General features: G+C 42.8%; 5 non-coding genes and 1 pseudogene across 5 annotated transcripts; 4 read left to right on the top strand and 2 right to left on the bottom strand.

Moving 5' to 3' along the window:
- The first annotated feature begins 443 nt into the window (after positions 1-443).
- LOC140280564 (U2 spliceosomal RNA) lies at positions 444-620 on the top strand (annotated as a pseudogene).
- Positions 621-8688: 8068 nt separating this feature from the next.
- LOC140280740 (U5 spliceosomal RNA) lies at positions 8689-8802 on the top strand. Its single transcript, XR_011909670.1, has one exon. It is a non-coding gene; the product is annotated as a U5 spliceosomal RNA (small nuclear RNA).
- Positions 8803-9110: 308 nt separating this feature from the next.
- LOC140280522 (U2 spliceosomal RNA) lies at positions 9111-9294 on the top strand. The gene has a single exon (XR_011909482.1). It is a non-coding gene; the product is annotated as a U2 spliceosomal RNA (small nuclear RNA).
- A 20095-nt stretch (positions 9295-29389) lies between these two features.
- LOC140280646 (U5 spliceosomal RNA) lies at positions 29390-29503 on the top strand. Its single transcript, XR_011909583.1, has one exon. It is a non-coding gene; the product is annotated as a U5 spliceosomal RNA (small nuclear RNA).
- Positions 29504-32750: 3247 nt separating this feature from the next.
- Positions 32751-32934, bottom strand: LOC140280509 (U2 spliceosomal RNA). The gene has a single exon (XR_011909470.1). It is a non-coding gene; the product is annotated as a U2 spliceosomal RNA (small nuclear RNA).
- Positions 32935-33242: 308 nt separating this feature from the next.
- On the bottom strand, positions 33243-33356 carry LOC140280658 (U5 spliceosomal RNA). Its single transcript, XR_011909594.1, has one exon. It is a non-coding gene; the product is annotated as a U5 spliceosomal RNA (small nuclear RNA).
- Between the last annotated feature and the right edge of the window lie 38733 nt (positions 33357-72089).

Below are 72089 nucleotides of genomic sequence, written 5' to 3'. Positions count from 1 at the left end.
TTACGATGCTGGGAATGATGCCAGCAATGAACAGAGAAGAAGATTCAGTGTCATCAATCTGCAACACGTGCCTCTAATGAGGGGGTGAATATAGAATCCTCAACGATTACAACGTCTCTGGGAACTGTGACAACAACAAGGTTTAAACCATTTTGATATATATTGTAACCTATTGGCTAAGGAATAGTGCTGAAAATGAGGTTAATCTAATCCACCACTGTCCTTGGTCTTCTGTAGGGTTTTTAAACTAATACGTGGTGGTTTGTTTTTCCACAGAAATTTGGAGATGCATGAATCTAGTGACTTAAACCAAGTAGCAGGTGGTTTTATGGGGATCATTGAGAACAAATAGTTAACTTTTGGTAGTATCATCATTTTAATGGTTGTAACTCTCCCCATAAGTGATATAGGTAAGGACTTCCAACGAGAGAGATCGTCCTCTACTCTCTTTAATAATTGCACATAATCCATCTGTACTTATCAGTTTAATATGTGATATGTCTATGCAAGGACTACATATTAAATGGATTTTTATCAATAGGAGTTGAAAAAGGAGCTTGCTCCGTTCACTCCAAGCATCGACCCGGTATTGCAGTGCCGCTGGGAACGGTGCGCTCTCCTCTGCTGTTGTGAAAAAGCAAACAGCGGTGCAGGATGGAAGTTTCTTTTAGTCTGCTGAGAAAAGAGAGTGAATGCGAAGTAGACTTTAACACGGCTCTGGGAGCGAGCCGAGTGCGGGCTAACCAGGAGAAATGCTTGAAAGAAACGCGACACCGAATGAGCGGTCAGAACAAAGCCTCAATACGGTGTTCCCGTGGTGTTTTTATAAAATGCGGTGAAAATAAAGGTGTGAATGCCCCATAGAAAACTAAAAGGTGGAGCGGAAGTGTTCGGCTGCAAGAAGGTGTGAATGTCCGACTATATTTGGTGAAAAGCAGGTGAAGCAAGGTCTGAATGCCCAACCTTACATCATCAAAAGCGAGATCAGAGGTTTTTGGCTGCAAGAAGGCCATAGTTTGCCAAAAGCGGGTAAGGTGCGAATGACCGACTAAATATCAACAAAAGTGGGGGCGGAGGTCTTCGGATGCAAGTGGGTGTGAATATCCCACCATACAAGTATGGTGGAGAGGAAGCTGTGAATGGCCGACCATAGTTTGCAAAAAGCGGGTGAGAAAAGGTGCGAATGTCCAACCATACATGATCAAACCAGGGAGCGGAGGTGTTTGGCTGCGACAAGGTGTGAATGTCCACCCATAATTAATGAAAAGCGGGCAACAAGTAGGTTCGAATGCCATACCATACATCATCAAAAGCACGAGTGGATGTGTTCGGCTACAAGAAGGTTTGAATGTCCGAGCATAGTTTGTAAAAAGCGGGTAAGAAAAGGTTCGAATGCCCGAACATACACCATCAAAAGAGGGAGCGGAGGTGTTCCGTTGTAAGACGGTGTGAATGTCCGACCATAGTTGGTAAAAAGTGGGTATGAAAAGGTTCGAATGCCCAAATTCGGCTGCAAAAAACTGTGTTTGGCTGCAAAAAGGTGTGAATGTTCGACTAAAGTTTGTAAAAAGCGGGTAAGACAAGGTGCGAATGCCTGACAATGTATGATCAAAAGCGGGAGCGGAGGTGTTCAGCTGCAAGAAGGTCTAAATGTCCATTATTAATTGCTAGAAAACATGAAAGAAAATTTTCGAAAATCAATCCGCACATGATCATAAGTGGGAGAGGAGGTGTTCAGCTGCAAGAAGGTGTGAATGTCCTACCATAATTGCTGAAAAATGTGTTAGAAACGGTAAGAATGCCGGACCCTACCTCATCAAAAGCTAGAGAGGTGGTGTTCGGCTGCAAGTAGGTGTGAATGTCTGACTATATTTGGTGAAAAGCAGGTGAAGCAAGGTCTTAATGCCCAACCTTACATCATGAAAAGCGAGATCAGAGGTGTTTGGCTGAGAGAAGGCCACAGTTTGCGATGCAATAATTAAAGGCCTCATGCCAGATGTCGCCACTGAAGTAAAGAACATTTACATGGGATGGTGTGAGGGTCCTCGTTTGGCTGACGTTCGCCGATATGCTCGCCATGCTCAGAACCAAGTTGAGACGCGTAAGACAACCAAAAGGGACAAGTGTGAAAAGGAGCTGCATTTGGCAGCCATGACCATGTATTACGCAGTTGGTGTAAACAGAGGACGAGGCCGAAGTCGAAGACGTGGACGTGTGGGAGAGGAGGTCGAAATGGGCGACGCCAGAGCTATGATCCGAATATTTGTTTTTACTGTGGCCAGACTGGACACTGGAAGAAGGACTGTCCACAACTGAAAAGTGATGAAATTGGGCAAAAGACTGACTGAGGGTGGGAGGCAGGTTCTGGACGTCACGCGGCAGCGGAGCCTCCACTAATGGGTGATAGCACAAACACACTCACACATTTTTCCTGCTCTGTGTAGTGAAGAAACGCTTGCCGACTGTGATTCACGTAGTAAAGTTTTGCATGCTATTTCCATCCTAGAGCAAAGATATTTCTCTCAGAATATAGGAACTTATGTTCATCAGTAGTGACGTCAGGGGAGTTTGATTGTCCTCCAAAGTTAAGTGGAAACCACGTTTACTGTATGTCTGCATCAGGCCAGGTTGTGAAGGAGAAAATGACAATGCCCATTGCGTGTTGTCACTCCTGATGAGCTCTCCTTCAAACACTCATTTTTGTTATCAGAGTTGTGTCCCATTAACCTGATGGGCTGTGATCTCATGTGTAAATTAGGCATTATTTTAACTTCTACTTCTTCTAGGGTGTTAAGGTTATGTTACAGCCTGACAAAGTTTTCACAGCAGTGCAGTTTGATTCATCGGCACTTACATATGCTTATGAGTGGAAACTTCCCAGCTCTCCTTTTTCACAACAACTAGTGGAAGAAGCAAAAGCGTTAGTTTCACCCCTTTCTGATTTCATGCAATCTACTGATTTGCACTGCACATCACACATTTCTTTGGGGCCTGACAATGACTATGAGAAGAAGTGAAAAAATATGTACGCCTACTTTATTGGCTGTGTCGCTCACTCCAGAGCACTTCGATTTTTTTAATGTTTGTGGTACTCGCCCTCACATTTCCTTGGCCAAACGTACACACAGGCAGTGACAAGGTGTGGGAGAGTTTGTTGCTACATGTCAGAAAGAAATGGAGTGGACCGTTTCACCTGCTGATCCAAATTTGATGTTTTCTGAACGATTGTCAGCATACAAAAAAACATTTTTGAGTACAATGCATTGTCAAAGAACTGTGGACTTAATTCCTACCACAGAATCACATTTTGAAGCATGTTTTTTATCTGAAACAGATTTGTCTTCGATACCCATGTTGGCTGAAGTGCCCAATGATCTTTGGGCTAAGAGCAAATATGATGTGGGGTTGATAAAAGGCTGTGAACCAGTAATTGTCACCCCTAAATCAAACTTTTGTCCATGTAAAAAACAATACCCTTTTAAGCCTGAAGCAATTAAAGGGATTAAACCTGTTTTTCAATCTTTTCAGAAAACAGGCGTTATTGTTCCTTTTGAAAATTCACCTGTGCTTACTCCATTGATTCCTGTTAAAAAGATTAAAGATGCTGGCCAGCCAGATGAATGGCGTTTTGTTGGATATTCGAACCTTTTCTTAACTGCTTTTTACAAACCATGGTCGGACTTTCACACCTTCTTGTAGCCGAACAACTCCGCTCCCGCTATTGATTGTGTACAGTCGGCTATTTTAACCTTTTCTTACCCGCTTTTTACCAACTATGGTCGGACATTCACACCGTCTTACAGCGGAACACCTCCGCTCCCGCTTTTTATGGTGTATAGTCGGGCATTCGAACCTTTTCTTACCCGCTATTTACAAACTATGGTAGGACATTCAAACCTTCGTGTATCCGAAAACCTCCGCTCTCTCTTTTGATCATACATTGTCGGACATTCGCACCTTTTCTTACCCGCTTTTTACAAACCATGGTCGGACTGTCACACCTTCTTGTAGCCGAACAACTCCGCTCCCGCTATTGATTGTGTACAGTCGGGTATTTTAACCTTTTCTTACCCGCTTTTTACCAACTATTGTTGGACATTCACACCTTCTTACAGCGGAACACCTCCGCTCCCTCTTTTGATGGTGTATGTTCGGGCACTCGAACCTTTTCTTACCCGCTTTTTACAAACTATGGTCAGACATTCAAACCTTCTTGTAGCCGAACACATCCACTCCTGCTTTTGATGATGGGTATTCAAACCTACTTGTTGCCCGCTTTTCATTAATTATGGGTGGACATACACACCTTGTCGCAGCCAAACACCTCCGCTTCCTGTTTTGATCATGTATGATTGGACATTCGCACCTTTTCTCACCCGCTTTTTACTATGGTCGGCCATTCACAGCTTCCTCTCCACCATACTTGTATGGTGGGATATTCACACCCACTTGCATCCGAAGACCTCCGCCCCCACTTTTGTTGATATTTATTCGGTCATTCGCAGCTTACCCGCTTTTGGCAAACTATGGCCTTCTTTCAGCCAAACACCTCTGATCTCGTTTTTGATGATGTAAGGTTGGGCATTCAGACCTTGCTTCACCTGCTTTTCACCAAATATAGTCGAACAGTCACACCTTCTTGCAGCCGAACACTTCTGCTCCACGTTTTAGTGTTCTATGGGGTATTCACACCTTTTTTTTCACCGCATTTTATTGATTATGGTTGGAAATTCTCACCCACTCTTATCCGAAGACCTCTCCTCCTGCTTTTGTTAATATATAGTCGGGCATTCAAACCTTTTCTTACCCGCTTTTTACAAATTATGGTCGAACATTCACACCTACTTGCAGCCGAACACCTCCGCTCCCGCTTTTGATGGTGTATAGTCGGGCTTTCGAGCCTTTTCTTCCCCGGTTTTTACAAATTATGGTTGTACATTCAGACCTTGCAGCCGAAAACCTCCGCTTCCTCATTTGATCATACATTGTCAGGCATTCGCACCTTGTCTTACCCGCTTTTTATAAACTTTAGTCAGACATTCACACCTTGCAGCTGAACCACCTCCGCTCCCTGTTTTGATAATGTATGGTCTGGCAATACTACCTTTTCTTACCGGTTTGTGAGTAATTATGGCTGGACATTCACACCTACATGCAGCCGAACACCACTTTTCCCACTTTTGATGATGTATGGTCCAGGATTCTAGTCTTTTCTAACACATTTTTCTGCAATTATGGTTTGATATTCACACCTACTCACAGCTGAACACTTCCGCTCCCGCATTTGATGGTGTATAGTCGGGCATTCTCACCCTTTCTCATCAGCTTTTTGCAAATTATGATCTGACATTCACACCTACTTGCAGTCGAACAGCTCTGCTCCCGCTTTTGATTATGTTTGGTTGGATATTCGAAACTTTTCTTCACTGCTTTTTACAAACTTTGGTCGGACGTTCACACCTTCTTGCAGCCGAACACCTCCGCTTCCGCTTTTGATGGTATATATATATGGGCATTCGAACATTTTCTTACCCGCTTTTTACAAACCATGGTCGGACTTTCACACCTTCTTGTAGCCGAACAACTCCGCTCCCTCTTTTGATGGTGTATGTTCGGGCATTCAAACCTTTTCTTACCCGCATTTTACGAACTATGGTCGGACATTCAAACCATCTTTTAGCCGAACACATCCACTCCTGCTTTTGATGATGTATGGTTGAGCATTCGCACCTTTTCTTACCCATTTTTTAAAAACTATAGTCGGACATTCACACCTTCTTGCAGCTGAACACCTCCTCTCCCGCTTATGATGATGTGTGGTTTGATATTCGAAAATTTTCTTTCATGTTTTCTAGCAATTATTGATGGACATTCAGACCTTCTTGCAGCTGAACACCTCCGCTCCCGCTTTTGATGATGTATAGTCGGGCTTTCGAGCCTTTTCTTCCCCGGTTTTTACAAAATTATTGTTGGACATTCAGACCTTCTTGCAGCCGAAAACCTCCGCTCCCTCTTTTGATCATACATTGTCGGGCATTCGCACCTTCTCTTACCCGCTTTTTACAAACCAGGGTCGGACTTTCACACCTTTTAGTAGCCGAACAACTCCGCTCCCGCTATTGATTGTGTACAGTCGGGTATTTTCACCTTTTCTTACCCGCTTTTTACCAACTATGGTCAGACATTCACACCTTCTTACAGTGGAACACCTCCGCTCCCTCTTTTGATGGTGTATGTTCGGGCATTCGAACCTTTTCTTACCCGCTTTTTACAAACTATGGTCAGACATTCACACCTTCTTGCAGCCGAACACTTCCGCTCTACCTTTTAGTGTTCTATGGGGTATTCACACCTTTTTTTTCATCGCATTTTATAGATTATGGTTGTAAATTCTCACCCACTCTTATCCGAAGACCTCTCCTCCTGCTTTGGTTAATATATAGTCGGGCATTCGAACCTTTTCTTACCCGCTTTTTACAAATTATGGTCGAACATTCACACCTACTTGCAGCCGAACACCTCCGCTCCCGCTTTTGATGGTGTATAGTCGGGCTTTCGAGCCTTTTCTTCCCCGGTTTTTACAAATTATGGTTGGACATTCAGACCTTGCAGCCGAAAACCTCTGCTCCCTCTTTTGATCATACATTGTCAGGCATTCGCACCTACTTGCAGCCGAATACTTCCGCTCCACCTTTTAGTGATGTATGGTTGGCATTTGCACCTTTTCTTACCCTTTCTTACCCTACTGATTGCTTAAGATTAAGTTGTTTTTTCTCAAACTACAAAATTTTTTTAATTGTTGAAACTTGATTTGAAGTGGATAAATAAGGAGGACAAACAGTTTTAAGTCAGGCTGATAGAAGGAATTAATGTTATAGCAAAATCTGTATTTCGTCATATGTCGAGAGATGCTTATTGCTGAAGAAGTTCTTTCTCATTCTACAAAGTACAACGTTGTTTATCGTTGAAACTTGATTAGACATGAACAAATATGAAGGACAAAGCAGTCTTAACTTGGTTAGAGTTAAGGAATTCGTTTTATAGGAGAATCCGAATTCGTGCATAACTCGTAAAATAGAGCTTATTTTCGGATTCCTGAAGAATGAGTCTGGTTCTTTCTCATAATACAAAGTTTGTTGTTTATTGTTGAAACTTCATCAGAAGTGAAGAAATAAATGAATGCCTATCAACAAATGTGTGATCTAAACTCTAGTGCTTCCTCTAAAATAATTTCCTTTCTCAATTCAGAAATGTGTGTGTGTAGGTCACAACACCCGTGACACCAAAACGGCTTTCTTTTCTCTCTTTTCTCTACACTCTGCACTGTGAGCACACACACCAAATCAGAAAGGCTTTTTTCTCTCTTTTCTACATTATGGACTGTGGGGACACAAAACCGCTCTCTCTTTTTTTTTTGATTGTGTGCCAGGGCGTTGTCTCACGTATTAGATTATGCTTACGATACGAATGGGTTTATCAGTCACATCAGAATCCATACATACTGATCCTCCCGTAATAAAATGGTCGGATCTTATCAAACACACTTTGTTTCTTGTGACAATCAAGTCAGCGAAACAGCGTATACACGTCAAGACACTGAATCAAGTTTGCCACAAGAACTCATAAGTTTGGCAGTATTGCTCTGCCGTCAGCAATCATACACCCATTTTATTTTCGTGAGACATGTGCAGGCACCTGTTCATCTACTGTTCTATCACTATGAATTAGTTTATCTATTATCAATAAGGATACTTCTACAACTACTATCAAAGTATGTCCAGACTTCTTATGTTGTCAGTTGCTATATATGAATAAGTGGGTAGCTACTGACAAGCATTAAGCATGTCACACAGCCCAAACATATAACATTTCAGGACACACCACACAGTTAACAACCACAGTGAAGTGTCAAAGCCCAAACATGTAACATTCAACAGGACACTTACACAACACATTCAAATCAAACAGTCAGACAACATACAAGAACATATACCCCAGCCGGCATTGCTCCCTGCCTATTTTCCTACAGCTCACTATGTGTGCGCACACCTTTATTCACAAACTCTTCAACTTATACTCTTTTACCAAAGCTGCTACAGCTCGATTGGCCGAATACCCTTAGATCCTATTTCGGTGAATTTCACATCTGCCTTACATGTAACAGATTAGCGGTTTAGCAGTTTTAATTTAGTTTGAGTGAAGGAATTCATTTTATAGCAAAATCCGAAATCGTGAAGAACTCATGAAAGTAAGCTTATTCTCGGATTCCTGAAACTTTAGATTTGCTCTTTCTTTTACTGCAAAGTACAACGTTGTTTTTTTTTTGTTTAAATCTTTCTAGACATGGTAAATATGAAGGACAAAGCAGTTTTAACATAGTTTGAGTGAAGGAATTCATTTTATAGATAAAATCCCAAGAATCTGCTGAGAAAAGAGAGTGAATGCGAAGTAGACTTTAACACGGCTCTGGGAGCGAGCCGAGTGTGGGCTAACCGGGAGAATTGCTTGAAAGAAACGCGACACCGAATGAGCGGTCAGAACAAAGCCTCAATACGGTGTTCCTGTGGTGTTTTTGTTGCTGCCTTGTCGATTGCACAGGGGCAAGTGTTTCAACCAAGCAACGCTCACCATGGGGAAGGTGGCTATGGCAACTAGCCTGATGCCCTGCTCCCGCAGTGACGGATAATCGTACTCTGGTTTCTCTTCATAACATACAAGTCTTTCGCCTTTTACTAAAGACTTTCGTGGAGAGCAGCACTAATGAGCTGTTTCTATTTTTGGCAGGCTTTACCTTTGCGGGTGAAGCCCTTTCTGTCTGTGCAAAAGAAATCTTGTTACTGTGCAGAGTTACTTCTCTGAGTAGAGTCGCCTTACTTGTTGCGATTGTGCCGATGTTCGAAGCTGGAGTGCAAAGTTGTTGCTTGAATGGTGCTTGCTGGAGCATGCGGGAGTGCAAAGTTATACCATTTAAAAGGGCTGAAGAGTGCTCAGTGCAGCGGGTGGGCGGAGGTGCAACGTGACACTCTGGCCACCTATGGCCATAAAAAGAACACGGCTACAAGTGCGCATTGTGCCAGCAAGGGCCCTCGGACCTGAAACAGTGGACAGTTATCGCTTCTCGGCCTTTTGGCTAAGATCAAGTGTAGTATCTGTTCTTATCAGTTTAATATGTCCTCTATACGAGGACTACATATTAAATGGATTTTTAAGAATAGGAGTTGAAAAAGAAGCTTACTCCGTTCACTCCAAGCATCGACCCAGTACTGCAGTGCCGCTGGGAACGGTGCGCTCTTCTCTGCTTTTGTGAAAAAGCAAACAGCGGTGCAGGATGGAAGTTTCAGGGAGCCCAAGATGAAACTTTCTTTTAATCTGCTGAGAAAAGAGAGTGAATGCGAAGTAGACTTTAACACAGCTCTGGGAGCGAGCCGAGTGTGGGCTAACCGGGAGAATTGCTTGAAAGAAACGCGACACCGAATGAGTGGTCAGAACAAAGCCTCAATACGGTGTTCCCGTGGTGTTTGTGGCTGCCTTGTCTTTTGCACAGAGTAAAAGACAAGGCAGCCATCGAATAGGGCCCGATTGTTCCTACTTGGTCAGCCGAGGAGCAAGGGGGGGGGGCAAGCGTCTCAACCAAGCAAATCTCACCAAGTAGGAACAATCGGGCCCTATTCGATGGCTGCAACACCTGAAAGAGATATTGATGCGAGACCCGATCAAAAGCTTTTTCAAAGTCTAAATTTAAGATGACAAGCCGGGTGTTTCTGTCTCTAGCGTAATCAATGATGTCTCGAATCAGTACGAGGCTGTCGGTGAGTTGTCTCTCTGAGATGGCACAAGCCTGGTCTGGGTGAATTACCTCCTCTAAAACAGAGGACATCCGTGTCGTTAAAACCTTGCTAAAAAGTTTACAGTCAAAGTTTAAAAGTGTGATGGGCCTCCAATTCTTTAGGTCAGTCTTATCATTTTTATCAGAAGTGAAGAAATAAATGAATGCCTATCAACAAATGTGGGATCTAAACTCTAGTGCTTCCTCTAAAATAATTTCCTTTCTCAATTTAGAAATGTGTTAGAAAAGGTAAAAATGCCGGTCCATACATAATCAAAATCGGGAGAGGTGGTGTTCAGCTGCAAGAAGGTTTAAATGTCCATCAATAATTGCTAGAAAACATGAAAGAAAATTTTCGAAAATCAAACCACACATGATCATAAGTGGGAGAGGAGGTGTTCAGCTGCAAGAAGGTGTGAATGTCCACCCATAATACCTGAAAAATGGGTAAAAAAAAGATGCGAATGCCCAACCATACATCATCAAAAGCAGGAGTGCATGTGTTCGGCTACAAGAAGGTGTGAACGTCCAACCAAAGTTTGTAAAAAGCAGTTAAGAAAAGGTTCGAATATCCAACCGTACATAATCAAAAGCGGGAGCAGAGCTGTTCGACTGCAAGTAGGTGTGAATGTCAGATCATAATTTGCAAAAAGCTGATGAGAAAGGTTGAGAATGCCCGACTATACACCATCAAATGCGGTAGCGGAGTTGTTCGGCTGTGAGTAGGTGTGAATCTCCAACCATAATTGCTGAAAAATGTGTTAGAAAAGGTAAAAATGCCGGTCCATACATAATCAAAATCGGGAGAGGTGGTGTTCAGCTGCAAGAAGGTCTAAATGTCCATCAATAATTGCTAGAAAACATGAAAGAAAATTTTCGAAAATCAAACCACACATGATCATAAGTGGGAGAGGAGGTGTTCAGCTGCAAGAAGGTGTGAATGTCCACCCATAATACCTGAAAAATGGGTAAAAAAAAGGTGCGAATGCCCAACCATACATCATCAAAAGCAGGAGTGCATGTGTTCGGCTACAAGAAGGTGTGAACGTCCAACCAAAGTTTGTAAAAAGCAGTTAAGAAAAGGTTCGAATATCCAACCATACATAATCAAAAGCGGGAGCAGAGCTGTTCGACTGCAAGTAGGTGTGAATGTCAGATCATAATTTGCAAAAAGCTGATGAGAAAGGGTGAGAATGCCCGACTATACACCATCAAATGCGGGAGCGGAGTTGTTCGGCTGTGAGTAGGTGTGAATCTCAGACCATAATTGCTGAAAAATGTGTTAGAAAAGGTAAGAATGCCGGTCCATACATCATCAAAAGCGAGAGAGGTTGTGTTCGGCTGCAAGTAGGTGTGAATGTCCAGCCATAATTACTCACAAACGGGTAAGAAAAGGTACTATTGCCAGACCATATATGATCAAAAAGGGGAGCGGAGGTGGTTCAGCTGCAAGAAGGTTTGAATGTCCGACTAAAGTTCAAATATATTAACAAAAGCGGGAGGAGAGGTCTTCGGATGAGAGTGGTTGAAAATTTCCAACCATAATGTATAAAATGCGGTGAAAAAAAGGTGTGATAGAACACTAAAAGGTGGAGCGGAAGTGTTCGGCTGCAAGAAGGTGTGAATGTCCGACTATATTTGGTGAAAAGCAGGTGAAGCAAGGTCTGAATGCCCAACCTTACATCATCAAAAGCGAGATCAGAGGTGTTTGGCTGCAAGAAGGCCATAGTTTGCCAAAAGCGGGTAAGGTGCGAATGTCCGACTAAATATCAACAAAATTTGGGGCGGAGGTCTTCGGATGCAAGTGGGTGTGAATGTCCGACTAAATATCAACAAAATTTGGGGCGGAGGTCTTCGGATGCAAGTGGGTGTGAATGTCCGACTATATTTGGTGAAAAGCAGGTGAAGCAAGGTCTGAATGCCCAACCTTACATCATCAAAAGCGAGATCAGAGGTGTTTGGCTTCAAGAAGGCCATAGTTTGCCAAAAGCGGGTAAGGTGCGAATGACCGACTAAATATCAACAAAAGTGGGGGCGGAGGTCTTCGGATGCAAGTTGGTGTGAATATCCCACCATACAAGTATGGTGGAGAGGAAGCTGTGAATGGCCGACCATAGTAAAAGGCGGGTGAGAGAAGGTGCGAATGTCAAACCATACATAATCAAAACAGGGAGCGGAGGTGTTCTGCTGTAAGAAGGTGTGAATGTCCAACCATAGTTGGTAAAAAGCGGGTAAGAAAAGGTTAAAATACCCGACTGTACACAATCAATAGCGGGAGCGGAGTTGTTCGGCTACTAAAAGGTGTGAAAGTCCGACCCTGGTTTGTAAAAAGCGGGTAAGAAAAGGTTCGAATGCCCGAACATACACCATCAAAGGAGGGAGCGGAGGTGTTCCGCTGTAAGACGGTATGAATGTCCGATCATAGTTGGTAAAAAGCGGGTAAGAAAAGGTTAAAATACCCGACTGTACACAATCAAAAGAGGGAGCGGAGTTGTTCAGCTAAGAGAAGGTGTGAAAGTCCGACCATGGTTTGTAAAAAGCGGGTAAGAAAAGGTTCGTATGCCCGAATATACACCATCAAAACCGGAAGCGTAGGTGTTCGGCTGCAAGAAGGTGTGAACGTCCGACCAAAGTTTGTAAAAAAGCAGTTAAGAAAAGGTTCGAATATCTAACCAAACATAATCAAAAGCAGGAGCAGAGCTGTTCGACTGCAAGTAGGTGTGAATGTCAGAGAATAATTTGCAAAAAGCTGATGAGAAAGGGTGAGAAATCCCGACTATACACCATCAAATGCGGTAGCGGAGTTGTTCGGCTGTGAGTAGGTGTGATTCTCCAACCATAATTGCTGAAAAATGTGTTAGAAAAGGTAAGAATGCCGGTCCATACATCATCAAAAGCGGGAGAGGTGGTGTTCGGCTGCAAGTAGGTGTGACTGTCCATTAATAATTGCTTTAAAACATGAAAGAAAATTTTCGAATATCAAACCTTACATGATCATTAGCGGGAGAGGAGGTGTTCAGCTGCAAGAAGATGTGAATATCCACCCATAATTACTGAAAAATGGGTAGGAAAAGATGCGAATGTCCAACCATAAATCATCAAAAGCAGGAGTGGAGTTGTTCAGCTACAAGAAGGTGTGAACGTCCAACCATGGTTTGTAAAAAGCGGGTAAGAGAAGGTTCGAATACCCGAATATATACCATCAAAAGCGGAAGCGGGGGTGTTCGGCTGCAAGAAGGTGTGAACGTCCGACCAAAGTTTGTAAAAAGCAGTTAAGAAAAGGTTTGAATATCCAACCGAACATAATCAAAAGCGGGAGCAGAGCTGTTCGACTGCAAGTAGGTGTGAATGTCAGATCATAATTGCTGAAAAATGTGATAGAAAAGACTAGAATGCCGGACAGTACATCATCAAAAGCGGGAGAGGTGGTTTTTCGGCTGCAAGTAGGTGTGAATGTCCAGCCATAATTACTCACAAACGGGGGAAGAAAAGGTAGTATTTCCAGACCACACATGATCAAAACAGGGAATGGAGGTGGTTCAGCTGCAAGGTGTGAATGTCTGACTAAAGTTTGTAAAAACCGTGTAAGACAAGGGGCGAATGCCCGACAATGTATGATCAAAAGAGGGATCAGAGGTTTACGGCTGCAAGGTCTGAATGTCCAACCATAATTTGTAAAAATCGGGGAAGAAAAGGCTCGAAAGCCCGACTATACACCATCAAAAGCGGGAGCAGAGGTGTTCAGGTGCAAGAAGGTGCTAATGTCCGACCAAAAATTACTGAAAAATGGGTAAGAAAAGGTGTGAATGCCAAATCATACATCATCAAAAGCAGGAGCGGATGTGTTCGGCTACAAGAAGGTTTGAATGTCCAACCATAGTAAGTAATAGGTGGGTAAGAAAAGGCTCGAATGCCCGACTATATACCATCAAAAGCGGAAGCGGAGGTGTTCGGCTGCAAGACGGTGTGAACGTCCGACCAAAGTTTGTAAAAAGCAGTTAAGAAAATGTTCGAATATCCAACCAAACATAATCAAAAGCGGGAGCAGAGCTGTTCGACTGCAAGTAGGTGTGAATATCAGATCATAATTTGCAAAAAGCTGTTGAGAAAGGGTGAGAATGCCCGACTATACACTATCAAATGTGGGAGCGGAGGTGTTCGTCTGTGAGTAGGTGTGAATGTCCGACCATAATTGCTGAAAAATGTGTTAGAAAAGGTAAAAATGCCGGACCATATATCATCAAAAGCGGGAGAGGTTGTGTTCGGCTGCAAGTAGGTGTGAATGTCCAGCCATAATTACTCACAAACGGGTAAGAAAAGGTACTATTGCCAGACCATATATGATCAAAACAGGGAGCGGAGGTGGTTCAGCTGCAAGAAGGTTTGAATGTCTGACTAAAGTTTGTAAAAAGCGGTTAAGACAAGGTGTGAATGCCCGACAATGTATGATCAAAAGAGGAGCGGAGGTTTTCGGCTGCAAGGTCTGAATGTACAACCATAATTTGCAAAAACTGGGGAAGAAAAGGCTCGAAAGCCCGACTATACACCATCAAAAGCGGGAGCGGAGGTGTTCGGCTGCAAGTAGGTGTGAATGTTCGACCATAATTTGTAAAAAGCGGGTAAGAAAAGGTTTGAATGCCCGACTATATATTAACAAAAGCAGGAGGAGAGGTCTTCGGATAAGAGTGGGTGAGAATTTCCAACCATAATCAATAAAATGCGGTGAAAAAAAAGGTGTGAATACCCCATAGAACACTAAAAGGTGGAGCAGAAGTGTTCGGCTGCAAGAAGGTGTGACTGTTCGACTATATTTGGTGAAAAGCAGGTGAAGCAAGGTCTGAATGCCCAACCTTACATCATCAAAAATGAGATCAGAGGTGTTTGGCTGCAAGAAGGCTATAGTTTGCCAAAAGCGGGTAAGGTGCGAATGACCGACTAAATATCAACAAAAGTGGGGGCGGAGGTCTTCGGATGCAAGTGGGTGTGAATATCCCACCATACAAGTATGGTGGAGAGGAAGCTGTGAATGGCCGACCATAGTTTGCAAAAAGCGGGTGAGAAAAGGTGCGAATGTCCAATCATACATGATCAAAACAGGGAGCGGAGGTGTTTGGCTGCGACAAGGTGTGTATGTCCACCCATAATTAATGAAAAGCGGGCAACAAGTAGGTTTGAATACCCATCATCAAAAGCAGGAGTGGATGTGTTCGGCTACAAGAAGGTTTGAATGTCTGACCATAGTTTGTAAAAAGCGGGTAAGAAAAGGTTCGAGTGCCCGAACATACACCATCAAAAGAGGGAGCGGAGGTGTTCCGCTGTAAGACGGTGTGAATGTCCAACAATAGTTGGTAAAAAGCGGGTAAGAAAAGGTTAAAATACCCGACTGTACACAATCAATAGCGGGAGCGGAGTTGTTCGGCTACAAGAAGGTGTGAAAGTCCGACCATGGTTTGTAAAAAGCGGGTAAGAAAAGGTGCGAATGCCCGACAATGTATGATCAAAAGAGGGAGTGGAGGTTTTCGGCTGCAAGAAGGTCTGAATGTCCAACCATAATTTGTAAAAACCGGGGAAGAAAAGGCTCGAAAGCCCGACTATACACCATCAAAAGTGGGAGCGGAGGTGTTCAGCTTCAAGACGGTGTTCAGCTTCAAGACGGTCTGAATGTCCATCAATAATTGCTAGAAAACATGAAAGAAAATTTTCGAATATCAAACTGCACATGATCATAAGCAGGAGAGGAGGTGTTCAGCTGCAAGAAGGTGTGAATGTCTACCCATAATTACTGAAAAATGGGTAAGAAAAGGTGCGAATGCCTTACCATACATCATCAAAAGAGGGAGCGGAGGTGTTCCGCTGTAAGACGGTGTGAATGTCCGACCATAGATGGTAAAAAGCGGGTAAGAAAAGGTTAAATTACCCGTCTGTACACAATCAAAAGAGGGAGCGGAGTTGTTCAGCTAAGAGAAGGTGTGAAAGTCCGACCTTGGTTTGTAAAAAGCGGGTAAGAAAAGGTTCGTATGCCCGAATATACACCATCAAAAGCGGAAGCGGAGGTGTTCGGCTGCAAGATATTGTGAACGTCCGACCAAAGTTTGTAAAAAGCAGTTAAGAAAAGGTTTGAATATCTAACCAAACATAAGAATGAGTCTTTTCCGCTGTAGAATGCCCGACTATAGACCATCAAATGCGGGAGCGGAGGTGTTCGGCTCTGAGTAGGTGTGAATGTCCGACCATAATTGCTGAAGAATGTGTTAGAAAAGGTAAGAATGCTGGACCATACATCATCAAAAGCGGTAGAGGTGGTGTTCGGCTGCAAAAAGGTGTGACTGTTCGACTAAAGTTTGTAAAAAGTGGGTAAGACAAGATGCGAATGCCTGACAATGTATGATCAAAAGCGGGAGCGGAGGTGTTCAGCTGCAAGAAGGTCTACATGTCCATCAATAATTGCTAGAAAACATGAAAGAAACTTTTCGAAAATCAAACCGCACATGATCATAAGTGGGATAGGAGGTGTTCAGCTGCAAGGTGTGAATGTCCACCCATAATTCCTGAAAAATGGGCAAAAAAAAGGTGTGAATGCCCAACCATACATCATCAAAAGCAGGAGTGGAAGTGTTCGGCTACAAGAAGGTGTGAACGTCCAACCAAAATATGTAAAAAGAAGTTAAGAAAAGGTTCGAATATCCAACCAAACATAATCAAAAGCGGGAGCAGAGCTGTTCGACTGCAAGTAGGTGTGAATGTCAGATCATAATTTGCAAAAAGCTGATGAGAAAGGGTGAGAATGCCCGACTATACACCATCAAATGCGGTAGCGGAGTTGTTCGGCTGTGAGTAGGTGTGAATCTCCGACCATAATTGCTGAAAAATGTGTTAGAAAAGGTAAAAATGCCGGTCTATACATCATCAAAAGCGAGAGAGGTTGTGTTCGGCTGCAAGTAGGTGTGAATGTCCAGCCATAATTACTCACAAACGGGTAAGAAAAGGAGGTATTGCCAGACCATATATGATCAAAACAGGGAGCGGAGGTGGTTCAGCTGCAAGAAGGTTTGAATGTCAAACTAAAGTTCAAATATATTAACAAAAGCGGGAGGAGAGGTCTTCGGATGAAAGTGGTTGAAAATTTCCAACCATAATGTATAAAATGCGGTGAAAAAAAAGGTGTGATAGAACACTAAAAGGTGGAGCGGAAGTGTTCGGCTGCAAGAAGGTGTGAATGTCCGACTATATTTGGTGAAAAGCAGGTGAAGCAAGGTCTGAATGCCCAACCTTACATCATCAAAAGCAAGATCAGAGTTGTTAGGCTGCAAGAAGGCCATAGTTTGCCAAAAGCGGGTAAGGTGCGAATGTCTGACTAAATATCAACAAAGTTTGGGGCGGAGGTTTTCGGATGCAAGTGGGTGTGAATATGGTATGGTGGAGAGGAAGCTGTGAATAGCCGACCATAGTTTGGAAAAAGCGGGTAAGAAAAGGTTTGAATGCCCGAACATACACCATCAAAAGAGGGAGCGGAGGTGTTCCGCTGTAAGACGGTGTAAATGTCCGACCATAGATGGTAAAAAGCGGGTAAGAAAAGGTTAAATTACCCGACTGTACACAATCAAAAGAGGGAGCGGAGTTGTTCAGCTAAGAGAAGGTGTGACAGTCCGACCATGGTTTGTAAAAAGCGGGTAAGAAAAGGTGCGAGTGTCCGACAATGTATGATCAAAAGAGAGAGCGGAGGTTTTCGGATACACGAAGGTTTGAATGTCCTACCATAGTTTGTAAATAGCGGGTAAGAAAAGGTTCAAATGCCCGACTATACACCATAAAAAGCGGGTGCGGAGGTGTTCTGCTGTAAGACGGTGTGAATGTCCGACCATAGTTGGTAAAAAGCGGGTAAGAAAAGGTTAAATTACCCGACTGTACACAATCAATAGCGGGAGCGGAGTTGTTCGGCTACAAGAAGGTGTGAAAGTCCGACCATGGTTTGTAAAAAGCAGTTAAGAAAAGGTTCGAATATCCAACCAAACATAATCAAAAGCGGGAGCAGAGCTGTTTGACTGCAAGTAGGTGTGAATGTCCAGCCATAATTACTCACAAACGGGGGAAGAAAAGGTAGTATTGCCAGACCATACATGATCAAAACAGGGAGCGGAGGTTCAGCTGCAAGGTGTGAATGTCTGACTATAGTTTGTGAAAAGCGGTTAAGACAAGGTGCGAATGCCCAACAATGTATGATCAAAAGAGAGAGCGGAGGTGTTCGGCTGCAAGGTCTGAATGTCCAACCATAATTTGTAAAAACCGGGTAAGAAAAGGCTCGAAAGCCCGACTATACATCATCAAAAGCGGGAGCGGAGGTTTTCAGCTGCAAGAAGGTGTGAATGTTCGACTAAAGTTTGTAAAAAGCTGGTAAGACAAGGAGCGATGTCCCGACATTGTATGATCAAAAGCGGGAGCGGAGGTGTCCAGCTGTGAGTAGGTGTGAATGTCCGACCATAATTGCTGAAAAATGTGTTAGAAAAGGTAAGAATACTGGACCATACATCATCAAAAGCGGGAGAGGTGGTGTTCGGCTGCAAGAAGGTGTGAAAGTCCGACAATGGTTTGTAAAAAGCGGGTAAAAAAAGGTTCGAATGCCCGAATATACATTATCAAAAGCGGAAGCGGAGGTGTTCGGATGCAAGAAGGTGTGAACGTCCGACCAAAGTTTGTAAAAAGCAGTGAAATGCGAGAAAAAGCATTTCGTGAGTTCTGCATGATTTGGGATTTTGCTTATAAAATGCATTACTTCACTCAAACTATGTTAAAACTGATTTGTCCTTCATATTTACCATGTCTAGAAATATTTAAACAAAAAAACAACGTTGTACTTTGCAGTAAAAGAAAGAGCAAATCTAAAGTTTCAGGAATCCGAGTATAAGCCTGCTTTCATGAGTTCTGCACGATTTCGGATTTTGCTATAAAATGAATTGCTTTGCTCAAACCAAGTTAAAACTGCTTTGTCCTTCCATATTCATCAATGTCTAGATCGACTTCAACAAAGAAAAACATTGGACTTTGCAGTAGAAGAAGTTGAAATCCATCTACACATTGATTAATATGAAGGACAAAGTAGTTCCCACTTGCCCATAAGAAAATAAGCTTATTCTCGGATTCCTGATCCTTCAGTGTTGCTCTTTCTTCTACTGCAAAATACAATGTTGTTCTTTGTTGAAGTCGATCTAGACATTGATAAATATGAAGGAAAAAGCAGTTTTAACTTGGTTTGAGTGAATTAATTCATTTTATACATAAAATCCGAAATCGTGCAGAACTCATGAAAATAAGCTTATTCTCGGATTCCTAAAACTTTTGATTGGCTCTTTCTTTTACTGCAAAGTACAACGTTGTTTTTTTTGTTTAAATATATCGAGACATTGATAAATATGAAGGTAAAAGCCGTTTTAACATAGTTTGAGTGAAGGAATTGATTTTATAGATAAAATCCCAAATCATGCAGAACTCCTCAAAAGGGGCGTATGGCTTAATCACAAGTGTGGTTCTTTCTCATTCAGGGTAGTATGAGGAAGTTTATGCTTGAAATATATGTAGAAATGGGTACATATGAAGGACAAAGCAGTGTTAACTTAGTTTGAGTGAAGGAATTCATTTTATACATAAAATCCCAAATCATGCAGAACGTATGAAAAGAAGCTTATTCTCGGATTCCTGATCCTTCAGTTTTGCTCTTTCTTCTACTGCAAAATACAATGTTGTTCTTTGTTGAAGTCGATCTAGACATTGATAAATATGAAGGAAAAAGCAGTTTTAACTTGGTTTGAGTGAATGAATTCATTTTATACATAAAATCCGAAATCGTGCAGAACTCATGAAAATAAGCTTATTGTCGGATTCCCAAAACTTTTGATTTGCTCTTTCTTTTATTGCAAAGTACAACGTTGTTTTTTTGTTTAAATCTATCGAGACATTGATATATATGAAGGTAAAAGCCGTTTTAACATAGTTTGAGTGAAGGAATTAATTTTATAGATAAAATCCCAAATCATGTAGAACTCCTCAAAAGGGAGGTATGGCTTAATCACAAGTGTGGCTCTTTCTCATTCAGGGTAATATGAGGAAGTTTATGCTTGAAATATATGTAGAAATGGGTACATATGAAGGACAAAGCAGTGTTAACTTAGTTTGCGTGAAGAAATTCATTTTATACATAAAATCCGAAATCGGTCAGAACTCATGAAAATAAGCTTATTCTCGGATTCCTAAAACTTTTGATTTGCACTTTCTTTTACTGCAAAGTACAACGTTGTTTTTTGTTGAAATTTATCTAGACATTGATTACATTCACACCTACTTGCAGTCGAACACCTTCTCATCCACTTATGATCATGTGCGGTTGGGCTTTCGCACCTTTTCTTACCCATTTTTCAGTAATTATGGGTGGACATTCAGACCTTCTTGCAGCCGAAAACCTCCGCTCCTCTTTTGATCATACATTGTCGGGCATTCACACCTTGTCTTACCCGCTTTTTACAAACTTTAGTCGGACATTCAAACCTTCTTGCAGCTGAGCCACCTCCGCTCCCTGTTTTGATCATATATGGTCTGGCAATAGTACCTTTTCTTACCCGTTTGTGAGTAATTATGGCTGGACATTCACACCTTCTTGCAGCCGAACACAACCTCTCCCGCTTTTGATGATATATGGTCCGGCCTTCTTACCTTTTCTAACACATTTTTCAGCAATTATGGTCGGACATTCACACCTACTCACAGACGAACACCTCCGCTCCCTCATTTGATAGTGTATAGTCGGGCATTCTCACCCTTTCTCATCAGCTTTTTGCAAATTATGATCTGATATTCACACCTACTTGAAGTCGAACAGCTCTGCTCCCGCTTTTGATTATGTTTGGTTGGATATTCGAACATTTTCTTAATGCTTTTTACAAACTTTGGTCGGACGTTCACACCGTCTTGCAGCCGAACACCTCCGCTTCCGCTTTTGATGGTGTATAGTCGGGCATTCGAGCCTTTTCTTACCCACCTATTACTTACTATGGTTGGACATTCAAACCTTCTTGTAGCCGAACACATCCGCTCCTGCTTTTGATGATGTATGATTTGGCATTCGCACCTTTTCTTACCCATTTTTCAGTAATTATTGGTCGGACATTCAGACCTTCTTGCACCTGAACACCTCTGCTCCCGCTTTTGATGGTGTATAGTCAGGTTTTCGAGCCTTTTCTTCCCCGATTTTTACAAATTATGGTTGGACATTCAGACCTTGCAGCCGTAAACCTCCGATCCCTCTTTTGATCATACATTGTCGGGTATTCGCCCCTTGTCTTACACGGTTTTTACAAACTTTAGTCAGACATTCACACCTTGCAGCTGAACCACCTCCATTCCCTGTTTTGATCATGTGTGGTCTGGAAATACTACCTTTTCTTCCCCCGTTTGTGAGTAATTATGGCTGGACATTCACACCTACTTGCAGCCGAAAAACCACCTCTCCCGCTTTTGATGATGTATTGTCCGGCATTCTAGTCTTTTCTATCAAATTTTTCAGCAATTATGATCTGACATTCACACCTACTTGCAGTCGAACAGCTCTGCTCCCGCTTTTGATTATGTTCGGTTGGATATTCAAACCTTTTCTTAACTGCTTTTTACAAACTTTGGTCGGACGTTCACACCTTCTTGCAGCCGAACACCCCCGCTTCCGCTTTTGATGGTATATATTCGGGTATTCGAACCTTCTCTTACCCGCTTTTTACAAACCATGGTTGGACTTTCATACCTTCTTGTAGCTGAACAACTCCACTCCTGCTTTTGATGATTTATGGTTGGACATTCGCATCTTTTCCTACCCATTTTTCAGTAATTATAGGTGGATATTCACATCTTCTTGCAGCTGAACACCTCCTCTCCCGCTAATGATCATGTAAGGTTTGATATTCGAAAATTTTCTTTCATGTTTTAAAGCAATTATTAATGGACATTCACACCTACTTGCAGCCGAACACAACCTCTCTCGCTTTTGATGATGTATGGACCGGCATTCTTACCTTTTCTAACACATTTTTCAGCAATTATGGTTGGAGATTCACACCTACTCACAGCCGAACAACTCCGCTCCCGCATTTGATGGTGTATAGTCGGGCATTCGAACCTTTTCTTACCCGCTTTTTACAAACCATGGTCGGACTTTCACACCTTCTTGTAGCCGAACAACTCCGCTCCCGCTATTGATTGTGTACAGTCGGGTATTTTAACCTTTTCTTACCCGCTTTTTACCAACTATGGTCGGACATTCACATCTTCGTACAGCGGAACAACTCCGCTCCCTCTTTTGATGGTGTATGTTCGGGTATTCAAACCTTTTCTTACCCGCTTTTTCCAAACTATGGTCGGCTATTCACAGCTTCCTCTCCACCATACTTGTATGGTTGGATATTCACACCCACTTGCATCCGAAGACCTCTGCCCCAAATTTTGTTGATATTTAGTCGGACATTCGCACCTTACCCGCTTTTGGCAAACTATGGCCTTCTTGCAGCCAAACACCTCTGATCTCGCTTTTGATGATGTAAGGTATGGCATTCAGACCTTGCTTCACCTGCTTTTCACCAAATATAGTCGGACATTCACACCTTCTTGCAGCCGAACACTTCCGCTCCACCTTTTAGTGTTCTATCACACCTTTTTTTCACCGAATTTTATACATTATGGTCGGAAATTTTCAACCACTCTCATCCGAAGACCTCTCCTCCCACTTTCTTTAATATATTTGAACTTTAGTCGGACATTCAAACCTTCTTGCAGCTGAACCACCTCCGCTCCCTGTTTTGATCATATATGGTCTGGCAATACTACCTTTTCTTACCCGTTTGTGAGTAATTATGGCTGGACATTCACACCTACTTGCAGCCGAACACAACCTCTCTCGCTTTTGATGATGTATGGACCGGCATTTTTACCTTTTCTAACACATTTTTCAGCAATTATGGTTGGAGATTCACACCTACTCACAGCCGAACAACTCCGCTCCCGCATTTGATGATATATAGTCGGGCATTCTCACCCTTTCTCATCAGCTTTTTGCAAATTATGATCTTACATTCACACCTACTTGCAGTCGAAAAGCTCTGCTCCCGCTTTTGATTATGTTTGGTTGGATATTCAAACCTTTTCTTAACTGCTTTTTACATATTTTGGTTGGACGTTCACACCTTCTTGTAGCCGAACACTTCCACTCCTGCTTTTGATGATGTATGGTTGGGCATTCACACCTTTTTTTTGCCCATTTTTCTGAAATTATGGGTGGACATTCACACCTTGCAGCTGAACACCTCCTATCCCACTTATGATCATGTGTGGTTTGATTTTCGAAAAGTTTCTTTCATGTTTTCTAACAATTATTGATGGACATGTAGACCTTCTTGCAGCTGAACACCTCCGCTCCCGCTTTTGATCATACATTGTCAGGCATTCGCACCTTGTCTTACCCACTTTTTACAAACTTTAGTCGAACAGTCACACCTACTTGCAGCCGAACACAACCTCTCTCGCTTTTGATGATGTATGGACCGGCATTCTTACCTTTTCTAACACATTTTTCAGCAATTATGGTTGGAGATTCACACCTACTCACAGCCGAACAACTCCGCTACCGCATTTGATGGTGTATAGTCGGGCATTCTCACCCTTTCTCATCAGCTTTTTGCAAATTATGATCTGACATTCACACCTACTTCCAGTCGAACAGCTCTGCTCCCGCTTTTGATTATGTTTGGTTAGATATTCGAACCTTTTCTTAACTGCTTTTTACAAACTTTGGTCGGACGTTCACAATATCTTGCAGCCGAACACCTCCGCTTCCGCTTTTGATGGTGTATATTCGGGCATACGAACCTTTTCTTACCCGCTTTTTACAAACCAAGGTCGGACTTTCACACCATCTCTTAGCTGAACAACTCCGCTCCCTCTTTTGAATGTGTACAGTCGGGTAATTTAACCTTTTCTTACCCGCTTTTTACCATCTATGGTCGGACATTCACACCGTCTTACAGCGGAACACCTCCGCTCCCTCTTTTGATGATGTATGGTTAGGCATTCGCACCTTTTCTTACCCATTTTTCAGTAATTATGGGTAGACATTCACACCTTCTTGCAGCTGAACACCTCCTCTCCCGCTTATGATCATGTGCAGTTTGATATTCGAAAATTTTCTTTAATGTTTTCTAGCAATTATTGATGGACATTCAGACCGTCTTGCAGCTGAACACCTCCGCTCCCACTTTTGATGGTGTATAGTCGGGCTTTCGAGCCTTTTCTTCCCCGGTTTTTACAAATTATGGTTGGACATTCAGACCTTCTTGCAGCCGAAAACCTCCACTCCCTCTTTTGATCATACATTGTCGGGCATTCGCACCTTTTCTTACCTGCTTTTTACAAACCATGGTCGGACTTTCACACCTTTTAGTAGCCGAACAACTCCGCTCCCGCTATTGATTGTGTACAGTCGGGTATTTTAACCTTTTCTTACCCGCTTTTTACCAACTATGGTTGGACATTCACACCTTCTTACAGCAGAACACCTCCGCTCCCTGTTTTGATTATGTATGGTTTGACATTCGCACCTTCTCTCACCTGCCTTTTACTATGGTCGGCCATTCACAGCTTCCTCTCCACCATACTTGTATGGTGGGATATTCACACCCACTTGCATCCGAAGACCTCCGCCCCCACTTTTGTTGATATTTAGTCGGTCATTCGCACCTTACCCGCTTTTGGCAAACTATGGCGTTCTTGCAGCCAAACACCTCTGATCTCGCTTTTGATGATGTAAGGTTGGGCATTCAGACCTTGCTTCACCTGCTTTTCACCAAATATAGTCGGACATTCACACCCACTTGCATCCGAAGACCTCCGCCCCAAATTTTGTTGATATTTAGTCGGACATTCGCACCTTACCCGCTTTTGGCAAACTATGGCCTTCTTGCAGCCAAACACCTCTGATCTCACTTTTGATGATGTAAGGTTGGGCATTCAGACCTTGCTTCACCTGCTTTTCACCAAATATAGTCGGACATTCACACCTTCTTGCAGCCGAACACTTCCGCTCCACCTTTTAGTGTTCTATCACACCTTTTTTTCACCTCATTTTATACATTATGGTTGGAAATTTTCAACCACTCTCATCCGAAGACCTCTCCTCCCGCTTTTGTTAATATATTTGAACTTTAGTCGGACATTCAAACCTTCTTGCAGCTGAACCACCTCCGCTCCCTGTTTTGATCATATATGGTCTGGCAATACTACCTTTTCTTACCCGTTTGTGAGTAATTATGGCTGGACATTCACACCTACTTGCAGCCGAACACAACCTCTCTCGCTTTTGATGATGTATGGACCGGCATTCTTACCTTTTCTAACACATTTTTCAGCAATTATGGTCGGAGATTCACACCTACTCACAGCCGAACAACTCCGCTCCCGCATTTGATGGTGTATAGTCGGGCAATTCTCACCCTTTCTCATCAGCTTTTTGCAAATTATGATCTGATATTCACACCTACTTGCAGTCGAACAGCTCTGCTCCCGCTTTTGATTATGTATGGTTGGATATTCGAACCTTTTCTTAACTGCTTTTTACAAACTTTGGTTGGACGTTCACACCTTCTTGTAGCCGAACACATGCACTCCTGCTTTTGATGATGTATGGTTGGGCATTCGCACCTTTTTTTTACCCATTTTTCAGGTATTATGGGTGGACATTCACACCTTCTTGCAGCTGAACACCTCCTCTCCCACTTATGATCATGTGTGGTTTGATTTTCGAAAATTTTCTTTCATGTTTTCTAGCAATTATTGATGGACATTTAGACCTTCTTCCAGCTGAACACCACCTCTCCCGATTTTGATCATGTATGGACCGGCATTTTTAACTTTTCTAACACATTTTTCAGCAATTATGGTTGGAGATTCACACCTACTCACAGCCGAACAACTCCGCTACCGCATTTGATGGTGTATAGTCGGGCATTCTCACCCTTTCTCATCAGCTTTTTGCAAATTATGATCTGACATTCACACCTACTTGCAGTCGAACAGCTCTGCTCCCGCTTTTGATTATGTATGATTGGATATTCGAACCTTTTCTTAACTGCTTTTTACAAACTTTGGTTGGACGTTCACACCTTCTTGTAGCCGAACACATGCACTCCTGCTTTTGATGATGTATGGTTGGGCATTCGCACCTTTTTTTTACCCATTTTTCAGGTATTATGGGTGGACATTCACACCTTCTTGCAGCTGAACACCTCCTCTCCCACTTATGATCATGTGTGGTTTGATTTTCGAAAATTTTCTTTCATGTTTTTTAGCAATTATTGACGGACATTTAGACCTTCTTGCAGCTGAACACCACCTCTCCCGATTTTGATTATGTATGGACCGGCATTTTTACCTTTTCTAACACATTTTTCAGCAATTATGGTTGGAGATTCACACCTACTCACAGCCGAACAACTCCGCTACCGCATTTGATGGTGTATAGTCGGGTATTCTCACCCTTTCTCATCAGCTTTTTGCAAATTATGATCTGACATTCACACCTACTTGCAGTCGAACAGCTCTGCTCCCGCTTTTGATTATGTTTGGTTAGATATTCGAACCTTTTCTTAACTGCTTTTTACAAACTTTGGTCGGACGTTCACAATATCTTGCAGCTGAACACCTCCTCTCCCACTTATGATCATGTGTGGTTTGATTTTCGAAAATTTTCTTTCATGTTTTCTAGCAATTATTGATGGACATTCAGACCGTCTTGCAGCTGAACACCTCCGCTCCCACTTTTGATGGTGTATAGTCGGGCTTTCGAGCCTTTTCTTCCCCGGTTTTTTCAAATTATGGTTGGACATTCAGACCTTCTTGCAGCCGAAAAACTCCACTCCCTCTTTTGATCATACATGGTCGGGCATTTGCACCTTTTCTTACCCGCTTTTTACAAACCATGGTCGGACTTTCACACCTTTTAGTAGCCGAACAACTCCGCTCCCACTATTGATTGTGTACAGTCGGGTATTTTAACCTTTTCTTACCCGCTTTTTACCAACTATGGTTGGACATTCACACCTTCTTACAGCAGAACACCTCCGCTCCCTGTTTTGATTATGTATGGTTTGACATTCGCACCTTCTCTCACCCGCCTTTTACTATGGTCGGCCATTCACAGCTTCCTCTCCACCATACTTGTATGGTGGGATATTCACACCCACTTGCATCCGAAGACCTCCGCCCCCACTTTTGTTGATATTTAGTCGGTCATTCGCACCTTACCCGCTTTTGGCAAACTATGGCCTTCTTGCAGCCAAACACCTCTGATCTCGCTTTTGATGATGTAAGGTTGGGCATTCAGACCTTGCTTCACCTGCTTTTCACCAAATATAGTCGGACATTCACACCTTCTTGCAGCCGAACACTTCCGCTTTTAGTGTTCTATGAGGCATTCACATATTTTTTTTCACCGTATTTTATAGATTATGGTTGGAAATTCTCACCCACTCTCATCCGAAGACCTCTCCTCCCGCTTTTGTTAATATATAGTCGGGCATTCGAACCTTTTCTTACCCGCTTTTTACAAATTATGGTCGAACATTCACACCTACTTGCAGCTGAATACTTCCGCTCCACCTTTTAGGTATGTATGGTTGGCATTTGCACCTCTTTTTATACTGATTGCTGAAGATTAAGTTGTTCTTTCTCAAACTACAAATTTTTTTTAATTGTTGTAACTTGATTTGAAGTGGATAAATAAGGAGGACAAACAGTTTTAAGTCAGGCTGATAGAAGGAATTAATTTTATAGCAAAATCTGTATTTCGTCATATGTCGAGAGATGCTTATTGCTGAAGAAGTTCTTTCTCATAATACAAAGTTTGTTGTTTATTGTTGAAACTTCATCAGAAGTGAAGAAATAAATGAATGCCTATCAACAAATGTGGGATCTAAACTCTAGTGCTTCCTCTAAAATAATTTCCTTTCTTAATTTAGAAATGTGTGTGTCTAAGTCACAACACCCGTGACACCAAAACGGCTTTCTTTTCTCTACACTCTGCACTATGAGCACACACACCAAATCAGAAAGGCTTTTTTCTCTCTTTTCTACATTATGGACTGTGGGGACACAAAACCGCTCTCTCTCTTTTTTTTTTTTTATCGTGTGCCAGGGCGTTGTCTCACGTATTAGATTATGCTTAAGATACGAATGGGTTTATCAGTCACATCAGAATCCATACATACTGATCCTCCCGTAATAAAATGGTCGGATCTTATCAAACACACTTTGTTTCTTGTGACAATCAAGTCAGCGAAACAGCGTATACACGTCAAGACACTGAATCAAGTTTGCCACAAGAACTCATAAGTTTGGCAGTATTGCTCTGCTGTCAGCAATCATACACCCATTTTATTTTCGTGAGACATGTGCAAGCACCTGTTCATCTACTGTTCTATCACTATGAATTAGTGATCTATCATCAATAAGGATACTTCTACAACTACTATCAAAGTATGTCCGGACTTCTTATGTTGTCAGTTGCTATATATGAATAAGTGGGTAGCTACTGACAAGCATTAAGCATGTCACACAGCCCAAACATATAACATTTCAGGACACACCACACAGTTAACAACCACAGTGAAGCGTGTCAAAGCCCAAACATGTAACATTCAACAGGACACTTACACAACACATTCAAATCAAACAGTCAGACAACATACAAGAACATATACCCCAGCCGGCATTGCTCCCTGCCTATTTTCGTACAGCACACTATGTGTGCGCACACCTTTATTCACAAACTCTTCAACTTATACTCTTTTACCGAAGCTGCCACAGCTCGATTGGCCGAATACCCTTTGATCCTATTTCGGTGAATGTGACATCTGCCTTACATATAACAGATTAGCGGTTTAGCAGTTTTAATTTAGTATGAGTGAAGGAATTCATTTTATAGCAAAATCCGAAATCGTGAAGAACTCGTGAAGAAAGTGAGCTTATTCTCGGATTCCTGAAACTTTAGATTTGCTCTTTCTTTTACTGCAAAGTACAACGTTGTTTTTTTTGTTTAAATCTTTCTAGACATGGTAAATATTAAGGACGAAGCAGTTTTAACATAGTTTGAGTGAAGGAATTCATTTTATAGATAAAATCCCAAGAGTCTGCTGAGAAAAGAGAGTGAATGCGAAGTAGACTTTAACACGGCTATGGGAGCGAGCCGAGTGCGGGCTAACCGGGAGAATTGCTTGAAAGAAACGCGACACCGAATGAGCGATCAGAACAAAGCCTCAATACGGGATTCTCGTGGTGTTTTTGTTGCTGCCTTGTCTTTTGCACAGAGTAAAAGACAAGGCAGCCATCGAATAGGGCCCGATTGTTCCTAGTTGGTCAGCCGAGGAGCAAGGGGGGGGGGGGGGGTGGGGGGGGGAGCAAGCGTCTCAACCAAGCAAAGCTCACCATGGGGAAGGTGGCTATGCCAACTAGCCTGATGCCCTGCTCCCGCAGTGACGGATAATCGTACTCTGGTTTCTCTTCATAACGTACAAGTCTTTCGCCTTTTACTAAAGATTTCTGTGGAGAGCAGCACTAATGAGTTGTTTCTATTTTTGGCAGGCTTTACCTTTGCGGGTGAAGCCCTTTCTGTCTGTGCAAAAGAAATCTTCTTACTGTGCAGAGTGACTTCTCTGAGTAGAGTCGCCTTACTTGTTGCGACTGTGCCGATGTTCGAAGCTGGAGTGCAAAGTTGTTGCTTGAATGGTGCTTGCTGGAGCGTGCGGGAGTGCAAAGTTATACCATTTAAAAGGGCTGAAGAGTGCTCAGTGCAGCGGGTGGGCGACACTCTGGCCACCTTGAAAACCGAGGTTACATCCACTACCAGGGGCAGCCCAAGTTCTGCCGCAAGTGTGGTGAGCATGGGCACCTGGTTGAGGCTTGTACCAAGGTGTTATGTGGGAAGAGCAGAGAAATTGGGCAAACTTTTGGAGAGTGTCCAAATGGCAGGAAATGTAATCTCTGTGGAGAATTAAATCACCTCTTCAGAGATTGCCCTAAATCTTTTGCCAACAAATTAAAGACGGTAAAGCCACAGTCAAGCCAACAAAGAGAAGGACCAAAGGTGGCAGTTGGTGAACAAAGTGAAGAGGTTGACCCAATAAATTCAAACTTCCCGCCAAAAGCTTGGATTGGAAGTGAGGAGCAAAAAGGGGAGGGGCCTGTAGAGGCCTCACCACTCAGTGTTGAAGTCTGTGAGAATTCACAGGCAGAGGGTGGAGCTACGCTAAATGAGGAGGAAGAGCAGACAGGTGAGTCTAGTGAAGATACTCACCTCCCCGAAGGTCAACAGCCGAAGAGGACGGCATCTGAGCCTCTGATTCCCCAGTGGTATCAGAGAAGAGGGGAAGGGTTAGGTCCCTTTCAGACAGTTCTTCAGTGGAAGAACCTAGAGTCTTCCCCTCCGACTCACCAAATGAGGTCTCCTTTTTAACTTCAGCTCTGCAATCAACCCCCAGGGACTCAAAGTTAAATGCAACATTGCGTCAGAGGCCAACACCGAGAGTCCGAAAAGGAAATATAGATCACCCTACTCACTTTTCACCTAAAGAAATGAAGGAAGAGCTAGTTTCCCAAGAAATAACCTGTGTGTAATTTGTTTTGATAACTTAGAAAAACGAAAATGACATACCTACTTTCCTTTATGCTTTTAATGGTTCTCACCTTCTCAACACTAAATGTGAGAAGTGTGAAATCAAAGACAAGAGCCCAGAGTATTTTATCCTTCTTAGACTCCATAAAATCAGATGTGTTTTTAATACAAGAATGTGGACTACCTTTTTAAAAAAACCATAGACAATGGGAGGAAATGTGGCCCCATTTATCGATATGGAGTGGCTCAAATCAAAATAAAAATGATGGTGTGGCCATTCTAATTAAAAATCCGCATGTTCTGGTGAAAGGTAGCACAGTGGTGAGAGACGGACGGGCACTTTTAGCACACTTGAATTTTATGGGGCAAGACTTTAACCTCTTAAATATTTATGGTTTCAATGGAAAAAATGAAAGGTATGACCTTTTAGAAGATATACAGCTTTACATGCTAGGGCAAGTACCTTTAGTTGTAGGAGGGGATTTTAACTGTATCTTGAGCAGGAAAGATAGAAAAAGAGCAGGGGTAGATTTTAAAGTGGATAAGACTTCGATTTTACTTCAGGGCATATGCAGGGATTTTAAGCTTACTGACTGTTTTAAAACCATGCATCCCAGAGAGGAGGGCTTCACCTGGTTTAGTCATGATGGCACCAGAGCCTCTCGCATTGATTATTTCTTTACTAGAGATTGCCCACCCACTGATGTTAGATTAACCCCTGTTTTCTTTTCAGACCACCTTATGCTCTCCTGCACCCTTTCACCCCCTTCTGGTGTGACGGTAGGAAGTGGTCTGTGGAAACTCAACTGTTCCCTGTTGGAGGATGAAATCATAGTCAGTCAGTACAGGGAATGTTATAAAGAGTGGCAGACCCTTCAAGACCTCTACGAAACACATGCACAATGGTGGGAAATGGTGAAGGAAACGACCCAGACTTTTTTTAAACAGCAAGGTAAACGTAAAAAAAGGAAAGAGAATAGATGTATGATGGGACTACATAAACGCTTACAGCGCTACTTTAAACTAAATCAGTGTGGCATAGACTTTAAAGAAGAAATCAAAGATGTCAAAAAGGAAATGTCAGTTTTAGCAGAAATAAAGAGTAAAGGAATTTTTGTAAGAAGCAGGGAGCAGGAAATTGAGGAAGGTGAAAAAGAAAGAAAGTTAAGAAAATAAAAAGGAGTGTCTTCAAAATCTAAAAAGAGAAGATGGGTTTTTAACAAAATCCACACAAGAGATGATTGAAACTGTACATACCTTTTATAGTAACATGTACAAAGAGAAACCAGTGCACTTGGAAACATCGGCAGAAATCTTAAAATTCGTTGACAAAACCGTAAAAGAGAATGCACACTTGACACAGAATTTTACTGCTTTAGAGTTAAAAAAATGCCTAACAGGTTTTAAGAGAAGTCGAGCTCCGGGTTTAGACGGGCTTCCTGCAGAATTCTATCTGACCTATTGGGACCTTTTATCATCAGACATTTTAGATGTTTTTAAAGATTTTGAAAAACTCGACCGACTGCCTGACAGTTTTAGAGTGGGAATAGTGACTCTACTTTATAAAAAAAATGATAAGACTGACCTAAAGAATTGAAGGCCCATCACACTTTTAAACTTTGACTGTAAACTTTTTTGCAAGGTTTTAGCGACACGGATGTCCTCTGTTTTAGAGGAGGTAATTCACCCAGACCAAGCTTGTGCCATCTCAGGGAGACAACTCACCGACAGCCTCGTACTGATTCGAGACATCATTGATTACGCTAGAGACAGAAACACCCGGCTTGTCATCTTAAATTTAGACTTTGAAAAAGCATTTGATCGGGTCTCGCATCAATATCTCTTTCAGGTGTTGCAGCCATCGAAAAGGGCCCGATTGTTCCTACTTGGTGAGCTTTGCTTGGTTGAGACGCTTGCCCCCCCCCCCCTGCTCCTCGGCTGACCAAGTAGAAACAATCTATTCGATGGCTGCCTTGTCTTTTACTCTGTGCAAAAGACAAGTCAGCCACAAACACCACGGGAACACCGTATTGAGGCTTTGTTCTGACCACTCATTCGGTGTCGCGTTTCTTTCAAGCAATTCTCCCGGTTAACCCGCACTCGGCTCGCTCCCAGAGCCGTGTTAAAGTCCACTTCACATTCACTCTCTTTTCTCAGCAGATTAAAAGAAAGTTTCATCTTGGGCTCCCTGAAACTTCCATCCTGCACCGCTGTTTGCTTTTTCACAAGAGCAGAGGAGAGCGCACCGTTCCCAGCGGCACTGCAGTACCGGGTCGAGGCTTGGAGTGAACGGAGCAAGCTTCTTTTTCAACTCCTATTCTTAAAAATCCATTTAATATGTTGTCCTCGTATAGAGGACATATTAAACTGATAAGAACAGATACTACACTTGATCTTAGCCAAAAGGCCGAGAAGCGATAACTGTCCACTGTTTCAGGTCCGAGGGCCCTTGCTGGCACAATGCGCACTTGTAGCAGTGTTCTTTTTATGGCCATAGGTGGCCAGAGTGTCACGTTGCACCTCCGCCCACCCGCTGCACTGAGCACTCTTCAGCCCTTTTAAATGGTATAACTTTGCACTCCCGCACGCTCCAGCAAGCACCATTCAAGCAACAACTTTGCACTCCAGCTTCGAACATCGGCACAGTCGCAACAAGTAAGGCGACTCTACTCAGAGAAGTCACTCTGCAAAGTAGCAAGATTTCTTTTGCACAGACAGAAAGGGCTTCACCCGCAAAGGTAAAGCCTGCCAATAATAGAAACAACTCATTAGTGCTGCTCTCCACGGAAGTCTTTAGTAAAAGGCGAAAGACTTGTATGTAATGAAGAGAAACCAGAGTACGATTATCCGTCACTGCGGGAGCAGGGCATCAGGCTAGTTGGCATAGCCACCTTCCCCATGGTGAGCTTTGCTTGGTTGAGACGCTTGCTCCCCCCCCCCCTTGCTCCTCGGCTGACCAAGTAGGAACAATCGGGCCCTATTCGATGGCTGCCTTGTCTTTTACTCTATGCAAAAGACAAGGCAGCAACAAAAACACCACGAGAATCCTGTATTGAGGCTTTGTTCTGATCGCTCATTCGGTGTCGCGTTTCTTTCAAGCAATTCTCCCGGTTAGCCGACACTCGGCTCGCTCCCATAGCCGTGTTAAAGTCTACTTCGCATTCACTCTCTTTTCTCTGCAGACTCTTGGGATTTTATCTATAAAATTAATTCCTTCACTCAAACTATGTTAACTGCTTTGTCGTTCATATTTACCATGTCTAGAAAGATTTAAACAAAAAAAACAACGTTGTACTTTGCAGTAAAAGAAAGAGCAAATCTAAAGTTTCAGGAATCCGAGAATAAGCTTACTTTCATGAGTGCTTCACGATTTCGGATTTTGCTATAAAATGAATTCCTTTACTCAAACTAAATTAAAACTGCTAAACCGCTAATCTGTTACATGTAAGGCAGATGTCAAATTTACCGAAATAGGATCTAAGGGTATTCGGCCAATTGAGCTGTAGCAGCTTCGGTAAAAGAGTATAAGTTGAAGAGTTTGTGAATAAAGGTGTGCGCACACATAGTGAGCTGTAGGAAAATAGGCAGGGAGCAATGCCGGCTGGGGTATATGTTCTTGTATGTTGTCTGACTGTTTGATTTGAATGTGTTGTGTAAGTGTCCTGTTGAATGTTTGGGCTTTGACACTTCACTGTGGTTGTTAACTGTGTGGTGTGTCCTGAAATGTTATATGTTTGGGCTGTGTGACATGCTTAATGCTTGTCAGTAGCTACCCACTTATTCATATATAGCAACTGACAACATAAGAAGTCTGGACATACTTTGATAGTAGTTGTAGAAGTATCCTTATTGATAATAGATAAACTAATTCATAGTGATAGAACAGTAGATGAACAGGTGCCTGCACGTCTCACGAAAATAAAATGGGTGTATGATTGCTGACGGCAGAGCAATACTGCCAAACTTATGAGTTCTTGTGGCAAACTTGATTCAGTGTCTTGACGTGTATACGCTGTTTCGCTGACTTGATTGTCACAAGAAACAAAGTGTGTTTGATAAGATCCGACCATTTTATTACGGGAGGATCAGTATGTATGGATTCTGATGTGACTGATAAACCCATTCGTATCTTAAGCATAATCTAATACGTGAGACAACGCCCTGGCACACAATCAAAAAAAAAAAGAGAGAGCGGTTTTGTGTCCCCACAGTCCATAATGTAGAAAAGAGAGAAAAAAGCCTTTCTGATTTTGTGTGTGTGCTCATAGTGCAGAGTGTAGAGAAAAGAGAGAAAAGAAAGCCGTTTTGGTGTCACGGGTGTTGTGACTTACACACACACATTTCTGAATTGAGAAAAGAAATTATTTTAGAGGAAGCAGTAGAGTTTAGATCCCACATTTGTTGATAGGCATTCATTTATTTCTTCACTTCTGATGAAGTTTCAACAATAAACAACAAACTTTGTATTATGAGAAAGAACCAGACTCATTCTTCAGGAATCCGAAAATAAGCAAGAATTCGGATTCTCCTATAAAACGAATTAATTAACTCAAACCAAGTTAAGACTGCTTTGTCCTTCATATTTATTCATGTCTAATCAAGTTTCAACGATAAACAACGTTGTACTTTGTAGAATGAGAAAGAACTTCTTCAGCAATAAGCATCTCTCGACATATGACGAAATACAGATTTTGCTATAAAATTAATTTCTTCTATCAGCGTGACTTAAAACTGTTTGACCTCCTTATTTTTCCACTTCAAATCAAGTTTCAACAATTAAAAAAAAATTGTAGTTTGAGAAAGAACAACTTAATCTTCAGCAATCAGTATAAAAAGAGGGTAACAAAAGGTGCAAATGCCAACCATACATCACTAAAAGGTGGATCGGAAGTATTCAGCTGCAAGTAGGTGTGAATGTTCGACCATAATTTGTAAAAAGTGGGTAAGAAAAGGTTCGAATGCCCGACTAAATATGAACAAAAGCGGGAGGAGAGGTCTTCGGATGAGAGTGGGTGAGAATTTCCTACCATACAAGTATGGTGGAGAGGAAGCTGTGATTGGCCGACAATAGTAAAAAGCAGGTGAGAAAAGGTGCGAATGTCAAAACATACATGATCAAAACAGGGAGCAAGAAGTTGTGAATGTCCGACTATATTTGGTGAAAAGCAGGTGAAGCAAGGTCTGAATGCCCAACCTTACATCATCAAAAGCGAGATCAGAGGTTTTTGGCTGCAAGAAGGCCATAGTTTGCCAAAAGCGGGTAAGGTGCGAATGACCGACTAAATATCAACAAAAGTGGGGGCGGAGGTCTTCGGATGCAAGTGGGTGTGAATATCCCACCATACAAGTATGGTGGAGAGGAAGCTGTGAATGGCCGACCATAGTTTGCAAAAAGCGGGTGAGAAAAGGTGCGAATGTCCAACCATACATGATCAAACCAGGGAGCGGAGGTGTTTGGCTGCGACAAGGTGTGAATGTCCACCCATAATTAATGAAAAACGGGCAACAAGTAGGTTCGAATGCCCAAACATACATCATCAAAAGCAGGAGTGGATGTGTTCGGCTTCAAGAAGGTATGAATGTCCATCAATAATTGCTATAAAACATGAAAGAAAATTTTCGAATATCAAACCGCACATAATCATAAGCGGGAGAGAAGGTGTTCCGCTGCAAGAAGGTGTGAATATCCACCCATAATTACTGAAAAATGGGTAAGAAAAGGTGCGAATGCCCAACCATACATCATCAAAAGCAGGAGTGGATGTGTTCGGCTACAAGAAGGTTTGAATGTCCGACCATAGTTTGTAAAAAGCGGGTAAGAACAGGTTTGTATGCCCGACTGTACACAATCAAAAGAGGGAGCGGAGTTGTTCAGCTACAAGAAGGTGTGAAAGTCCGACCATGGTTTGTAAAAAGCGGGTAAGAACAGGTTCGTATGCCCGAATATACACCATCAAATGCGGGAGCGGAGGTGTTCGGCTGTGAGTAGGTGTGAATCTCCAACCATAATTGCTGAAAAATGTGTTAGAAAAGGTAAGAATGCCGGTCCATACATCATCAAAAGCGGGAGAGGTGGTGTTCGGCTGCAAGTAGGTGTGAATGTCCAGCCATAATTACTCACAAATGGGTAAGAAAAGGTAGTATTGCCAGACCATACATGATCAAAACAGGGAGCGGAGGTGGTTAAGCTGCAAGAAGGTGTTAATGTCCGACTAAAGTTTGTAAAAAGCGGGTAAGAAAAGGTGCGAATGCCCGACAATGTATGATCAAAAGAGGGAGCGGAGGTTTTTGGCTGAAAGAAGGTCTGAATGTCCAACCATAATTTGTAAAAACCGGGGAAGAAAAGGCTCGAAAGCCCGACTATACACCATCAAAAGCTGGAGCGGAGGTGTTCAGCTGCAAGAAGGTCTGAATGTCCATCAATAATTGCTAGAAAACATGAAAGAGAATTTTCGAGTATCAAACCGCACATGATAATAATCGGGAGAGGAGGTGTTCAGCTGCAAGGTGTGAATGTCCACCCATAATTACTGAAAAATGGGTAAGAAAAGGTGCGAATTCCCAACCATACATCATCAAATGCACGAGTGGATGTGTTCGGCTACAAGAAGGTTTGAATGTCCGACCATAGTTTGTAAAAAGCGGGTAAGAAAAGGTTCGAATGCCCAAACATACACCATCAAAAGAGGGAGCGGAGGTGTTCCGCTGTAAGAAGGTGTGAATGTCCGACCATAGTTGGTAAAAAGCGAGTAAGATAAGGTTAAAATACCAGAGTGTACACAATCAATAGCGGGAGCGGAGTTGTTCGGCTACTAAAAGGTGTGAAAGTCCAACCCTGGTTTTAAAAAGCGGGTAAGAAAAGGTTCGAATGCCCGAACATACACCATCAAAAGAGGTAGCGGAGGTGTTCCGCTGTAAGACGGTGTGAATGTCCGATCATAGTTGGTAAAAAGCGGGTAAGAAAAGGTTAAAATACCCGACTGTACACAATCAAAAGAGGGAGCGGAGTTGTTCAGCTAAGAGAAGGTGTGAAAGTCCGACCATGGTTTGTAAAAAGCGGGTAAGAAAAGGTTCGTATGCCCGAATATACACTATCAAAACCGGAAGCGTAGGTGTTCGGCTGCAAGAAGGTGTGAACGTCCGACCAAAGTTTGTGAAAAAGCAGTTAAGAAAAGGTTCGAATATCTAACCAAACATAATCAAAAGCGGGAGCAGAGCTGTTCGACTGCAAGTAGGTGTGAATGTCAGAGAATAATTTGCAAAAAGCTGATGAGAAATGGTGAGAAATCCCGACTATACACCATCAAATGCGGTAGCGGAGTTGTTCTGCTGTGAGTAGGTGTGATTCTCCAACTATAATTGCTGAAAAATGTGTTAGAAAAGGTAAGAATGCCGGTCCATACATCATCAAAAGCGAGAGAGGTTGTGTTCGGCTGCAAGTAGGTGTGAATGTCCAGCCATAATTACTCACAAACGGGTAAGAAAAGGTAGTATTGCCAGACCATATATGATCAAAACAGGGAGCGGAGGTGGTTCAGCTGCAAGAAGGTTTGAATGTCCGACTAAAGTTCAAATATATTAACAAAAGCGGAAGGAGAGGTCTTCGGATGAGAGTGGTTGAAAATTTCCGACCATAATGTATAAAATGCGGTGAAAAAAAGGTGTGATAGAACACTAAAAGGTGGAGCGGAAGTGTTCGGCTGCAAGAAGGTGTGAATGTCCGACTATATTTGGTGAAAAGCAGGTGAAGCAAGGTCTGAATGCCCAACCTTACATCATCAAAAGCGAGATCAGAGGTGTTTGGCTGCAAGAAGGCCATAGTTTGCCAAAAGCGGGTAAGGTGTGAATGTCCGACTAAATATCAACAAAATTTGGGGCGGAGGTCTTCGGATGCAAGTGGGTGTGAATATCCCACCATACAAGTATGGTGGAGAGTAAGCTGTGAATAGCCGACCATAGTTTGGAAAAAGCGGGTAAGAAAAGGTTTGAATGCCCGAACATACACCATCAAAAGAGGGAGCGGAGGTGTTCTGCTGTACGAAGGTGTGAATGTCCAACCATACTTGGTAAAAAGCGGGTAAGAAAAGGTTAAAATACCCGACTGTACACAATCAATAGCGGGAGCGGATGTGTTCGGCTACAAGAAGATGTGAAAGTCCGACCATGGTTTGTAAAAAGCGGGTAAGAAAAGGTGCGAATGTCCGACAATGTATGATCAAAAGAGAGAGCGGAGGTTTTGGGATACAAGAATGTTTGAATGTCCCACCATAGTTTGTAAAAAGCGGGTAAGAAAAGGTTCGAATGCCCGACTATACACCATCAAAAGCGGGAGCGGAGGTGTTCTGCTGTACGAAGGTGTGAATGTCCGACCATAGTTGGTAAAAAGCGGGTAAGAAAAGGTTAAAATACCCGACTGTACAAAATCAATAGCGGGAGCGGAGTTGTTCGGCTACAAGAAGGTGTGAAAGTCCGACCATGGTTTGTAAAAACCGGGAAGAAAAGGCTCGAAAGCCCGAGTATACACCATCAAAAGTGGGAGCGGAGGTGTTCAGCTGCAAGACGGTCTGAATGTCCATCAATAATTGCTTTAAAACAAGAAAGTAAATTTTCTAATATCAAACCGCACATGATCATAAGCGGGAGAGGAGGTGTTCGGCTGCAAGAAGGTGTGAATGTCCACCCATAATTCATGAAAAATGGGAAAAAAAAAAGGTGCGAATGCCTAACAATACATTATCAAAAGCAGGTGTGAATGTCAGATCATAATTTGTAAAAAGCTGATGAGAAAGGGTGAGAATGCCCGACTATACACCATCAAATGCGGGAGCGGAGGTGTTCGGCTCTGAGTAGGTGTGAATGTCCGACCATAATTGCTGAAGAATGTGTTAGAAAAGGTAAGAATGCTGGACCATACATCATCAAAAGCGGTAGAGGTTGTGTTCGGCTGCAAAAAGGTGTGACTGTTCGACTAAAGTTTGTAAAAAGTGGGTAAGACAAGGTGCGAATGCCTGACAATGTATGATCAAAAGCGGGAGCGGAGGTGTTCAGCTGCAAGAAGGTCTACATGTCCATCAATAATTGCTAGAAAACATGAAAGAAACTTTTCGAAAATCAAACCGCACATGATCATAAGTGGGATAGGAGGTGTTCAGCTGCAAGGTGTGAATGTCCACCCATAATTCCTGAAAAATGGGCAAAAAAAAGGTGTGAATGCCCAACCATACATCATCAAAAGCAGGAGTGGAAGTGTTCGGCTACAAGAAGGTGTGAACGTCCAACCAAAATATGTAAAAAGAAGTTAAGAAAAGGTTCGAATATCCAACCAAACATAATCAAAAGCGGGAGCAGAGCTGTTCGACTGCAAGTAGGTGTGAATGTCAGATCATAATTTGCAAAAAGCTGATGAGCAAGGGTGAGAATGCCCGACTATACATCATCAAATGCGGGAGCGGAGTTGTTCGGCTGTGAGTAGGTGTGAATCTCCGACCATAATTGCTGAAAAATGTGTTAGAAAAGGTAAAAATGCCGGTCCATACATCATCAAAAGCGAGAGAGGTTGTGTTCGGCTGCAAGTAGGTGTGAATGTCCAGCCATAATTACTCACAAACGGGTAAGAAAAGGTAGTATTGCCAGACCATATATGATCAAAACAGGGAGCGGAGGTGGTTCAGCTGCAAGAAGGTTTGAATGTCAAACTAAAGTTCAAATATATTAACAAAAGCGGGAGGAGAGGTCTTCGGATGAAAGTGGTTGAAAATTTCCAACCATAATGTATAAAATGCGGTGAAAAAAAAGGTGTGATAGAACACTAAAAGGTGGAGCGGAAGTGTTCGGCTGCAAGAAGGTGTGAATGTCCGACCATACTTGGTAAAAAGCGGGTAAGAAAAGGTTAAAATACCCGACTGTACACAATCAATAGCGGGAGCGGATGTGTTCGGCTACAAGAAGGTGTGACAGTCCGACCATGGTTTGTAAAAAGCGGGTAAGAAAAGGTGCAAATGTCCGACAATGTATGATCAAAAGAGAGAGCGGAGGTTTTCGGATACACGAAGGTTTGAATGTCCTGCCAAAGTTTGTAAAAAGCGGGTAAGAAAAGGTTCGAATGCCCGACTATACACCATAAAAAGCGGGTGCGGAGGTGTTCCGCTGTAAGACGGTGTGAATGTCCGACCATAGTTGGTAAAAAGCGGGTAAGAAAAGGTTAAAATACCCGACTGTACACAATCAATAGCGGGAGCGGAGTTGTTCGGCTACAAGAAGGTGTGAAAGTCCGACCATGGTTTGTAAAAAGCAGTTAAGAAAAGGTTCGAATATCCAACCAAACATAATCAAAAGCGGGAGCAGAGCTGTTCGACTGCAAGTAAGTGTGAATGTCCAGCCATAATTACTCACAAACGGGGGAAGAAAAGGTAGTATTGCCAGACCATACATGATCAAAACAGGGAGCGGAGGTTCAGCTTCAAGGTGTTAATGTCTGACTATAGTTTGTAAAAAGCGGGTAAGACAAGGTGCGAATGCCAAACAATGTATGATCAAAAGAGAGAGCGGAGGTGTTCGGCTGCAAGGTCTGAATGTCCAACCATAATTTGTAAAAACTGGGTAAGAAAAGGCTCGAAAGCCCGACTATACATCATCAAAAGCGGGAGCGGAGGTGTTCAGCTGCAAGAAGATGTGAATGTTCGACTAAAGTTTGTAAAAAGCTGGTAAGACAAGGAGCGATGTCCCGACATTGTATGATCAAAAGCGGGAGCGGAGGTGTCCAGCTGTGAGTAGGTGTGAATGTCCGACCATAATTGCTGAAAAATGTGTTAGAAAAGGTAAGAATACTGGACCATACATCATCAAAAGCGGGAGAGGTGGTGTTCGGCTGCAAGAAGGTGTGAAAGTCCGACAATGGTTTGTAAAAAGTGGGTAAAAAAAGGTTCAAATGCCCGAATATACATCATCAAAAGCGGAAGCGGAGGTGTTCGGATGCAAGAAGGTGTGAACGTCCGACCAAAGTTTGTAAAAAGCAGTGAAAAGCGAGAAAAAGCATTTCGTGAGTTCTGCATGATTTGGGATTTTGCTTATAAAATGCATTACTTCACTCAAACTATGTTAAAACTGATTTGTCCTTCATATTTACCATGTCTAGAAATATTTAAACAAAAAAACAACGTTGTACTTTGCAGTAAAAGAAAGAGCAAATCTAAAGTTTCAGGAATCCGAGTATAAGCCTGCTTTCATGAGTTCTGCACGATTTCGGATTTTGCTATAAAATGAATTGCTTTGCTCAAACCAAGTTAAAACTGCTTTGTCCTTCCATATTCATCAATGTCTAGATCGACTTCAACAAAGAAAAACATTGGACTTTGCAGTAGAAGAAGTTGAAATCCATCTACACATTGATTAATATGAAGGACAAAGTAGTTCCCACTTGCCCATAAGAAAATAAGCTTATTCTCGGATTCCTGATCCTTCAGTGTTGCTCTTTCTTCTACTGCAAAATACAATGTTGTTCTTTGTTGAAGTCGATCTAGACATTGATAAATATGAAGGAAAAAGCAGTTTTAACTTGGTTTGAGTGAATTAATTCATTTTATACATAAAATCCGAAATCGTGCAGAACTCATGAAAATAAGCTTATTCTCGGATTCCTAAAACTTTTGATTGGCTCTTTCTTTTACTGCAAAGTACAACGTTGTTTTTTTTGTTTAAATATATCGAGACATTGATAAATATGAAGGTAAAAGCCGTTTTAACATAGTTTGAGTGAAGGAATTCATTTTATAGATAAAATCCCAAATCATGCAGAACTCCTCAAAAGGGGCGTATGGCTTAATAACAAGTGTGGTTCTTTCTCATTCAGGGTAGTATGAGGAAGTTTATGCTTGAAATATATGTAGAAATGGGTACATATGAAGGACAAAGCAGTGTTAACTTAGTTTGAGTGAAGGAATTCATTTTATACATAAAATCCCAAATCATGCAGAACGTATGAAAAGAAGCTTATTCTCGGATTCCTGATCCTTCAGTTTTGCTCTTTCTTCTACTGCAAAATACAATGTTGTTCTTTGTTGAAGTCGATCTAGACATTGATAAATATGAAGGAAAAAGCAGTTTTAACTTGGTTTGAGTGAATGAATTCATTTTATACATAAAATCCGAAATCGTGCAGAACTCATGAAAATAAGCTTATTCTCGGATTCCTAAAACTTTTGATTTGCTCTTTCTTTTATTGCAAAGTACGTTGTTTTTTTGTTTAAATCTATCGACACATTGATATATATGAAGGTAAAAGCCGTTTTAACATAGTTTGAGTGAAGGAATTAATTTTATAGATAAAATCCCAAATCATGCAGAACTCCTCAAAAGGGAGGTATGGCTTAATCACAAGTGTGGCTCTTTCTCATTCAGGGTAATATGAGGAAGTTTATGCTTGAAATATATGTAGAAATGGGTACATATGAAGGACAAAGCAGTGTTAACTTAGTTTGCATGAAGAAATTCATTTTATACATAAAATCCGAAATCGTGCAGAACTCATGAAAATAAGCTTATTCTCGGATTCCTAAAACTTTTGATTTGCACTTTCTTTTACTGCAAAGTACAACGTTGTTTTTTGTTGAAATCTATCTAGACATTGATTACATTCACATCTACTTGCAGTCGAACACCTTCTCATCCACTTATGATCATGTGCGGTTGGGCTTTCGCACCTTTTCTTACCCATTATTCAGTAATTATGGGTGGACATTCAGACCTTCTTGCAGCCGAAAACCTCCGCTCCTCTTTTGATCATACATTGTCGGGCATTCACACCTTGTCTTACCCGCTTTTTACAAACTTTAGTCGGACATTCAAACCTTCTTGCAGCTGAACCACCTCCGCTCCCTGTTTTGATCATATATGGTCTGGCAATAGTACCTTTTCTTACCCGTTTGTGAGTAATTATGGCTGGACATTCACACCTTCTTGCAGCCGAACACAACCTCTCCCGCTTTTGATGATATATGGTCCGGCCTTCTTACCTTTTCTAACACATTTTTCAGCAATTATGGTCGGACATTCACACCTACTCACAGACGAACACCTCCGCTCCCACATTTGATAGTGTATAGTTGGGCATTCTCACCCTTTCTCATCAGCTTTTTGCAAATTATGATCTGATATTCACACCTACTTGAAGTCGAACAGCTCTGCTCCCGCTTTTGATTATGTTTGGTTGGATATTCGAACATTTTCTTAATGCTTTTTACAAACTTTGGTCGGACGTTCACACCGTCTTGCAGCCGAACACCTCCGCTTCCGCTTTTGATGGTGTATAGTCAGGCATTCGAGCCTTTTCTTACCCACCTATTACTTACTATGGTTGGACATTCAAACCTTCTTGTAGCCGAACACATCCGCTCCTGCTTTTGATGATGTATGATTTGGCATTCGCACCTTTTCTTACCCATTTTTCAGTAATTATTGGTCGGACATTCAGACCTTCTTGCACCTGAACACCTCTGCTCCCGCTTTTGATGGTGTATAGTCGGGCTTTCGAGCCTTTTCTTCCCCGATTTTTACAAATTATGGTTGGACATTCAGACCTTGCAGCCGAAAACCTCCGCTCCCTCTTTTGATCATACATTGTCGGGCATTCGCCCCTTGTCTTACACGGTTTTTACAAACTTTAGTCAGACATTCACACCTTGCAGCTGAACCACCTCCATTCCCTGTTTTGATCATGTGTGGTCTGGAAATACTACCTTTTCTTCCCCCGTTTGTGAGTAATTATGGCTGGACATTCACACCTACTTGCAGCCGAAAAACCACCTCTCCCGCTTTTGATGATGTATTGTCCGGCATTCTAGTCTTTTCTATCACATTTTTCAGCAATTATGATCTGACATTCACACCTACTTGCAGTCGAACAGCTCTGCTCCCGCTTTTGATTATGTTCGGTTGGATATTCAAACCTTTTCTTAACTGCTTTTTAAAAACTTTTGTCGGAAGTTCACACCTTCTTGCAGCCGAACACCCCCGCTTCCGCTTTTGATGGTATATATTCGGGTATTCGAACCTTCTCTTACCCGCTTTTTACAAACCATGGTTGGACTTTCATACCTTCTTGTAACTGAACAACTCCACTCCTGCTTTTGATGATTTATGGTTGGACATTCGCATCTTTTCCTACCCATTTTTCAGTAATTATAGATGGATATTCACATCTTCTTGCAGCTGAACACCTCCTCTCCCGCTAATGATCATGTAAGGTTTGATATTCGAAAATTTTCTTTCATGTTTTAAAGCAATTATTAATGGACATTCACACCTACTTGCAGCCGAACACCACCTCTCCCGCTTTTGATGATGTATGGACCGGCATTCTTACCTTTTCTAACACATTTTTCAGCAATTATGGTTGGAGAATCACACCTACTCACAGCCGAACAACTCCGCTACCGCATTTGATGGTGTATAGTCGGGATTTCTCACCCTTTCTCATCAGCTTTTTGCAAATTATTCTCTGACATTCACACCTACTTGCAGTCGAACAGCTCTGCTCCCGCTTTTGATTATGTTTGGTTAGATATTCGAACCTTTTCTTAACTGCTTTTTTACAAACTTTGGTCGGACGTTCACACCTTCTTGCAGCCGAACACCTACACTTCCGGTTTTGATAGTGTATATTCGGGCATACGAACCTTTTCTTACCCGCTTTTTACAAACCATGGTCGGACTTTCACACCTTTTAGTAGCCGAACAACTCCGCTCCCGCTATTGATTGTGTACAGTCGGGTATTTTAACCTTTTCTTACCCGCTTTTTACCAACTATGGTCGGACATTCACACCGTCTTACAGCAGAACACCTCTGCTCCCGCTTTTGATGGTGTAGAGTCGGGCATTCGAACCTTTTCTTACACGCTTTTTACAAACTATGGTGGGACATTCAAACCTTCTTGTATCCGAAAACCTCCGCTCTCTCTTATGATCATACATTGTCGGACATTCGCACCTTTTCTTACCCGCTTTTTACAAACCATGATCAGACTTTCACACCTTCTTGTAGCCGAACACATCCGCTCCCGCTAATGATTGTGTACAGTCGGGTATTTTAACCTTTTCTTACCCGCTTTTTACCAACTATGGTCGGACATTCACACCGTCTTACAGCGGAACACCTCCGCTCCCTCTTTTGATGGTGTATGTTCGGGCATTCGAACCTTTTCTTACCCGCTTTTTACAAACCAGGGTTGGAACACCTCCTCTCCCGCTTATGATCATGTACGGTTTGATATTCGAAAATTTACTTTCTTGTTTTAAAGGAATTATTGATGGACATTCAAACCTTCTTTTTGATGGTGTATAGTCGGGCTTTCGAGCCTTTTCTTCCCGGTTTTTACAAACCATGGTCGGACTTTCACACCTTCTTGTAGCCGAACAACTCCGCTCCCTCTTTTGATTGTGTACAGTCGGGTATTTTAAACTTTTCTTACCCGCTTTTTACCAACTATGATCGGACATTCACACCGTCTTACAGCGGAACACCTCCGCTCCCTCTTTTGATGGTGTATGTTCGGGCATTCGAACCTTTTCTTACCCGCTTTTTACAAACCAGGGTTGGACTTTCACACCTTTTAGTAGCCGAACAACTCCGCTCCCGCTATTGATTGTGTACAGTCGGGTATTTCAACCTTTTCTTACCCGCTTTTTACCAACTATGGTCGGACATTCACACCGTCTTACAGCGGAACACCTCCTCTCCCGCTTTTGATGGTGTATAGTCGGGCATTCGAACCTTTTCTTACCCGCTTTTTACAAACTATGGTGGGACATTCAAACCTTCTTGTATCCGAAAACCTCCGCTCTCTCTTTTGATCATACATTGTCGGACATTCGCACCTTTTCTTACCCGCATTTTACAAACCATGGTCGGACTTTCACACCTTCTTACCTTCTTGTAGCCGAACACATCCGCTCCCGCTATTGATTGTGTACAGTCGGGTATTTTAACCTTTTCTTACCCGCTTTTTACCAACTATGGTCGGACATTCACACCTTCGTACAGCGGAACACCTCCGCTCCCTCTTTTGATGGTGTATGTTCGGGTATTCAAACCTTTTCTTACCCGCTTTTTCCAAACTATGGTCGGCTATTCACAGCTTCCTCTCCACCATACTTGTATGGTTGGATATTCACACCCACTTGCATCCGAAGACCTCTGCCCCAAATTTTTTTGATATTTATTCGGACATTCGCACCTTACCCGCTTTTGGCAAACTATGGCCTTCTTGCAGCCAAACACCTCTGATCTCGCATTTGATGATGTAAGGTTTGGCATTCAGACCTTGCTTCACCTGCTTTTCACCAAATATAGTCGGACATTCACACCTTCTTGCAGCCGAACACTTCCGCTCCACCTTTTAGTGTTCTATCACACCTTTTTTTCACCGCATTTTATACATTATGGTTGGAAATTTTCAACCACTCTCATCCGAAGACCTCTCCTCCCGCTTTCTTTAATATATTTGAACTTTAGTCGGACATTCAAACCTTCTTGCAGCTGAACCACCTCCGCTCCCTGTTTTGATCATATATGGTCTGGCAATACTACCTTTTCTTACCCGTTTGTGAGTAATTATGGCTGGACATTCACACCTACTTGCAGCCGAACACAACCCCTCTCGCTTTTGATGATGTATGGACCGGCATTTTTACCTTTTCTAACACATTTTTCAGCAATTATGGTCGGAGATTCACACCTACTCACAGCCGAACAACTCCGCTCCCGCATTTGATGATGTATAGTCGGGCATTCTCACCCTTTCTCATCAGCTTTTTGCAAATTATGATCTGACATTCACACCTACTTGCAGTCGAAAAGCTCTGCTCCCGCTTTTGATTATGTTTGGTTGGATATTCGAACCTTTTCTTAACTGCTTTTTACATATTTTGGTTGGACGTTCACACCTTCTTGTAGCCGAACACATGCACTCCTGCTTTTGATGATGTATGGTTGGGCATTCACACCTTTTTTTTGCCCATTTTTCAGGAATTATGGGTGGACATTCACACCTTGCAGCTGAACACCTCCTATCCCACTTATGATCATGTGCGGTTTGATTTTCGAAAAGTTTCTTTCATGTTTTCTAGCAATTATTGATGGACATGTAGACCTTCTTGCAGCTGAACACCTCCGCTCCCGCTTTTGATCATACATTGTCGGGCATTCGCACCTTGTCTTACCCACTTTTTACAAACTTTAGTCGAACAGTCACACCTACTTGCAGCCGAACACAACCTCTCTCGCTTTTGATGATGTATGGACCGGCATTCTTACCTTTTCTAACACATTTTTCAGCAATTATGGTCGGAGATTCACACCTACTCACAGCCGAACAACTCCGCTCCCGCATTTGATGATGTATAGTCGGGCATTCTCACCCTTTCTCATCAGCTTTTTGCAAATTATGATCTGACATTCACACCTACTTGCAGTCGAAAAGCTCTGCTCCCGCTTTTGATTATGTTTGGTTGGATATTCGAACCTTTTCTTAACTGCTTTTTACATATTTTGGTTGGACGTTCACACCTTCTTGTAGCCGAACACATGCACTCCTGCTTTTGATGATGTATGGTTGGGCATTCACACCTTTTTTTTGCCCATTTTTCAGGAATTATGGGTGGACATTCACACCTTGCAGCTGAACACCTCCTATCCCACTTATGATCATGTGCGGTTTGATTTTCGAAAAGTTTCTTTCATGTTTTCTAGCAATTATTGATGGACATGTAGACCTTCTTGCAGCTGAACACCTCCGCTCCCGCTTTTGATCATACATTGTCGGGCATTCGCACCTTGTCTTACCCACTTTTTACAAACTTTAGTCGAACAGTCACACCTACTTGCAGCCGAACACAACCTCTCTCGCTTTTGATGATGTATGGACCGGCATTCTTACCTTTTCTAACACATTTTTCAGCAATTATGGTCGGAGATTCACACCTACTCACAGCCGAACAACTCCGCTCCCGCATTTGATGGTGTATAGTCGGGCATTCTCACCCTTTCTCATCAGCTTTTTGCAAATTATGATCTGACATTCACACCTACTTGCAGTCGAACAGCTCTGCTCCTGCTTTTGATTATGTTTGGTTGGATATTCGAACCTTTTCTTAACTGCTTTTTACAAACTTTGGTTGGACGTTCACACCTTCTTGTAGCCGAACACATGCACTCCTGCTTTTGATGATGTATGGTTGGGCATTCGCACCTTTTTTTTAACCATTTTTTCAGGTATTATGGGTGGACATTCACACCTTCTTGCAGCTGAACACCTCCTCTCCCACTTATGATCATGTGTGGTTTGATTTTCGAAAATTTTCTTTCATGTTTTCTAGCAATTATTGATGGACATTTAGACCTTCTTGCAGCTGAACACCACCTCTCCCGATTTTGATGATGTATGGACCGGCATTTTCACCTTTTCTAACATATTTTTCAGCAATTATGGTTGGAGATTCACACCTACTCACAGCCGAACAACTAGGCTACCGCATTTGATGGTGTATAGTCGGGATTTCTCACCCTTTCTCATCAGCTTTTTGCAAATTATTCTCTGACATTCACACCTACTTGCAGTCGAACAGCTCTGCTCCCGCTTTTGATTATGTTTGGTTAGATATTCGAACCTTTTCTTAACTGCTTTTTTACAAACTTTGGTCGGACGTTCACACCTTCTTGCAGCCGAACACCTACACTTCCGGTTTTGATAGTGTATATTCGGGCATACGAACCTTTTCTTACCCGCTTTTTACAAACCATGGTCGGACTTTCACACCTTCTCTTAGCTGAACAACTCCGCTCCCTCTTTTGATTGTGTACAGTCGGGTATTTTAACCTTTTCTTACCCGCTTTTTACCAACTATGATCGGACATTCACACCGTCTTACAGCGGAACACCTCCGCTCCCTCTTTTGATGGTGTATGTTCGGGCATTCGAACCTTTTCTTACCCGCTTTTTACAAACCAGGGTCGGACTTTCACACCTTTTAGTAGCCGAACAACTCCGCTCCCGCTATTGATTGTGTACAGTCGGGTATTTTAACCTTTTCTTACCCACTTTTTACCAACTATGGTCGGACATTCACACCGTCTTACAGCGGAACACCTCCTCTCCCGCTTATGATCATGTACGGTTTGATAATCGAAAATTTACTTTCTTGTTTTAAAGCAATTATTGATGGACATTCAAACCTTCTTTTTGATGGTGTATAGTCGGGCTTTCGAGCCTTTTCTTCCCGGTTTTTACAAACCATGGTCGGACTTTCACACCTTCTTGTAGCCGAACAACTCCGCTCCTGCTATTGATTGTGTACAGTCGGGTATTTTAACCTTTTCTTACCCGCTTTTTATCAACTATGGTCGGACATTCACACCGTCTTACAGCGGAACACCTCTGCTCCCGCTTTTGATGGTGTAGAGTCGGGCATTCGAACCTTTTCTTACCCGCTTTTTACAAACTATGGTGGGACATTCAAACCTTCTTGTATCCGAAAACCTCCGCTCTCTCTTATGATCATACATTGTCGGACATTCGCACCTTTTCTTACCCGCTTTTTACAAACCATGATCAGACTTTCACACCTTCTTGTAGCCGAACACATCCGCTCCCGCTATTGATTGTGTACAGTCGGGTATTTTAACCTTTTCTTACCCGCTTTTTACCAACTATGGTCGGACATTCACACCTTCGTACAGCGGAACACCTCCGCTCCCTCTTTTGATGGTGTATGTTCGGGTATTCAAACCTTTTCTTACCCGCTTTTTCCAAACTATGGTCGGCTATTCACAGCTTCCTCTCCACCATACTTGTATGGTTGGATATTCACACCCACTTGCATCCGAAGACCTCTGCCCCAAATTTTTTTGATATTTAGTCGGACATTCGCACCTTACCCGCTTTTGGCAAACTATGGCCTTCTTGCAGCCAAACACCTCTGATCTCGCATTTGATGATGTAAGGTTTGGCATTCAGACCTTGCTTCACCTGCTTTTCACCAAATATAGTCGGACATTCACACCTTCTTGCAGCCGAACACTTCCGCTCCACCTTTTAGTGTTCTATCACACCTTTTTTTTCACCGCATTTTATACATTATGGTCGGAAATTTTCAACCACTCTCATCCGAAGACCTCTCCTCCCGCTTTCTTTAATATATTTGAACTTTAGTCGGACATTCAAACCTTCTTGCAGCTGAACCACCTCCGCTCCCTGTTTTGATCATATATGGTCTGGCAATACTACGTTTTCTTACCCGTTTGTGAGTAATTATGGCTGGACATTCACACCTACTCACAGCCGAACAACTCCGCTCCCGCATTTGATGATGTATAGTCGGGCATTCTCACCCTTTCTCATCAGCTTTTTGCAAATTATGATCTGACATTCACACCTACTTGCAGTCGAACAGCTCTGCTCCTGCTTTTGATTATGTTTGGTTGGATATTCGAACCTTTTCTTAACTTCTTTTTACATATTTTGGTTGGACGTTCACACCTTCTTGTAGCCGAACACATGCACTCCTGCTTTTGATGATGTATGGTTGGGCATTCACACCTTTTTTTTTACCATTTTTCAGGAATTATGGGTGGACATTCACACCTTGCAGCTGAACACCTCCTATCCCACTTATGATCATGTGCGGTTTGATTTTCGAAAAGTTTCTTTCATGTTTTCTAGCAATTATTGATGGACATGTAGACCTTCTTGCAGCTGAACACCACCTCTCCCGATTTTGATGATGTATGGACCGGCATTTTTACCTTTTCTAACACATTTTTCAGCAATTATGGTTGGAGATTCACACCTACTCACAGCCAAACAACTCCGCTACCGCATTTGATGGTGTATAGTCGGGCATTCTCACCCTTTCTCATCAGCTTATTGCAAATTATGATCTGACATTCACACCTACTTCCAGTCGAACAGCTCTGCTCCCGCTTTTGATTATGTTTGGTTAGATATTCGAACCTTTTCTTAACTGCTTTTTACAAACTTTGGTCGGACGTTCACAATATCTTGCAGCCGAACACCTCCGCTTCCGCTTTTGATGGTGTATATTCGGGCATACGAACCTTTTCTTACCCGCTTTTTACAAACCAAGGTCGGACTTTCACACCTTCTCTTAGCTGAACAACTCCGCTCCCTCTTTTGATTGTGTACAGTCGGGTAATTTAACCTTTTCTTACCCGCTTTTTACCATCTATGGTCGGACATTCACACCGTCTTACAGCGGAACACCTCCGCTCCCTCTTTTGATGATGTATGGTTAGGCATTCGCACCTTTTCTTACCCATTTTTCAGTAATTATGGGTAGACATTCACACCTTCTTGCAGCTGAACACCTCCTCTCCCGCTTATGATCATGTGCAGTTTGATATTCGAAAATTTTCTTTCATGTTTTCTAGCAATTATTGATGGACATTCAGACCGTCTTGCAGCTGAACACCTCCGCTCCCACTTTTGATGGTGTATAGTCGGGCTTTCGAGCCTTTTCTTCCCCGGTTTTTACAAATTATGGTTGGACATTCAGACCTTCTTGCAGCCGAAAACCTCCACTCCCTCTTTTGATCATACATTGTCGGGCATTCGCACCCTTTCTTACCCGCTTTTTACAAACCATGGTCGGACTTTCACACCTTTTATTAGCCGAACAACTCCGCTCCCGCTATTGAGTGTGTACAGTCGGGTATTTTAACCTTTTCTTACCCGCTTTTTACCAACTATGGTTGGACATTCACACCTTCTTACAGCAGAACACCTCCGCTCCCTGTTTTGATTATGTATGGTTTGACATTCGCACCTTCTCTCACCCGCCTTTTACTATGGTCGGCCATTCACAGCTTCCTCTCCACCATACTTGTATGGTGGGATATTCACACCCACCTGCATCCGAAGACCTCCGCCCCCACTTTTGTTGATATTTAGTCGGTCATTCGCACCTTACCCGCTTTTGGCAATCTATGGCCTTCTTGCAGCCAAACACCTCTGATCTCGCTTTTGATGATGTAAGGTTGGGCATTCAGACCTTGCTTCACCTGCTTTTCACCAAATATAGTCGGACATTCACACCCACTTGCATCCGAAGACCTCCGCCCCAAATTTTGTTGATATTTAGTCGGACATTCGCACCTTACCCGCTTTTGGCAAACTATGGCCTTCTTGCAGCCAAACACCTCTGATCTCGCTTTTGATGATGTAAGGTTGGGCATTCAGACCTTGCTTCACCTGCTTTTCACCAAATATAGTCGGACATTCACACCTTCTTGCAGCCGAACACTTCCGCTCCACCTTTTAGTGTTCTATCACACCTTTTTTTCACCGCATTTTATACATTATGGTTGGAAATTTTCAACCACTCTCATCCGAAGACCTCTCCTCCCGCTTTTGTTAATATATTTGAACTTTAGTCGGGCATTCAAACCTTCTTGCTGCTGAACCACCTCCGCTCCCTGTTTTGATCATATATGGTCTGGCAATACTACCTTTTCTTACCCGTTTGTGAGTAATTATGGCTGGACATTCACACCTACTTGCAGCCGAACACAACCTCTCTCGCTTTTGATGATGTATGGACCGGCATTCTTACCTTTTCTAACACATTTTTCAGCAATTATGGTCGGAGATTCACACCTACTCACAGCCGAACAACTCCGCTCCCGCATTTGATGGTGTATAGTCGGGCATTCTCACCCTTTCTCATCAGCTTTTTGCAAATTATGATCTGACATTCACACCTACTTGCAGTCGAACAGCTCTGCTCCCGCTTTTGATTATGTATGGTTGGATATTCGAACCTTTTCTTAACTGCTTTTTACAAACTTTGGTTGGACGTTCACACCTTCTTGTAGCCGAACACATGCACTCCTGCTTTTGATGATGTATGGTTGGGCATTCACACCTTTTTTTTGCCCATTTTTCAGGAATTATGGGTGGACATTCACACCTTGCAGCTGAACACCTCCTATCCCACTTATGATCATGTGCGGTTTGATTTTCGAAAAGTTTCTTTCATGTTTTCTAGCAATTATTGATGGACATGTAGACCTTCTTGCAGCTGAACACCTCCGCTCCCGCTTTTGATCATACATTGTCGGGCATTCGCACCTTGTCTTACCCACTTTTTACAAACTTTAGTCGAACAGTCACACCTACTTGCAGCCGAACACAACCTCTCTCGCTTTTGATGATGTATGGACCGGCATTCTTACCTTTTCTAACACATTTTTCAGCAATTATGGTCGGAGATTCACACCTACTCACAGCCGAACAACTCCGCTCCCGCATTTGATGGTGTATAGTCGGGCATTCTCACCCTTTCTCATCAGCTTTTTGCAAATTATGATCTGACATTCACACCTACTTGCAGTCGAACAGCTCTGCTCCTGCTTTTGATTATGTTTGGTTGGATATTCGAACCTTTTCTTAACTGCTTTTTACAAACTTTGGTTGGACGTTCACACCTTCTTGTAGCCGAACACATGCACTCCTGCTTTTGATGATGTATGGTTGGGCATTCGCACCTTTTTTTTAACCATTTTTTCAGGTATTATGGGTGGACATTCACACCTTCTTGCAGCTGAACACCTCCTCTCCCACTTATGATCATGTGTGGTTTGATTTTCGAAAATTTTCTTTCATGTTTTCTAGCAATTATTGATGGACATTTAGACCTTCTTGCAGCTGAACACCACCTCTCCCGATTTTGATGATGTATGGACCGGCATTTTCACCTTTTCTAACATATTTTTCAGCAATTATGGTTGGAGATTCACACCTACTCACAGCCGAACAACTAGGCTACCGCATTTGATGGTGTATAGTCGGGATTTCTCACCCTTTCTCATCAGCTTTTTGCAAATTATTCTCTGACATTCACACCTACTTGCAGTCGAACAGCTCTGCTCCCGCTTTTGATTATGTTTGGTTAGATATTCGAACCTTTTCTTAACTGCTTTTTTACAAACTTTGGTCGGACGTTCACACCTTCTTGCAGCCGAACACCTACACTTCCGGTTTTGATAGTGTATATTCGGGCATACGAACCTTTTCTTACCCGCTTTTTACAAACCATGGTCGGACTTTCACACCTTCTCTTAGCTGAACAACTCCGCTCCCTCTTTTGATTGTGTACAGTCGGGTATTTTAACCTTTTCTTACCCGCTTTTTACCAACTATGATCGGACATTCACACCGTCTTACAGCGGAACACCTCCGCTCCCTCTTTTGATGGTGTATGTTCGGGCATTCGAACCTTTTCTTACCCGCTTTTTACAAACCAGGGTCGGACTTTCACACCTTTTAGTAGCCGAACAACTCCGCTCCCGCTATTGATTGTGTACAGTCGGGTATTTTAACCTTTTCTTACCCACTTTTTACCAACTATGGTCGGACATTCACACCGTCTTACAGCGGAACACCTCCTCTCCCGCTTATGATCATGTACGGTTTGATAATCGAAAATTTACTTTCTTGTTTTAAAGCAATTATTGATGGACATTCAAACCTTCTTTTTGATGGTGTATAGTCGGGCTTTCGAGCCTTTTCTTCCCGGTTTTTACAAACCATGGTCGGACTTTCACACCTTCTTGTAGCCGAACAACTCCGCTCCTGCTATTGATTGTGTACAGTCGGGTATTTTAACCTTTTCTTACCCGCTTTTTATCAACTATGGTCGGACATTCACACCGTCTTACAGCGGAACACCTCTGCTCCCGCTTTTGATGGTGTAGAGTCGGGCATTCGAACCTTTTCTTACCCGCTTTTTACAAACTATGGTGGGACATTCAAACCTTCTTGTATCCGAAAACCTCCGCTCTCTCTTATGATCATACATTGTCGGACATTCGCACCTTTTCTTACCCGCTTTTTACAAACCATGATCAGACTTTCACACCTTCTTGTAGCCGAACACATCCGCTCCCGCTATTGATTGTGTACAGTCGGGTATTTTAACCTTTTCTTACCCGCTTTTTACCAACTATGGTCGGACATTCACACCTTCGTACAGCGGAACACCTCCGCTCCCTCTTTTGATGGTGTATGTTCGGGTATTCAAACCTTTTCTTACCCGCTTTTTCCAAACTATGGTCGGCTATTCACAGCTTCCTCTCCACCATACTTGTATGGTTGGATATTCACACCCACTTGCATCCGAAGACCTCTGCCCCAAATTTTTTTGATATTTAGTCGGACATTCGCACCTTACCCGCTTTTGGCAAACTATGGCCTTCTTGCAGCCAAACACCTCTGATCTCGCATTTGATGATGTAAGGTTTGGCATTCAGACCTTGCTTCACCTGCTTTTCACCAAATATAGTCGGACATTCACACCTTCTTGCAGCCGAACACTTCCGCTCCACCTTTTAGTGTTCTATCACACCTTTTTTTTCACCGCATTTTATACATTATGGTCGGAAATTTTCAACCACTCTCATCCGAAGACCTCTCCTCCCGCTTTCTTTAATATATTTGAACTTTAGTCGGACATTCAAACCTTCTTGCAGCTGAACCACCTCCGCTCCCTGTTTTGATCATATATGGTCTGGCAATACTACGTTTTCTTACCCGTTTGTGAGTAATTATGGCTGGACATTCACACCTACTCACAGCCGAACAACTCCGCTCCCGCATTTGATGATGTATAGTCGGGCATTCTCACCCTTTCTCATCAGCTTTTTGCAAATTATGATCTGACATTCACACCTACTTGCAGTCGAACAGCTCTGCTCCTGCTTTTGATTATGTTTGGTTCGATATTCGAACCTTTTCTTAACTTCTTTTTACATATTTTGGTTGGACGTTCACACCTTCTTGTAGCCGAACACATGCACTCCTGCTTTTGATGATGTATGGTTGGGCATTCACACCTTTTTTTTTACCATTTTTCAGGAATTATGGGTGGACATTCACACCTTGCAGCTGAACACCTCCTATCCCACTTATGATCATGTGCGGTTTGATTTTCGAAAAGTTTCTTTCATGTTTTCTAGCAATTATTGATGGACATGTAGACCTTCTTGCAGCTGAACACCACCTCTCCCGATTTTGATGATGTATGGACCGGCATTTTTACCTTTTCTAACACATTTTTCAGCAATTATGGTTGGAGATTCACACCTACTCACAGCCAAACAACTCCGCTACCGCATTTGATGGTGTATAGTCGGGCATTCTCACCCTTTCTCATCAGCTTATTGCAAATTATGATCTGACATTCACACCTACTTCCAGTCGAACAGCTCTGCTCCCGCTTTTGATTATGTTTGGTTAGATATTCGAACCTTTTCTTAACTGCTTTTTACAAACTTTGGTCGGACGTTCACAATATCTTGCAGCCGAACACCTCCGCTTCCGCTTTTGATGGTGTATATTCGGGCATACGAACCTTTTCTTACCCGCTTTTTACAAACCAAGGTCGGACTTTCACACCTTCTCTTAGCTGAACAACTCCGCTCCCTCTTTTGATTGTGTACAGTCGGGTAATTTAACCTTTTCTTACCCGCTTTTTACCATCTATGGTCGGACATTCACACCGTCTTACAGCGGAACACCTCCGCTCCCTCTTTTGATGATGTATGGTTAGGTATTCGCACCTTTTCTTACCCATTTTTCAGTAATTATGGGTAGACATTCACACCTTCTTGCAGCTGAACACCTCCTCTCCCGCTTATGATCATGTGCAGTTTGATATTCGAAAATTTTCTTTCATGTTTTCTAGCAATTATTGATGGACATTCAGACCGTCTTGCAGCTGAACACCTCCGCTCCCACTTTTGATGGTGTATAGTCGGGCTTTCGAGCCTTTTCTTCCCCGGTTTTTACAAATTATGGTTGGACATTCAGACCTTCTTGCAGCCGAAAACCTCCACTCCCTCTTTTGATCATACATTGTCGGGCATTCGCACCCTTTCTTACCCGCTTTTTACAAACCATGGTCGGACTTTCACACCTTTTATTAGCCGAACAACTCCGCTCCCGCTATTGAGTGTGTACAGTCGGGTATTTTAACCTTTTCTTACCCGCTTTTTACCAACTATGGTTGGACATTCACACCTTCTTACAGCAGAACACCTCCGCTCCCTGTTTTGATTATGTATGGTTTGACATTCGCACCTTCTCTCACCCGCCTTTTACTATGGTCGGCCATTCACAGCTTCCTCTCCACCATACTTGTATGGTGGGATATTCACACCCACCTGCATCCGAAGACCTCCGCCCCCACTTTTGTTGATATTTAGTCGGTCATTCGCACCTTACCCGCTTTTGGCAATCTATGGCCTTCTTGCAGCCAAACACCTCTGATCTCGCTTTTGATGATGTAAGGTTGGGCATTCAGACCTTGCTTCACCTGCTTTTCACCAAATATAGTCGGACATTCACACCCACTTGCATCCGAAGACCTCCGCCCCAAATTTTGTTGATATTTAGTCGGACATTCGCACCTTACCCGCTTTTGGCAAACTATGGCCTTCTTGCAGCCAAACACCTCTGATCTCGCTTTTGATGATGTAAGGTTGGGCATTCAGACCTTGCTTCACCTGCTTTTCACCAAATATAGTCGGACATTCACACCTTCTTGCAGCCGAACACTTCCGCTCCACCTTTTAGTGTTCTATCACACCTTTTTTTCACCGCATTTTATACATTATGGTTGGAAATTTTCAACCACTCTCATCCGAAGACCTCTCCTCCCGCTTTTGTTAATATATTTGAACTTTAGTCGGGCATTCAAACCTTCTTGCTGCTGAACCACCTCCGCTCCCTGTTTTGATCATATATGGTCTGGCAATACTACCTTTTCTTACCCGTTTGTGAGTAATTATGGCTGGACATTCACACCTACTTGCAGCCGAACACAACCTCTCTCGCTTTTGATGATGTATGGACCGGCATTCTTACCTTTTCTAACACATTTTTCAGCAATTATGGTCGGAGATTCACACCTACTCACAGCCGAACAACTCCGCTCCCGCATTTGATGGTGTATAGTCGGGCATTCTCACCCTTTCTCATCAGCTTTTTGCAAATTATGATCTGACATTCACACCTACTTGCAGTCGAACAGCTCTGCTCCCGCTTTTGATTATGTATGGTTGGATATTCGAACCTTTTCTTAACTGCTTTTTACAAACTTTGGTTGGACGTTCACACCTTCTTGTAGCCGAACACATGCACTCCTGCTTTTGATGATATATGGTTGGGCATTCGCACCTTTTTTTTTACCCATTTTTCAGGTATTATGGGTGGACATTCACACCTTCTTGCAGCTGAACACCACCTCTCCCGATTTTGATTATGTATGGACCGGCATTTTTACCTTTTCTAACACATTTTTCAGCAATTATGGTTGGAGATTCACACCTACTCACGGCCGAACAACTCCGCTTCCGCTTTTGATGGTGTATATTCGGGCATACGAACCTTTTCTTACCCGCTTTTTACAAACCAAGGTCGGACTTTCACACCTTCTCTTAGCTGAACAACTCCGCTCCCTCTTTTGATTGTGTACAGTTGGGTAATTTAACCTTTTCTTACCCGCTTTTACCATCTATGGTCGGACATTCACACCGTCTTACAGCGGAACACCTCCGCTCCCTCTTTTGATGATGTATGGTTAGGTATTCGCACCTTTTCTTACCCATTTTTCAGTAATTATGGGTAGACATTCACACCTTCTTGCAGCTGAACACCTCCTCTCCCGCTTATGATCATGTGCAGTTTGATATTCGAAAATTTTCTTTCATGTTTTCTAGCAATTATTGATGGACATTCAGACCGTCTTGCAGCTGAAAACCTCCGCTCCCACTTTTGATGGTGTATAGTCGGGCTTTCGAGCCTTTTCTTCCCCGGTTTTTACAAATTATGGTTGGACATTCAGACCTTCTTGCAGCCGAAAACCTCCACTCCCTCTTTTGATCATACATTGTCGGGCATTCGCACCCTTTCTTACCCGCTTTTTACAAACCATGGTCGGACTTTCACACCTTTTATTAGCCGAACAACTCCGCTCCCGCTATTGAGTGTGTACAGTCGGGTATTTTAACCTTTTCTTACCCGCTTTTTACCAACTATGGTTGGACATTCACACCCACTTGCATCCGAAGACCTCCGCCCCAAATTTTGTTGATATTTAGTCGGACATTCGCACCTTACCCGCTTTTGGCAAACTATGGCCTTCTTGCAGCCAAACACCTCTGATCTCGCTTTTGATGATGTAAGGTTGGGCATTCAGACCTTGCTTCACCTGCTTTTCACCAAATATAGTCGGACATTCACACCTTCTTGCAGCCGAACACTTCCGCTCCACCTTTTAGTGTTCTATCACACCTTTTTTTCACCGCATTTTATACATTATGGTTGGAAATTTTCAACCACTCTCATCCGAAGACCTCTCCTCCCGCTTTTGTTAATATATTTGAACTTTAGTCGGGCATTCAAACCTTCTTGCTGCTGAACCACCTCCGCTCCCTGTTTTGATCATATATGGTCTGGCAATACTACCTTTTCTTACCCGTTTGTGAGTAATTATGGCTGGACATTCACACCTACTTGCAGCCGAACACAACCTCTCTCGCTTTTGATGATGTATGGACCGGCATTCTTACCTTTTCTAACACATTTTTCAGCAATTATGGTCGGAGATTCACACCTACTCACAGCCGAACAACTCCGCTCCCGCATTTGATGGTGTATAGTCGGGCATTCTCACCCTTTCTCATCAGCTTTTTGCAAATTATGATCTGACATTCACACCTACTTGCAGTCGAACAGCTCTGCTCCCGCTTTTGATTATGTATGGTTGGATATTCGAACCTTTTCTTAACTGCTTTTTACAAACTTTGGTTGGACGTTCACACCTTCTTGTAGCCGAACACATGCACTCCTGCTTTTGATGATATATGGTTGGGCATTCGCACCTTTTTTTTTACCCATTTTTCAGGTATTATGGGTGGACATTCACACCTTCTTGCAGCTGAACACCACCTCTCCCGATTTTGATTATGTATGGACCGGCATTTTTACCTTTTCTAACACATTTTTCAGCAATTATGGTTGGAGATTCACACCTACTCACGGCCGAACAACTCCGCTTCCGCTTTTGATGGTGTATATTCGGGCATACGAACCTTTTCTTACCCGCTTTTTACAAACCAAGGTCGGACTTTCACACCTTCTCTTAGCTGAACAACTCCGCTCCCTCTTTTGATTGTGTACAGTTGGGTAATTTAACCTTTTCTTACCCGCTTTTACCATCTATGGTCGGACATTCACACCGTCTTACAGCGGAACACCTCCGCTCCCTCTTTTGATGATGTATGGTTAGGTATTCGCACCTTTTCTTACCCATTTTTCAGTAATTATGGGTAGACATTCACACCTTCTTGCAGCTGAACACCTCCTCTCCCGCTTATGATCATGTGCAGTTTGATATTCGAAAATTTTCTTTCATGTTTTCTAGCAATTATTGATGGACATTCAGACCGTCTTGCAGCTGAAAACCTCCGCTCCCACTTTTGATGGTGTATAGTCGGGCTTTCGAGCCTTTTCTTCCCCGGTTTTTACAAATTATGGTTGGACATTCAGACCTTCTTGCAGCCGAAAACCTCCACTCCCTCTTTTGATCATACATTGTCGGGCATTCGCACCCTTTCTTACCCGCTTTTTACAAACCATGGTCGGACTTTCACACCTTTTATTAGCCGAACAACTCCGCTCCCGCTATTGAGTGTGTACAGTCGGGTATTTTAACCTTTTCTTACCCGCTTTTTACCAACTATGGTTGGACATTCACACCCACTTGCATCCGAAGACCTCCGCCCCAAATTTTGTTGATATTTAGTCGGACATTCGCACCTTACCCGCTTTTGGCAAACTATGGCCTTCTTGCAGCCAAACACCTCTGATCTCGCTTTTGATGATGTAAGGTTGGGCATTCAGACCTTGCTTCACCTGCTTTTCACCAAATATAGTCGGACATTCACACCTTCTTGCAGCCGAACACTTCCGCTCCACCTTTTAGTGTTCTATCACACCTTTTTTTCACCGCATTTTATACATTATGGTTGGAAATTTTCAACCACTCTCATCCGAAGACCTCTCCTCCCGCTTTTGTTAATATATTTGAACTTTAGTCGGGCATTCAAACCTTCTTGCTGCTGAACCACCTCCGCTCCCTGTTTTGATCATATATGGTCTGGCAATACTACCTTTTCTTACCCGTTTGTGAGTAATTATGGCTGGACATTCACACCTACTTGCAGCCGAACACAACCTCTCTCGCTTTTGATGATGTATGGACCGGCATTCTTACCTTTTCTAACACATTTTTCAGCAATTATGGTCGGAGATTCACACCTACTCACAGCCGAACAACTCCGCTCCCGCATTTGATGGTGTATAGTCGGGCATTCTCACCCTTTCTCATCAGCTTTTTGCAAATTATGATCTGACATTCACACCTACTTGCAGTCGAACAGCTCTGCTCCCGCTTTTGATTATGTATGGTTGGATATTCGAACCTTTTCTTAACTGCTTTTTACAAACTTTGGTTGGACGTTCACACCTTCTTGTAGCCGAACACATGCACTCCTGCTTTTGATGATGTATCGTTGGGCATTCGCACCTTTTTTTTTACCCACTTTTCAGGTATTATGGGTGGACATTCACACCTTCTTGCAGCTGAACACCACCTCTCCCGATTTTGATTATGTATGGACCGGCATTTTTACCTTTTCTAACACATTTTTCAGCAATTATGGTTGGAGATTCACACCTACTCACAGCCGAACAACTCCGCTTCCGCTTTTGATGGTGTATATTCGGGCATACGAACTTTTTCTTACCCGCTTTTTACAAACCAAGGTCGGACTTTCACACCTTCTCTTAGCTGAACAACTCCGCTCCCTCTTTTGATTGTGTACAGTCGGGTAATTTAACCTTTTCTTACCCGCTTTTACCATCTATGGTCGGACATTCACACCGTCTTACAGCGGAACACCTCCGCTCCCTCTTTTGATGATGTATGGTTAGGTATTCGCACCTTTTCTTACCCATTTTTCAGTAATTATGGGTAGACATTCACACCTTCTTGCAGCTGAACACCTCCTCTCCCGCTTATGATCATGTGCAGTTTGATATTCGAAAATTTTCTTTCATGTTTTCTAGCAATTATTGATGGACATTCAGACCGTCTTGCAGCTGAAAACCTCCGCTCCCACTTTTGATGGTGTATAGTCGGGCTTTCGAGCCTTTTCTTCCCCGGTTTTTACAAATTATGGTTGGACATTCAGACCTTCTTGCAGCCGAAAACCTCCACTCCCTCTTTTGATCATACATTGTCGGGCATTTGCACCTTTTCTTACCCGCTTTTTACAAACCATGGTCGGACTTTCACACCTTTTAGTAGCCGAACAACTCCGCTCCCGCTATTGATTGTGTACAGTCGGGTATTTTAACCTTTTCTTACCCGCTTTTTACCAACTATGGTTGGACATTCACACCTTCTTACAGCAGAACACCTCCGCTCCCTGTTTTGATTATGTATGGTTTGACATTTGCACCTTCTCTCACCCGCCTTTTACTATGGTCGGCCATTCACAGCTTCCTCTCCACCATACTTGTATGGTGGGATATTCACACCCACCTGCATCCGAAGACCTCCGCCCCCACTTTTGTTGATATTTAGTCGGTCATTCGCACCTTACCCGCTTTTGGCAAACTATGGCCTTCTTGCAGCCAAACACCTCTGATCTCGCTTTTGATGATGTAAGGTTGGGCATTCAGACCTTGCTTCACCTGCTTTTCACCAAATATAGTCGGACATTCACACCCACTTGCATCCGAAGACCTCCGCCCCAAATTTTGTTGATATTTAGTCGGACATTCGCACCTTACCCGCTTTTGGCAAACTATGGCCTTCTTGCAGCCAAACACCTCTGATCTTGCTTTTGATGATGTAAGGTTGGGCATTCAGACCTTGCTTCACCTGCTTTTCACCAAATATAGTCGGACATTCACATCTTCTTGCAGCCGAACACTTCCGCTCCACCTTTTAGTGTTCTATCACACCTTTTTTTCACCGCATTTTATACATTATGGTTGGAAATTTTCAACCACTCTCATCCGAAGACCTCTCCTCCCGCTTTTGTTAATATATTTGAACTTTAGTCGGACATTCAAACCTTCTTGCAGCTGAACCACCTCCGCTCCCTGTTTTGATCATATATGGTCTGGCAATACTACCTTTTCTTACCCGTTTGTGAGTAATTATGGCTGGACATTCACACCTACTTGCAGCCGAACACAACCTCTCTCGCTTTTGATGATGTATGGACCGGCATTCTTACCTTTTCTAACACATTTTTCAGCAATTATGGTCGGAGATTCACACCTACTCACAGCCGAACAACTCCGCTCCCGCATTTGATGGTGTATAGTCGGGCATTCTCACCCTTTCTCATCAGCTTTTTGCAAATTATGATCTGACATTCACACCTACTTGCAGTCGAACAGCTCTGCTCCCGCTTTTGATTATGTATGGTTGGATATTCGAACCTTTTCTTAACTGCTTTTTACAAACTTTGGTTGGACGTTCACACCTTCTTGTAGCCGAACACATGCACTCCTGCTTTTGATGATGTATGGTTGGGCATTCGCACCTTTTTTTTACCCATTTTTCAGGTATTATGGGTGGACATTCACACCTTCTTGCAGCTGAACACCTCCTCTCCCACTTATGATCATGTGTGGTTTGATTTTCGAAAATTTTCTTTCATGTTTTCTAGCAATTATTGATGGACATTTAGACCTTCTTGCAGCTGAACACCACCTCTCCCGATTTTGATGATGTATGGACCGGCATTTTCACCTTTTCTAACATATTTTTCAGCAATTATGGTTGGAGATTCACACCTACTCACAGCCGAACAACTAGGCTACCGCATTTGATGGTGTATAGTCGGGATTTCTCACCCTTTCTCATCAGCTTTTTGCAAATTATTCTCTGACATTCACACCTACTTGCAGTCGAACAGCTCTGCTCCCGCTTTTGATTATGTTTGGTTAGATATTCGAACCTTTTCTTAACTGCTTTTTTACAAACTTTGGTCGGACGTTCACACCTTCTTGCAGCCGAACACCTACACTTCCGGTTTTGATAGTGTATATTCGGGCATACGAACCTTTTCTTACCCGCTTTTTACAAACCATGGTCGGACTTTCACACCTTCTCTTAGCTGAACAACTCCGCTCCCTCTTTTGATTGTGTACAGTCGGGTATTTTAACCTTTTCTTACCCGCTTTTTACCAACTATGATCGGACATTCACACCGTCTTACAGCGGAACACCTCCGCTCCCTCTTTTGATGGTGTATGTTCGGGCATTCGAACCTTTTCTTACCCGCTTTTTACAAACCAGGGTCGGACTTTCACACCTTTTAGTAGCCGAACAACTCCGCTCCCGCTATTGATTGTGTACAGTCGGGTATTTTAACCTTTTCTTACCCACTTTTTACCAACTATGGTCGGACATTCACACCGTCTTACAGCGGAACACCTCCTCTCCCGCTTATGATCATGTACGGTTTGATAATCGAAAATTTACTTTCTTGTTTTAAAGCAATTATTGATGGACATTCAAACCTTCTTTTTGATGGTGTATAGTCGGGCTTTCGAGCCTTTTCTTCCCGGTTTTTACAAACCATGGTCGGACTTTCACACCTTCTTGTAGCCGAACAACTCCGCTCCTGCTATTGATTGTGTACAGTCGGGTATTTTAACCTTTTCTTACCCGCTTTTTATCAACTATGGTCGGACATTCACACCGTCTTACAGCGGAACACCTCTGCTCCCGCTTTTGATGGTGTAGAGTCGGGCATTCGAACCTTTTCTTACCCGCTTTTTACAAACTATGGTGGGACATTCAAACCTTCTTGTATCCGAAAACCTCCGCTCTCTCTTATGATCATACATTGTCGGACATTCGCACCTTTTCTTACCCGCTTTTTACAAACCATGATCAGACTTTCACACCTTCTTGTAGCCGAACACATCCGCTCCCGCTATTGATTGTGTACAGTCGGGTATTTTAACCTTTTCTTACCCGCTTTTTACCAACTATGGTCGGACATTCACACCTTCGTACAGCGGAACACCTCCGCTCCCTCTTTTGATGGTGTATGTTCGGGTATTCAAACCTTTTCTTACCCGCTTTTTCCAAACTATGGTCGGCTATTCACAGCTTCCTCTCCACCATACTTGTATGGTTGGATATTCACACCCACTTGCATCCGAAGACCTCTGCCCCAAATTTTTTTGATATTTAGTCGGACATTCGCACCTTACCCGCTTTTGGCAAACTATGGCCTTCTTGCAGCCAAACACCTCTGATCTCGCATTTGATGATGTAAGGTTTGGCATTCAGACCTTGCTTCACCTGCTTTTCACCAAATATAGTCGGACATTCACACCTTCTTGCAGCCGAACACTTCCGCTCCACCTTTTAGTGTTCTATCACACCTTTTTTTTCACCGCATTTTATACATTATGGTCGGAAATTTTCAACCACTCTCATCCGAAGACCTCTCCTCCCGCTTTCTTTAATATATTTGAACTTTAGTCGGACATTCAAACCTTCTTGCAGCTGAACCACCTCCGCTCCCTGTTTTGATCATATATGGTCTGGCAATACTACGTTTTCTTACCCGTTTGTGAGTAATTATGGCTGGACATTCACACCTACTCACAGCCGAACAACTCCGCTCCCGCATTTGATGATGTATAGTCGGGCATTCTCACCCTTTCTCATCAGCTTTTTGCAAATTATGATCTGACATTCACACCTACTTGCAGTCGAACAGCTCTGCTCCTGCTTTTGATTATGTTTGGTTGGATATTCGAACCTTTTCTTAACTTCTTTTTACATATTTTGGTTGGACGTTCACACCTTCTTGTAGCCGAACACATGCACTCCTGCTTTTGATGATGTATGGTTGGGCATTCACACCTTTTTTTTTACCATTTTTCAGGAATTATGGGTGGACATTCACACCTTGCAGCTGAACACCTCCTATCCCACTTATGATCATGTGCGGTTTGATTTTCGAAAAGTTTCTTTCATGTTTTCTAGCAATTATTGATGGACATGTAGACCTTCTTGCAGCTGAACACCACCTCTCCCGATTTTGATGATGTATGGACCGGCATTTTTACCTTTTCTAACACATTTTTCAGCAATTATGGTTGGAGATTCACACCTACTCACAGCCAAACAACTCCGCTACCGCATTTGATGGTGTATAGTCGGGCATTCTCACCCTTTCTCATCAGCTTATTGCAAATTATGATCTGACATTCACACCTACTTCCAGTCGAACAGCTCTGCTCCCGCTTTTGATTATGTTTGGTTAGATATTCGAACCTTTTCTTAACTGCTTTTTACAAACTTTGGTCGGACGTTCACAATATCTTGCAGCCGAACACCTCCGCTTCCGCTTTTGATGGTGTATATTCGGGCATACGAACCTTTTCTTACCCGCTTTTTACAAACCAAGGTCGGACTTTCACACCTTCTCTTAGCTGAACAACTCCGCTCCCTCTTTTGATTGTGTACAGTCGGGTAATTTAACCTTTTCTTACCCGCTTTTTACCATCTATGGTCGGACATTCACACCGTCTTACAGCGGAACACCTCCGCTCCCTCTTTTGATGATGTATGGTTAGGCATTCGCACCTTTTCTTACCCATTTTTCAGTAATTATGGGTAGACATTCACACCTTCTTGCAGCTGAACACCTCCTCTCCCGCTTATGATCATGTGCAGTTTGATATTCGAAAATTTTCTTTCATGTTTTCTAGCAATTATTGATGGACATTCAGACCGTCTTGCAGCTGAACACCTCCGCTCCCACTTTTGATGGTGTATAGTCGGGCTTTCGAGCCTTTTCTTCCCCGGTTTTTACAAATTATGGTTGGACATTCAGACCTTCTTGCAGCCGAAAACCTCCACTCCCTCTTTTGATCATACATTGTCGGGCATTCGCACCCTTTCTTACCCGCTTTTTACAAACCATGGTCGGACTTTCACACCTTTTATTAGCCGAACAACTCCGCTCCCGCTATTGAGTGTGTACAGTCGGGTATTTTAACCTTTTCTTACCCGCTTTTTACCAACTATGGTTGGACATTCACACCTTCTTACAGCAGAACACCTCCGCTCCCTGTTTTGATTATGTATGGTTTGACATTCGCACCTTCTCTCACCCGCCTTTTACTATGGTCGGCCATTCACAGCTTCCTCTCCACCATACTTGTATGGTGGGATATTCACACCCACCTGCATCCGAAGACCTCCGCCCCCACTTTTGTTGATATTTAGTCGGTCATTCGCACCTTACCCGCTTTTGGCAATCTATGGCCTTCTTGCAGCCAAACACCTCTGATCTCGCTTTTGATGATGTAAGGTTGGGCATTCAGACCTTGCTTCACCTGCTTTTCACCAAATATAGTCGGACATTCACACCCACTTGCATCCGAAGACCTCCGCCCCAAATTTTGTTGATATTTAGTCGGACATTCGCACCTTACCCGCTTTTGGCAAACTATGGCCTTCTTGCAGCCAAACACCTCTGATCTCGCTTTTGATGATGTAAGGTTGGGCATTCAGACCTTGCTTCACCTGCTTTTCACCAAATATAGTCGGACATTCACACCTTCTTGCAGCCGAACACTTCCGCTCCACCTTTTAGTGTTCTATCACACCTTTTTTTCACCGCATTTTATACATTATGGTTGGAAATTTTCAACCACTCTCATCCGAAGACCTCTCCTCCCGCTTTTGTTAATATATTTGAACTTTAGTCGGGCATTCAAACCTTCTTGCTGCTGAACCACCTCCGCTCCCTGTTTTGATCATATATGGTCTGGCAATACTACCTTTTCTTACCCGTTTGTGAGTAATTATGGCTGGACATTCACACCTACTTGCAGCCGAACACAATCTCTCTCGCTTTTGATGATGTATGGACCGGCATTCTTACCTTTTCTAACACATTTTTCAGCAATTATGGTCGGAGATTCACACCTACTCACAGCCGAACAACTCCGCTCCCGCATTTGATGGTGTATAGTCGGGCATTCTCACCCTTTCTCATCAGCTTTTTGCAAATTATGATCTGACATTCACACCTACTTGCAGTCGAACAGCTCTGCTCCCGCTTTTGATTATGTATGGTTGGATATTCGAACCTTTTCTTAACTGCTTTTTACAAACTTTGGTTGGACGTTCACACCTTCTTGTAGCCGAACACATGCACTCCTGCTTTTGATGATATATGGTTGGGCATTCGCACCTTTTTTTTTACCCATTTTTCAGGTATTATGGGTGGACATTCACACCTTCTTGCAGCTGAACACCACCTCTCCCGATTTTGATTATGTATGGACCAGCATTTTTACCTTTTCTAACACATTTTTCAGCAATTATGGTTGGAGATTCACACCTACTCACGGCCGAACAACTCCGCTTCCGCTTTTGATGGTGTATATTCGGGCATACGAACCTTTTCTTACCCGCTTTTTACAAACCAAGGTCGGACTTTCACACCTTCTCTTAGCTGAACAACTCCGCTCCCTCTTTTGATTGTGTACAGTTGGGTAATTTAACCTTTTCTTACCCGCTTTTACCATCTATGGTCGGACATTCACACCGTCTTACAGCGGAACACCTCCGCTCCCTCTTTTGATGATGTATGGTTAGGTATTCGCACCTTTTCTTACCCATTTTTCAGTAATTATGGGTAGACATTCACACCTTCTTGCAGCTGAACACCTCCTCTCCCGCTTATGATCATGTGCAGTTTGATATTCGAAAATTTTCTTTCATGTTTTCTAGCAATTATTGATGGACATTCAGACCGTCTTGCAGCTGAAAACCTCCGCTCCCACTTTTGATGGTGTATAGTCGGGCTTTCGAGCCTTTTCTTCCCCGGTTTTTACAAATTATGGTTGGACATTCAGACCTTCTTGCAGCCGAAAACCTCCACTCCCTCTTTTGATCATACATTGTCGGGCATTCGCACCCTTTCTTACCCGCTTTTTACAAACCATGGTCGGACTTTCACACCTTTTATTAGCCGAACAACTCCGCTCCCGCTATTGAGTGTGTACAGTCGGGTATTTTAACCTTTTCTTACCCGCTTTTTACCAACTATGGTTGGACATTCACACCCACTTGCATCCGAAGACCTCCGCCCCAAATTTTGTTGATATTTAGTCGGACATTCGCACCTTACCCGCTTTTGGCAAACTATGGCCTTCTTGCAGCCAAACACCTCTGATCCCGCTTTTGATGATGTAAGGTTGGGCATTCAGACCTTGCTTCACCTGCTTTTCACCAAATATAGTCGGACATTCACACCTTCTTGCAGCCGAACACTTCCGCTCCACCTTTTAGTGTTCTATCACACCTTTTTTTCACCGCATTTTATACATTATGGTTGGAAATTTTCAACCACTCTCATCCGAAGACCTCTCCTCCCGCTTTTGTTAATATATTTGAACTTTAGTCGGGCATTCAAACCTTCTTGCTGCTGAACCACCTCCGCTCCCTGTTTTGATCATATATGGTCTGGCAATACTACCTTTTCTTACCCGTTTGTGAGTAATTATGGCTGGACATTCACACCTACTTGCAGCCGAACACAACCTCTCTCGCTTTTGATGATGTATGGACCGGCATTCTTACCTTTTCTAACACATTTTTCAGCAATTATGGTCGGAGATTCACACCTACTCACAGCCGAACAACTCCGCTCCCGCATTTGATGGTGTATAGTCGGGCATTCTCACCCTTTCTCATCAGCTTTTTGCAAATTATGATCTGACATTCACACCTACTTGCAGTCGAACAGCTCTGCTCCCGCTTTTGATTATGTATGGTTGGATATTCGAACCTTTTCTTAACTGCTTTTTACAAACTTTGGTTGGACGTTCACACCTTCTTGTAGCCGAACACATGCACTCCTGCTTTTGATGATGTATGGTTGGGCATTCGCACCTTTTTTTTTACCCACTTTTCAGGTATTATGGGTGGACATTCACACCTTCTTGCAGCTGAACACCACCTCTCCCGATTTTGATTATGTATGGACCGGCATTTTTACCTTTTCTAACACATTTTTCAGCAATTATGGTTGGAGATTCACACCTACTCACAGCCGAACAACTCCGCTTCCGCTTTTGATGGTGTATATTCGGGCATACGAACTTTTTCTTACCCGCTTTTTACAAACCAAGGTCGGACTTTCACACCTTCTCTTAGCTGAACAACTCCGCTCCCTCTTTTGATTGTGTACAGTCGGGTAATTTAACCTTTTCTTACCCGCTTTTACCATCTATGGTCGGACATTCACACCGTCTTACAGCGGAACACCTCCGCTCCCTCTTTTGATGATGTATGGTTAGGTATTCGCACCTTTTCTTACCCATTTTTCAGTAATTATGGGTAGACATTCACACCTTCTTGCAGCTGAACACCTCCTCTCCCGCTTATGATCATGTGCAGTTTGATATTCGAAAATTTTCTTTCATGTTTTCTAGCAATTATTGATGGACATTCAGACCGTCTTGCAGCTGAAAACCTCCGCTCCCACTTTTGATGGTGTATAGTCGGGCTTTCGAGCCTTTTCTTCCCCGGTTTTTACAAATTATGGTTGGACATTCAGACCTTCTTGCAGCCGAAAACCTCCACTCCCTCTTTTGATCATACATTGTCGGGCATTTGCACCTTTTCTTACCCGCTTTTTACAAACCATGGTCGGACTTTCACACCTTTTAGTAGCCGAACAACTCCGCTCCCGCTATTGATTGTGTACAGTCGGGTATTTTAACCTTTTCTTACCCGCTTTTTACCAACTATGGTTGGACATTCACACCTTCTTACAGCAGAACACCTCCGCTCCCTGTTTTGATTATGTATGGTTTGACATTTGCACCTTCTCTCACCCGCCTTTTACTATGGTCGGCCATTCACAGCTTCCTCTCCACCATACTTGTATGGTGGGATATTCACACCCACCTGCATCCGAAGACCTCCGCCCCCACTTTTGTTGATATTTAGTCGGTCATTCGCACCTTACCCGCTTTTGGCAAACTATGGCCTTCTTGCAGCCAAACACCTCTGATCTCGCTTTTGATGATGTAAGGTTGGGCATTCAGACCTTGCTTCACCTGCTTTTCACCAAATATAGTCGGACATTCACACCCACTTGCATCCGAAGACCTCCGCCCCAAATTTTGTTGATATTTAGTCGGACATTCGCACCTTACCCGCTTTTGGCAAACTATGGCCTTCTTGCAGCCAAACACCTCTGATCTCGCTTTTGATGATGTAAGGTTGGGCATTCAGACCTTGCTTCACCTGCTTTTCACCAAATATAGTCGGACATTCACATCTTCTTGCAGCCGAACACTTCCGCTCCACCTTTTAGTGTTCTATCACACCTTTTTTTCACCGCATTTTATACATTATGGTTGGAAATTTTC

The sequence above is a fragment of the Leuresthes tenuis genome, unplaced genomic scaffold (genome assembly GCF_036924035.1).
Source record: "Leuresthes tenuis unplaced genomic scaffold, fLeuTen1.0.hap1 SCAF_21, whole genome shotgun sequence".
NCBI classification, from domain to species: Eukaryota; Metazoa; Chordata; class Actinopteri; order Atheriniformes; family Atherinopsidae; genus Leuresthes; species Leuresthes tenuis.
This window is presented reverse-complemented; position numbering and strand designations above follow the sequence as displayed.